We start from the raw sequence: 72,089 nt of genomic DNA on the forward strand, positions 1-72,089 counted from the left end.
CTCCTCTCTCATTTCTGATTTTGTTTGGGACCTTTTGCTTTGTTTTTCTGATGGGTCTGGCTAAAGCTTTATCAATTGTATTTATCTTTTTACAGTATCAGATCTTGGTTTCATTGTTTTTTTATTGATTTTTATGACTAAAAGCCATTTATTTCAGTTCTGATCTCTATTATTTATTTTCTTTTACTCACCTTGGGATTTGTTTGTTCTTTTTGTAATTCCTTTGGGTATAAAGTTAGATTTTTAAAATTTGAGGGTTTTTTTCTTATTTTTATGTGGTGAGTCTGCATCAATCATCATATTTTCTTCTTAGAACTGCTTTTAGTTGTATCCAATTTTTTTTTGAACCAACGTATTTTCTCATTTATTTGTGTCCTTGTACTTTCTGATTTCTACTTTGATTGCTTCATTCAGCATTTGCTGGAAAGATGTTCTTTTTCTCATTGGATTTATTTCCTGCTTCCTTGAAGATTAATTAATCATAGAGTTGTTGATTCATTTCTGGGTTTTCTCCTGTGTTTCAATGATCTATGTGTCTGTTTTTGTGCCAATACCGTACTCTTTTGATCACCACAGCTTTGAAATATAACTTGAAGTTCGGAATTGTGAAGCCTCCAGCTTTGTCTTTCTTTCCCAAGGTTTCTTTGGCTCTTTGGAGTCTTTTGTGGTTCCATACAAATTTTAGGACTTTTTGTTCTATGTGTGAAAAAATGTTGTTAGTATTTTGATAGAGATTGTATTAAATGTATAGATTGTTTTGGGCTGTAGATAGTTTAACAATGTTTGTTCTTCCAATCCATGAGCATGGAATGTATTTCTATTTCTTTGTGTCATCTTCAATTTCTTTCATCAGAATTTTATAGTTTTCAAGTACAGGTTTTTCACCTCTTTGGTTGGATTTATTCCTAGGTATTTTAGTATTTTTGGTGCAAGTAAATAATATTGATTCTTTTATTTCTCCTCCTGCTGTTTCATTATTAGTGCACAGAAATGCAAAAGATAAAAAATTGAAGCAGAAGGAAAACTTCCAGACTCTTTCTATGAAGCCAGCATTACCCTGATCACTAAACCAGGCAAAGACCCTACCAAAAAGGAGAATTTCAGACCAATATCATTGATGAATATGGATGCTAAGATACTCAACAAGATTTTAGCCAACAGGATCCAACAGCACATTAAAAAGATTATCCACCATGACCAGGTGGGATTCATCCCTGAGCTACAAGGATGGTTCAACATTCACAAATCAATGTGAGAGAACAAATTAATAAGAGAAGAGAGAAGAACCACATGGTCCTCTCAATTGATGCAGAAAAAGCATTTGACAAAATCCAGCATCTGTTCCTGATTAAAACACTTCAAAGTATAGGGATGGAGGGAACATTCCTGAACCTCATCAAATATATCTATGGAAGGCCCACAGCAAATATCATCCTCAATGGGAAAAAGCTTGCAGACTTCCCGTTGAGATCAGGAACACAACAAGGATGCCCACTCTCACCACTCTTGTTCAACATAGTATTAGAAGTCCTCATTGTAGTTTTGATTTGCATTTCTCTAATAGTAATTAATGTTGGACTTTTTTCATGTGTCTGTTGGCCTTCTTTATGTCTTCTTTGGAGAAATGTCTGTTTACATTTTCTGCCCATTTTCAATTGGATTATTTATTGTTTGGTAGTTGAGTTTTATAAGTTCCTTATACATTTTAGAAACTAACAGCTTATTGAATATGTCATTTGCCAATAAAATTTCTCATGCTATGAGTTATCTTTTCGTTTTGTTGATTGTTTCCTTCTCTATGCAGAAACTTTTTATTTTGTTATAGTACCAATAGTTTACTTTTGCTTTATTTCCCTTGCTTTAGGAGACATATCTAGAAAGGAGGTGCTACAGCCAATGTCAAAGAGGTTACTGCCTGTATTCTTTTCTATGATTTTTATGGTGTCAGGTCACACTACCAGGTATTTAATAATCTATTTTGATTTTATTTTTGTGTATGGTGTAAGAAAATGGTCTACTTTTTTTTTTTTTTTTTTTTTTTTTTGTATGTAGCTGACCAGTTTTTCCAACACCATTTGTTGAAGAGACTATTTTTCTCCCACTGGATATTCTTTCCTGCTTTATATTACCATCAGTTAGTTCTTTTATGACTGTTATTATTTTATATATTTGGTTGTTCCCATATTGGTTGTATAAATATTTAAAATTGCTGTATCTTCTTGTTGGATTGTTGCCTTTATTATTATAGAAGTCCTCCTTTGTCTCTTGTTACAGTCTTTGTTTTAAGGTTATTTTGTCCAGTGTAAGTATTGCTACTCCAGATTTCTTTCCACAACTTTTGCATGATAGATATTTCTTTATCCCGTCACTTTCAGTCTGCAGGTTTTTAGGTCTGTTATGTGTCTTTTGTAAGCAGCATATAGTTGGGTATTTTTTTTTTATTCATTCTGTCATTCTGTGTCTTTTGATTCAATAATTTAGCCCATTTAAATTTAAAGTAATTATTCATAGATATGTATTTATTACCATTTTATTACCTGTTCTATAGCTGTTTCAGAAGATTTTCGCTGATCTTTTCCTCTTTCTCTCTTTCATAGATTGTTGGTTTTCTTTGGTGATCTATTTAGATTTCTTTCTTTTTAGTCTTTTCATACTTATTTAGCAGTTTTAATTTGTGGTTACCATTAGGTTTATATATAATATTTTCTGCATATAGCAGTCTATATTAAGTTGATGATCATTAAATTTGAACCCATTCTTTATTCCTCTCCTCCATACATTTTAGGTGTGTGGTGTCATATTTTACAACCTTTTATTTTGAGAGTTTTTTTATTTTATAGAAATATTCATTTTTAGTGCTACATTGATACTGTCACTTTTGGTCTTTCCTTCCCACTCAGAGATTCCACTTTAATATTTCTTGCAGGGCTGGTATAGTGGTCTCAAATTCCTTTAGTTTTTGTTTGGTTTGGAAGCTCTATATCCTGAATTATAGCATTACTGATTAGAGTATTCTTCCTCTATTCCCTGCCCCCCCACTTGCCTCTGACTATTTCATGCTTTTTCATGATTCTTTTGGTTTTGAAAATTTCTGCTGAAAAATCTCCTGCTATGGTTATGGGCTTTTCTTGATGTAACTGCCTTCTTTTATATTGTTGATTTTAAAATATTTTGCCACTTTAATTATAATATTTCTTGATGTGGATGTGTTTTTGTTGATTTCATTTGGGTATTCTATGCCTCCTGAATCTCTTTCCCCATATCAGTTAAGTTTTCAGCTATTACTTCTTAAAGTAATTTTTTTTTTTGCCTCCTTTCCTCTCTCTTCTTCTTCTGTGACTCCTATAATGTAAATGTTATTACATTTTAAGGAGTTCCTGAGCTCCCTAGGTCTATTCTTGCTTTGCATAATTATTTTTTTCTATCTTTTGTTCAGCTTGATTAGTTTCCATTACTCTGACTTCTAGGTCATTAATTAGTTCCTCTTCTTCTTCCAGCTTGTTTTTCATTCCATCCAGTTGTTTTTCATTACATTTATTGAATACTTTATGTCTGCTATGTTATTTCTTATCTCTGTGTTAAGTGTCTCACTCATGTCTTCCACTCTTTTCTCAAGTCCACTGAGTATCTTTATGGTCATTATTTTAGATTATCTAGCAGGCATGTTAGTTACATATGCTTCACTTAGATCTCTGGCCATGGTCTTGTCCTGTTCTCTCATTAGGGAAAAATTTCTCTATCTTCTCATTTTGTCTAAGTCTCTGCGCCTTTTACTGTGTGTTAGGGAAGTCAGCTATGTCTCCTGTTCTTGAGGGTAATTACCTTATGAAGCTCCTATAGTGCCCTGCCATGTAGTGTTCCCTGTTCCCCGAGGTCTGTCATTTTGGGGAGTGTCTCCATTAGCTGCTACATGTGCTCTGCTATTGTGTCCTGGCTGCTTCATCCTTCAGGCCAGTTGTCTGCAGAGGTTCTCTTTGCCTATTTTGGACAGTGTTTGGTCCCTGACCTGAATGTTGTGCCTTTTAACTAGTTGTCCTCTGGTCTGTTTGTGAAATGAGACCTGTTGCTACTGCTACTGGAACTGAGGCAATGCAAAATCTCCTGGATTGAGAAACATCCTGTGGGTTAGGGTTTGGACTAGTTTTCCGGGGGAAGGGACCCATGGTGCTGGGACTAAAGCAGGCATGACTGGGAAGGCCAGTTCTATCTGACAGTGGAGATTGGGCTTGGTGTAAACAAGTTAGGCATTGAGCTTGTTCCCAAAGTGGCTCCATATTTATGCTGAAGGGCAAGGGAGGTAAATTTTGCCTACTAGTTCCTTGGTTCCTGGAGGGGTCTCTGGAACACACTCCAAGATGAGCAAATAACCTTTGCAGTGTGTGTTCCAGTTGCTCTTCAGATTGCTATTTCCAGTCTGTATGTCTATAGACTGTTTTCCCTCTCTTTTCTCCAAGTGCAGCCCTAATACCTCTAGGCTGTCCCTGAACTAAGGTCACTGATCTTTAGAACATTAGGCTGTAAGTCCTGCTGTTTGAAATAACTCACAAAATTCAGCTACTCTCACTTTCCAAGCCAACTGCTATGGGAACTCATTTTCCTCCTGTGCTCCTCTCTGTGTTAATCTGTCTTGTGTCCTTCTTTGTGACCATTGCTACCTCCCCACTGGAGCAACTATGATCTGTTTCTCTTCCAAACCACTTTTCTGCACTTCTTAATTTCTTCAATATGGCCTCTTCTCTCCCTTTAGTTGTGGAGTTTGTTCTGCAAGTCTTCAGTTTGATTTATGGGGTATTTAGAATGATTTGATAGTTATCTAGTTGTATTCATGACATGATGCAAGACTAGGGTCTTCCTACTCAGCTTTTATTTTCCTTCCTCTCTCTGACTTTGTGGTTTGATATCAAATGTTAACCTAGTAGGAAAGGCATTTCTCCTGTTCATTTTTAATGCTGGAGCTGTTAGGGTGAAAAAGAAGAGTATGGGGTGTTCACAGAAAACAATATCTTGCCATATTAAGTGACTTTTTTGGTTCTGGAGTTTGTGTCAAGTAGAATAGCAGCATGATATTGGACACCTAAAAGCCTGGAGACTATTTAAGAACCCAAAGAAAGGAAGTGGCTTGTGGGACAATGTAACAGTTGTTTTCACTGAGAGAATTAAAAAAAAACAGACTCAAAGAGGCAAAATGTATTACTTTAAGTTAAAAGGTATTAGGTTTGATTCCAAGGTTGGCTTCATCCAGTCTTAGGTACTTTACTTAAACAAATAAATTATGTTTGATAAATATTCCTTTTTAAAATTCAACATACCCCAAATTCTATTAAACAAGTTTTATCAAAATCTACCATTTTCAAAATCTACCACTCTCATCTTTTCCTCTTCCAGTAAATAGCAGTACCATTGACCCAGTCACTGAAGCTGAAAACTTTGGAGTCTTGTGGAACTCTTCTCTGGCTCTTTTTTCTCCATATGTTCCTTAGTTGTACATTCTCCATATGTTAACACTTTTTTCAATCTGAATTTTCTCATGGTGGCAAAATGATTGTAGCACTTTCAGGAACATATAGAGATGTTCAGAAAAAAGGAAGAGGTAATTGTTGCTGGAAATTTTCTTTCTTTTCTGGATCTTGGACCCTGGGTTGGAAATCTGGAAACTCTACTTATCCCAAGACTATTTATTCTAAGTGACATTGTCACTTTAGAAACTTTTCAGATCTCAAATTTCACAGAATCATTCTAGTATAATTTCATAACTTATTTTTATTTTTTTAAATTAAGTTTTATTTAAATTCCAGTTAGTTATCATACAGTGTGATATTAATTTTAGGTGTACAATATAGTGATTCAGCACTTCCATACAACACCCAGTGCTCATCACAGTCACTGTGCTCCTTAATACACAACAGCTATTTCACCCATTTACCAACCTACCTCCCCTATGGTAACCATAAGCTTGTCCTCAATACTTAAGATTCCCTTTTTTTGGTTTGCCTCCCTCTCTTTTATTTCCCCTTGCTCATTTATTTTTGTTTATTGAATTTCAATATGAGTGAAATCATATGGCATTTTGTCTTTCTTTGTCTGACTTATTTTGCTTAACATTATACTCTCTAGCTCTATCCACGTCCTTGCAAATGGCAAGATTTCATTTTTATGGTTGAGTAATACCCAATTCTATATTTATACCACATCTTCTGTATCCATTCATCAGTCAAAGGATGCTTGGGCAGTTTCCATATTTTGGCTATTGTGGATAATGCTGCTTTAAACATTGAGGTAAATGTATCTCTTTTAATTAGAATTATTGTATTCTTTGGGCAAATAAGAAGTAATGCAATTGCTGGATCATAGGGTACTTCTATTTTTAAGTTTTTGAGGAACCTCCATGTTGTTTTACAGAGAGGCTGTGCCACTTTGCATTCTCAGGAACAGTGCAAGAGTGTTCCACTTTCTCCACATCCTCGCCATGACTCATGTTTCTTTTATTGTTAGTTTTAGTCATCTTGATAGGTGTGGGGGTAATATATAAATGCAGTTTTTATTTATATTTCCCTGATGATCATTGATATTGAATATCTTTTCATATGTCTGATAGTCATCTGTATGTCTTTCTTGGAAAGATGTCTACTCATGTCTTCTACTTATTTTTAATTGGGGTTTTCCATATTTGGGTGTTGAATTTTATAAGTGCATTATATATTTTGGTTACTGATACTTTAACAGCTATGTCATTTGTAAATATCTTTTGAAATTTTGTAGGTTGCCTTTTAGTTTTACAGTTTGTTTCCTTCACTGAGCAGGAGTTTTTTAATTTAATATAGCCCCAGTAGTTTATTTTTGCCTTTGTTCCCTTGCCTCAGGAGACATATCTAGAAAGAAGTTGCTACAGATGATGTCAAAGAAGTTACTGCCTGTGATCTCTTCAATAATTTTTGTGGCTTATGGTCTCATATTTATGTCTTTAATCCATTTTGAATTTATTTTTCTGTGTGGTGTAAGAAAGTGCTCCAGTCTCATTCTTCTGCATGTTGCTGTCCAGTTTTCCCACCATTTGTTGAAGGCTTTTTCTCATTGAATATTATCTCCTACTTTGTTGAAAACTAATTGACCATATAGTTATGGGTACATCTCTGGGTTTTCTATTCTATTCCATTGATCTATATGTCTATTTTTGTGCCAGTACTATACTGCTTTGATCACCACAGCTTTGTAATATAACCTGAGGTCTGGATTTGTGATACCTCCAGCTTTGCTTTTTGTTTTCAAGGTTGCTTTGGCTATTCAGGGTCTTTTGTGGTCCCATACACATTTTAGTATTATTTGTTCCAACTGTATGAAAAATGCTGGTGGTATTTTGGTAGTGATTGGATTAAATACATAGGTTGCTTTGGGTAGTATAGTCCTTTTAACAATATTTGTTCTTCTAATCAATAAGCATGGAATATTTTGCAATTTCATTGTGTCACCTTCAACTTCTTCTTCTTCTTTTTTTTTTTTTTTTACCCTCAACTTCTTTCATCAGTGTTTTTTTTAGTTTTCAGAGTACATATCTTTTTCTTCTGTGGAGAGGTTTGTTCCAAGGTATCTTACTGGTTTTGGTGCAATTGTAAATGGGGTTGGTTCCTTAATTTCTATTTCTGCTGCTTCATTATTTGTGTAGAGAAATGCCAGATTTCTGTACACTGATTTTGTATCCTACAAATTTATTGAATTCATGTATCAGTTCCAGCAGTATTTTGCTGGAGTCATTTAAGTTTTCTATATAGAGTATCATGTCATCTGCATATAGTGGAAGTTATACTTCTTCTTTGCCAATGTGGATGCCTTTATTTCTTTTTGTTGTTTGATTGTTGTGGCTAGGACCCCAGAACCATTTTAAAAAGGCAGTGGTTTGAGTAGACATCCCTATCTTGTTTGTCACCATAGTGGAAAAGCTTTGAGTTTTTTCCACATTGAGGATGATATTAGCGTGGGTTTTTCATAATGGCCTTTATAATGTTGAAGTATGTTCCCTATAAACCTACTTTTCTGAGAGTTTTTATTATGAATAGATGTTGTACCTTGTCATATGTTTTTTCTGCATCTATTGAAAGATCATATGGTTTTTGTCATTTCTCTTATTAATGTGGTATATCATACTGATTGATTTGCAAATATCAAACCACCCTTGCAACCAAGGAATAAATTCCATTTAGTCATGGTGAATGATTGTTTTGATGAATAGTTGGATTTGTTTTGGTACTATTTTATTTATTGGCAATATTTTATTTATCCGTGTTCATCAGGGATCTTGAGATATATAGTTCTCTCTCTCTCTCTCTTTTTGTGGAGTCTTTATCAGGTTTTGGTATCAGGGAAATCATGGCCTCATAGGGTGAATTTGGAAGTCTTCCTTCCTTTTCTATTTTTTGGAGTAGTTTGAGAAGAATAGGTATTAACTCTTCATTAAATGTTTTGTAGAATTTACCTGTGAAGCCATCTGGTCTGTACTTTTGTTTGTTGGGAGTTTTTAAATTGCTTACTCATTTTTTTTGTTGGTTATTGTTCTCTTCATGTTTTCTATTTATTCCCTTTTCAGTTTTGGTAGTTTATATGTTCTTACATATTTATATACTCTTGCAGGTTGTCCTATTTGTTGGCATGTAGTTTTTCATAATATTCTCTTATAATTATTTGTATTTGTGTAGTATTGGTTGTTATTTCTCTTCTCTCATTTGTGATTTTGTTATTTGGTTCCCTTCTCTTTTATTTTTGATAAGTCTTGCTACAGGTTTATCACTTTTATTTAGTTATTTTTTCAAAGAACCAGCTCCTGGTTTCATTGATCAATTCTATTGTTTTTTCTTAATTAATATATAATGTATTATTTGTCTCAGGAGTACAGGTCTGTGATTCATTAGTCTTATACAATACACAGCACTCACCACAACATGTACCCGCCTCATTTTTTTTAAATTATTTTTAGTTTTTATATCCCTTATTTTTATCTAATCTTTATAATTTCCTTCCTTCTGCTAGATTGAGTCTTAGTTTGTTTTTCTTTTGTTTATCTCCCTTAGGTAGTTTATTTGAGATTTTCCTTGGTTCTTGAAGTAAGCCTGAATTTCTGTATACTGCTCTCTTAGAACTACTTTTGTTGATTCCCAAAGGTTTTGCCCTGTTGTGTTTTTCTTTAAATTTGTTTCCATGTATATTTTAAATTTATTCTTTAATTTCCTGGTTAACATATTCATTGTTTAGTAACGCGGTGTTTAACCTCCATGTATTTGTGGTGTTTTCAATTTTTTCTGTGGTTGACTCCTAGCTTCATAGCAAAGAAAAGGTGCATGGTATGTGTTCAGTCTTTCTGTGTTGGTTGAGACCTGTTTCATGACCTAATATGTGATCTATTTTTGAGAATGTTCCCTGTGCACTTGAAATGAATGTGCACTCTGTTGTTTTAGGGTGGAATGTTCTGAATGTATCTGTTAGATCTATCTGGTCTAGTGTGTCATTCAAAACCATTGTTTCATTGTTTATTGTCTGCTTAGATGATCTGTCCATTGAGATAATGAGGTTTTAAAGTCCCCTATTACAATTGTGTTATTATAAGTTAGTTCACTTATGGTGGCTATTGATTGTTTTATATATTTGGATTCTCCCATGTTGGTTACATAAATATTTACAATTGTTTGACCTTCTTGTTGGACTTTCCCCTTTACAGGTATATAATGCCCTTCTTTGTCTCTTTTTACAGTCCTTATTCTAAAGTCTAATTTTTCCAATATAAGTATTGGTATTCTGGCTTTCTTTTGACAACCATTTGCACAATAAATATTTCCCCTCACACTTACTTTTAATTTGCAGGTGTCTTTATATCTAAAAGGAGTCTCCTGTAGGTAGCATATAGATGGGTCTTGTTTATATATCCAGTCTGACATCCTATGTCTTTTGCCTTTAGCTCATTTATATTCAAAGTAATTTTGATACATATGCATTTAGTGCCATTTTACTATTTGTTTTGCATTATTTCTGGAAATTTTCTCTGGTCCTTTCTTGTCTTTTTTACTTTTGGTCTCCCCTTTGCAGTAAAAGGGCCCCCTTTAATATTTTTTGCATGGCTGATATAGTGATCAGAAACTCATTTAGTTTTTGTTTGTCTGGTACACTCTTGATCTATTTTATTATTCTGAATTATAGCCCTGTTGGATAGAGTCACCATAGAGCCTTGCCTGAACATTTTTTTCCCCATTCAGCACTTTTAATATATCATGCCACTCTCTTCTGGCTTGCCAAGTTTCTGTTGAGAAATCTCCAGTTAGATTGTAATTTATGGAATTTTTTTCTTCAAGAGTTTTTCTTATCACTATATTTTGCAAAGTTAATTACTAATATATCTTGGCATTTGCCTGCTTTTGTTGATTTTCATGGAAGTTCTCTGTACTTCCTGGATCTCAATGTCTGTTTCCTTCCCCTAATTAGGGAAAATTTCAGCTATTAGTTTTTCAAATAAATTTTCTGCCCCCTTTCTCTTCTTCTGGGACTCCCTTTATTATTTATTTATTTATTTATTTATTTATTTAGAGAAAGCATGAATGTAAGAGTGGGGGGGGGAGGAGAAAACACAATTTTAAACAGATTCCACACCAAGCATGAAGCCTGTCACAGATCTCATGACCTTGAGATCATGACCTGAGCTGAAACTTGTGCTCCTGGGACTTCTGTAATACAAATGTTATTATGTTTGATGCAGTCACTGTGTTCTCTAAGTCTATTCTTGTGGTCTATAATTCTTTTTGATGTTGTTGTTCAACTTCAGTGGTTTCCATTATTTTGTCTTCTATGTCACTACCTATGTTACCACCTCTTTCAGCCTGCTGTTCATTTCATCAAGCCTGTTTCCAATCTCATTTATTGAATGAGATTTATTGCATTCTCCATTTCTGATTTCTTCTTTTTTAGCTCTTTTATCTCTGTAGTAAGGGTCTTCCTGATTTTCTCTATTATTTTCTCAAGGCCAGTGAGTATCCTTATGATTGTTACTTCAAATTTTTCATCAGGTATGTTACTTATATCTACTTTGCTTGGATCTCTGGCTGTGGCCTTATCTTGTTTTTTCATTTGGGATAAATTTCTCCAAGTAGGCATTTGACCTAAGTCTGTGCCTTCTTCTCTCTGTTGGAGAAGCCAGTTATATCTCCTTCTACTGAATGTAAAGGTCTCATGAAGAAGAGGTCATTTAATGCCCAGGCCTGTCACTTCAGGGAATGTCTTTGATTTGTGCTGTGTGTGCTCTGCTGTCATGTTGTGGCAGATTTATTCTTCATGCCTGTTGTCTGCAGAGGCTCTCCTTGACCACTCTGTGCAGTGTTTTGTTCCTGGCCTGAATATGGTGAGTTTTAATTAGGTGTGCTTGTGAAATGAGACTTGAGACCAATTCTGCCAGAACTGAGGCCCTGCAGAACTCTGTGGTTAGGAGACATGATGTGGGCAGGGGTTTGTGCTGGTCTTCTGGGGGATCAGCCTACCACACTGGGATTGAGGTAAGCTTGACTTAGAATGGCAGTTCCACCATGTCACAGAGGCATGGAGTTTGGTGAGAGCAAGTTAGACAGCCATTGTCAGTGTTGAACTGTTTCCCTCAGGTGGATTTGTGTTAATGCTGAGCATTGGGGGGAAAAAATGGCAGCAGCTAGCTTCTTTGTTCCTAGAGCGGTGTCTCCTGGAATGCTGTCTGTCAGGGACTTGTTCTAAGAAGAGTGAATAATCTCCCCTCCCAGGGTGCCTCAACCAGTTTTCAGGTCACTGTTTCCATGGTGTCTGCCCCAGGTTGTTTGCCTGCTTTCTCCCCAAGAATAAGGCAGTGCCCTCCTGGAATTATCCCATCCAACCCTGCTGACCTTTAAAACTTCATCCTTAATCCCTGTTGGTTGCAAGAAAAATTCAGCCCCAGAAATTTTTTCCTTGTGTGAGCCCCTGCATGTGTGCTCTTCTCTCTCGCCCTTCTCTGAGACAACGGTTTCTTCCCTACTAGAGAAGTCAAAATCTATTTCTCCCCTAAACCGTGTGTCTTCTCTTCCTGACCTTCTTCGATGTGGCATTTTTTCCCCATTTAATTGTGATGTTTGCTCTGTCAGTCTTCAGGTTGATCTCTGGGATATTTAAGATGATTTTATACTTTTCTAGTTGTATTCATAGGACAAGATGAGCCTAGGATCCTCCTACTCTGCTTCCATTTTCTATTTTCATAAATTCCATCTTACATTACAATTAAAATTTGAGGTATGCATCAAAGTGACATTAGCAAGATGGCAGAATAGTTTTCAACCATTATTTTGTGATAGAACATCAATTTTTACAGCACCTTTGTGAAAGTACCTTTGTGGAGGTCCATTATTTCACTGGATAAGTTCCAGCACAATGTTGGAGCAAAAATTCCAAGAATAGATGTATTGAAGAGGGTAAGAAGAACAGTTTTAATTTACTCTCATCCACTCAAGGTGGCATCGCTCAGTGATAAGATAAATTCCTTTGACCTATAATTTTCCCTATGGGAGAAAGTATAGCATGGTTAGGGATTGTCTTCCCCAGCCATATGGAATGTTGCCTAAGGATCCACTTTTTTCTCATCTCACAGAGAATAATGAGGTAATAAGTATGACAAAGAGGTTGAAAGATAATGGGATCATAGTAACCAGGGTTCAGAACTTATCAAAGGGTGGCAGATCACTTCTAACTGCTTCATTGACCCATCATGAAATCCATCCACTAGATGTTTAGGATATCTCACTTGTGAAACCCCCAACTAACCCATGTGTACCCCAATGGTCCATGCATTTTTTTATATAATTTTTTATTTTTTATAAACATATATTTGGTGAATGCTGTGAAGTGTGGTCCATGCATCTTATCCATCCATCTTGGCTTTGTCCCTGTGTGCACCTCCACAGAAATCAAATACTAGTCTCTGCAAAAAGTTTGCCAGCATGTACAGAAACCATCCTGACTCTCTTGGATGGGGAGAACATTTGAACGTTACAGGGAACAACCCTAGGGAAAACAGACACATAACAGGACAGAGCTTACATTTGAGCATTTCAGGAAACAACCCTAGGGAAAACAGAATGTAACAGGGCAGAGCTTGGCTTTCCAGGATCAAGAGAAAGCACATAATGTCAAAAATTACTCCCTAAGAGGAAAAAAATAGGTGTATAGCAGGCACATGCACAGAAAATGGCTGAGAGAGTCTCAGAATCCCTACGCATGATGAATAGTGAAACTATTACTTTCCTAAAGCTAATTTGTAATAACTAGGAAAAAATCCTTCTACAAATGTAAAGACAGTAACACAGGACTTCAAAGAACATAGGGAAAAAATCAAGGAAACATGAATTTGCCAAAGAAACAATAATTTTCCAGTAACTAACCCCCAGAGAAATGGAGATTTACAAATTGCCAAAGAATTCAAAGTAATTGTTTTAAATTGTTTTGAAGAAGCTCAGAGAGTTACAACAGAACATGGTTAGACAACTCAATTAAATCAGGAAAACAAAACATGGACAAATTTTAAGTTCAGCATAAAGACATCATGAGAAACAGACATAAATATGGGAACTGAATGAATAAAATAAAAATATAACAAAGAACATTAACAGTAGACTTGATCAAGCAGAAATAAGAATCTGTGAACACTAGCAGAGTTCATTTTAATTATTTAGTCAAAGAAGAAAAAAAATAAAAAAAAACAATGGGAAGGAATGAAGAAAGTGTGTGGGATTTATTGGACACCATCAAAAAAGCTAATACACACATGGTGGTACTCCAAGAAGGGAGAAGACACAGAGAGAAGAAGCAGAAAGGTTATTTAAAGAAATAATGACTAAAAACTTACCAAATCTTTAGAGAGGTATGGACACATAGTTACATAAACTCAAAGAAAACCAAACAGAATAATCTAAAGAACTTCACTGAGGCATATTATAATCAAATTGCCAAAAATCAAAGGAAAGGAAAATTTTGAAATCACCAAGAGAAAAGAGATATCATATATAAGGAAACCCCCATAAGGGATTTCTCAGTAGAAACTCTGAAGGTCAGGAGAGAGTGGGTGATATATTCAAATGCTGAAAGAAAAAAAAGCAAAACAATTTTAGTTAAACTGTAAATTATTTTCTTCAGACAAGAAAAAAAAAAAAAAAGAAAAACCTCCCAGGAATATAAAAACTGAAAGAGTTCAACACAACTAGACCTGTTTTACTTGAAATTAATTCTAACGGGTATTCTTCAAGTTGAATTGAGAGGATGCTAATTAGTAAAATGAAAATATGTCGAAGTATTAAACTCATTCACAAAGATAAGTATATAGTCATATTCAGAATACTCTATTATGGAAATGGTGGCATATAAGTCATTTTTAATTATAGTGTAAAGGTGAAAATGCAAAAGTATTAAAATAACTAAGCAATAGTAATCTGTTAATGAATATACAATAGAAAAAGATATAAATTGTGACACCAAAAATGTGTCTGGGACACATGCAGAAAAATGAAACTGGACCATTTCCTTACACCACACACGAAAATAGACTCCAAATGGATGAAGGACCTCAATGTGAGAAAGGAATCCATCAGAATCCTTGAGAACACAGGCAGCAACCTCTTTGACCTCAGCCACAGCAACTTCTTCCTAGGAACATTGCCAAAGACAAGAGAAGCAAGGGCAAAAATGAACTATTGGGACTTCATCAAGATCAAAAGCTTTTGCACAGCAAAGGAAACAGTTAACAAAACCAAAAGATAACTGACAGAATGGAAGAAGATATTTGCAAACAACATATCAGATAAAGGGCTAGTATCCAAAAATGTATCAAGAGCTTATCAAACTCAACAAATAATCCAATCAGGAAATGGGCAGAGGACATGAACAGACATTTCTGCAAAGAAGACATCCAGATGGCCAACAGACACATGAAAAATTGCTCCACATCACTTAGCATCAGGGAAATACAAATCAAAACCACAATGAGATACCACCTCACACCAGTCAGAATGACTAAAACTAACAAGTCAGGAAGAGACAGATCTGGCGAGGATATGGATAAAGGGGAACCCTCCTACAGTTTTGGTAGGAATGAGAGCTGGTGCAACCACTCTGGAAAACAGCATGGAGATTCCTCAAAAAGTGGAAAATGGAGCTACCCTATGACCCAGCAATTGCACTACTGTGTATTTACCCTGAAGATACAAATGTAGTGATCCGAAGGGACACATGCACCTGAATGTTTATAGCAGCAATGTCCACAATAGCCAAACTATGGAAAGAACCTAGATGTTCATAAACAGATGAATGGATAAAGAAGAAGTGGTATATATACACAAAGGAATACTATGCAGCCATCAAAAGAAATGAAATCTTGCCATTTGCAACAATGTGGATGGAACTAGAGGGTATTATGCTTAGCGAAATAAGTCAATCAGAGAAAGACAATTATCATATGATCTCCCTGATATGAGGAAGTTGAGAGGCAACGTGGGGATTTTGGGGGTAGGAAAGGAATAAATAAAACAAGATGGGATCAGGAGGGAGACAAATCATAAGAGATTCTTAATCTTAATCTCACAAAGCAAACTGACAGTTGCCAGGGGGAGGGGGTTAAGGAGAGGGTGGTTGGGTTATGGACATTGGGGAAGGTATGTGCTATGGTGAGTGCTGTGAAGTGTGTAAACCTGACAATTCACAGACCTGTATCCCTGGGACTAATAATACATTATATGTTAATGAAAAATTTAAAAAATTAAAAATAAAATAAAATAATATGCTGGCAATTAATGGGAAAAATGTGGCTGGGAGGAAGTAAAATGGTAGTTTCTGTGTGCAATAAGTTAATTTGTTATCAGCTTAATATAGACTTTTATAAGATATATTTTTTAAATATTTTATTTATTCATTTGAGAGAGAGAGAACATGAGCTGGGGTGTGGCAGAAGAAGAAGGAGAAGTAGGTTCCCCACTGAATAGGGACCACAACACATGGGGCTGGATCCCAGGACCTTGAGATCATGACCTGGGCCAAAAGCAAATGCTTAACCAACAGAGCCACCTAGGCACCCCAAGTATAAGATATTTTACATAAGCCTCATGATAACCACAAAGCAAAAACTTATGGTAAGTACACAAGTGATAAAGAGATCTGAATCTGTGCATACTATTACAGAAAAAAAAAATCAAGCCACAAAAGAAGATAAAAGGAAGATGACAGAAGAGAAAGGAATAAAAGAAATACAAAATAAACCCCCAATTTTAAACAAAATAGCAATTGTGAGCCTTTATTTATCAATGATTACTTTAAATATAAATGTATTATATTCCCCAATCAAAATATATAAAGTGGCTGAATGAATTTAAAAACCAATAAAATCCAGCTATATGCTACTTATAGGAGACTCACTTCATAGTTCAGGACACATATAGGTTGAAAGTGAAAAGAAGGAAAAACAAATAAGGAAAGAAGAGAGGAAAAAAAGATACTATATGGAAATAGTTAACCAAAAAGAGTAGAAGTAGCTATTATATTAGAGAAAAAAAAGACTAAAACAGAAATTTTCACAAGAGACAAAAATGGTCATTACAGAATGATAATTATTCATCAATAAGATATAACCATTATAAATGTGTACCTAATATTAGAGCACCTACGTATATAAAATAAATATTAACAGAATGAAGAATAAATAGACAGCAATAAAATAATGGTATTGTTACAAAAGAATGTACTGTAGCACAGTAAAAGCTATATATGACAAGCCCTCAGTTTAACATTATACTCAATGCTGAAAAGTTGAAAGCTTTTCCTCTAAGAGCAGAAACAAGACAAGGATGCTTACTTTTTTTTTAGTTCTTCTTTTTCGTGATCAAGTGGGATTTACTCAGATATGCAAGGATTGTTCAACCTTTGTAAATAAATGAATGTGATAAACAGTTTTTTAAAAATTTTTCTTCCATGTTCTCCCATTTTATTTTATTTCTTTTCAGTGTTCCAGCATTCATTGTTTATGCTCCACCACCCAGTGCTCCATACAATATGTGCCCTCCTTAATACTCACCACCAGGATCACCCAACCCCCCCCTTCCCCTTTGAAATCCTCAGTTTGTTTTTCAGAGTCCACAGTCTCTCATGGTTTGTCTCTCCCTCCAATTTTCCCCAACTCACTTCTCCTCTCCATCTCCCAACGTCCTCCATGTTATTCCTTATGCTCCACAAGTAAGTGAAACCATATGATAATTGACTTTCTCTGCTTGACTTATTTCACTCAGCATAATTTCCTCCAGTCCCATCCATGCTGATATAAAAGTGGACTATCATCCTTTCTGATGGAGGCATGACACTCCATTGTATATATGGACCATATCTTCTTTATCCATTGATCCATTGAAAGGCATGTTTGTTCTTTCTAGAATTTGGCATCTGTGGCCATTGCTGTTATGAACATTGGGGTACAGATGGCCCTTCTTTTCACTACATTAGAATCTTCAGGGTAAATACCCTGTAGTGCAATTGCAGGGTCATAGGGAAGCTCTATTTTTAATATCTTAAGGAATCTCCACACTGTTTTCCAAAGTAGCTACACCAACTTGCATTCCCACCAATGGTGTAAGAGGCTTCCCCTTTCTCCACATCCCCTCCAGCACATGTTGTTCACTGTCTTGTTAATTTTGGCCATTATAACTGGTTTAAGTTGGTATCTCAATGTGGTTTTGGTTTGAATCTCCCTGATGGATAATGAGGATGAATATTTTTTCATGTCTTTTTTTTTTAACTTCTATTCACTATCAGACTGGAAGTTCTAGCCAGAGCAATTAAAAAAAAAGTATGAAAGGCATCCAAATCAGAAATGAGGAAGTAAACTTCTCTTTCTGAAGATAATATTTCTTTATGATTTTATTTTGAGAGAGAGAGAGAGAAGGAGGGAGGAGCAGAGGAAGAGAGACAAGATGACTCTATGCTGAGATCAGAGCCATTGAGGGGCTTGATCTCAGGCCCCTGAAGTCATGATATGAGCTGAAATCAAGAGTCAAACACTTAACCAACTCAACCACACAGGCAACCCCCAGATGATGTGTTTTTTGACATGGAATATCCTAAAGATTTCACCAAAAAAATTGTTAAGACTCACAAAGAAATTCAGTAGTTTTAGGATGCAAAATCAACATAGAAAAATCTTTTTTTTAATGGCAAACTATCTGAAAAAATAAATTAAGAAAGAAATCCCTTTTAAAATAGAATAAAAATAAAATACAAGTAAATTTAATCATAAAGTGAACACATTGAAGACAGAAAAAATTGAAAAGATAGCCTGTGGTCACAGATTGGAAGAATACATAATGTTAGAATGTCTGTATTGCTTAAAGCAATCTACAGATTTAATGCAATCTTTATCAAAAGGCCAAAGGCATTTTTCACAGTAGAAAAAATAAACCCGAAATTCTCTTTCTGATTGTTTTTGGTACATAAGAACATGAATGATTTCCCTATGTTAAATTTTTATCCTACAACTTTACTGAATTCATTTATAAGTTCTCAAAGTTTTTTGGTGGAGTCTTAATGTTTTTTATATGAAGTATCATGTCATCTGGAAATAGAGTTTTATTTCTTCCCTTCTAATATGCATGACTTCTATTTCTTTTCATGCTTAATTGCTGTGGCTGGAACTTCCAATATCATGTTTCGTAAAAGTAGCAAGAGTGGGCTTCGGAACTAGAGCATATCATGCTTAGCGAAATAAGTCAAGCAGAGAAAGACAACTATCATATGATCTCCCTGATATGAAGAAGTGGTGATGCAACATGGGGGCTTAAGTGGGTAGGAGAAGAATCAATGAAACAAAATGGGATTGGGAGGGAGACAAACCATAAGTTACTCTTAATCTCACAAAACAAACTGAGGGTTGCTGGGGGGAGGGGGTTTGGGAGAAGGGGGGTGGGGTTATGGACACTAGGGAGGGTATGTGCTTTGGTGGGTGCTGTGAAGTGTGTAAACCTGGCGATTCACAGACCTGTACCCCTGGGGATAAAAATATATGCTTATAAAAAATAAAAAAAATTAAAAAAAAAGAGTGGGTTTCCTTGTCTTGTTCTTTATCTTAAAAGAAAAAGTTTCAGGTTTTCACCATTGAGTATGATGTTATCTGTAGAGTTGTCATATATGGCGTTTATCATGCTGAGGTTAAGTTCTATACACACTTTGTGACATTTTTTAATCATAAATGGATGTTGAGTTTATTTTCAAGTGAACCTGGAACATTTTCCAAGATAGATCATATGTTAGATCATAAGACAAATTTCAATAAATATGATAGGATTAAAATCACATGAAACATGTTTTTTCAACTACAAGTGTATGAAACTAAAAATAATTCCAAGAAGAAAACTGGAAAAAACACTAACATGTGGAGACTAAATAACATGTTACTAAACAATCTGTGAGTCAATGAAATAATCAAAGAGAAAATCAAAACATACCTTAAGACAGATAAAAATTTAAACACAGCTTTCCAAACTCTGTGGACTCAGCAAAAACAGTACTAAGAAGGAAGTTCATAGAAATACAAGATTACCTCAAGGAACTAGAAAAATCCCAAATAAAGAATACAACTTTACAGCTGAAGGAATTAGAAAAAGAAGAGGAAATTAGAAAAGCCAAAATTAGAAAAAGGGAGGAAATAAAGATCAGAATAGAAATAGAGACTGAAATAATAGAAAAGATCAATAAATCTGAAAGCTGGGTCTTTGAAAATAATAAATAAAATTGATAAACCTCTAGGCAGACTCATCAAGAAAAATAGAGAGAGGGCCCAAATAAATAAAATCAGAAATGAAACACAAGTTAAAACTGGTATTACAGAAACACAAAGGATCATAAGGGTACTAGAAAAATTATACACCAAAAAATTGGAAAACATAGAAGAAATGGATACATTTCTAGAAACAAACAACCTACCAAGACTGAATCATGGAGAAGTAGATAATATAGATAGACCAGCTACAAGTAATAAAATTGAATCAGTAGTTTAAAAACTTTCTGCCAAAATTTCAGGACCAGATGGCTTCACAGGTTAATTGTATCAAATATTTAAAGAAGAAGAGTTAGTACCTGTCTTTCTCAATTTATTCATAAAAATTCATTTTATAAGGACAGCATTTCCCTGATACCAAAAACCAGACAGAACACCACGAAAAAAAAAAATGACAGGCCAATATCCCTGATGAACATAAATACAGAAATCCTCAAAAAAATGAGAAAATCAAATTTAAGAATACATTAAAAGGAGGGTACCTGAGTGTTTCTGGGGTTAAAGCCTCATGCCTTTGGCTCAGGTCATGATCTCAGGTCCTGGGATCAAGCCCCACATCAGGCTCTCTGCTTGGCAGGGAGCTTGCTTCTGCCTCTCCGCCTGTTTGTGATCTCTCTCTCTCTCTCTGTCAAATAAAAAAAAAATCTTAAAAAAAGAGAATATATTAAAAGGTCTATAGACCATGATCAAGTGGGATTTATTCTAGGGATGCAAATGGCTTAATATTCACATTCAATTAACATGATATGCCACATTAACAAAACAGAGAATAAAAATCATATGATTATCTCAGTAGATGCAGAGAATGCAGTTTCTTCTTTGTTTACTTGTTTGTTTGCACAAGACCGCCCAAACACCATGTACAATCAGAAAATGAATGTCATTTGATGATATTCTTACAAACTGGAAGCATCGATATACCCATCTTTCCAAGCATTTATTGAAACCCTACTACATGTTACACATTGGGACCTGGCATAATTATCATATACCTTATACTTCCTTTCTCTGCTGAAACAAGTATCTTCTCTTACAGTGATGGATTATTCAAGTGTACCTCCCACTTTCATATCCTCAGTGTAATATTCTAGGACAGTATGATGAGTTTTACTAAACTTGCCTTTAAATTTTCACTTGACCATTCCTAAAGGGATTAAAAAAGGATTCAAACTCAATACGGTAAAGTCTAGTTAATGTTTGCTCCACTAATTTTAACTGTGTCTTTTTTTTTCTGCGACTAAATAAAACACAATATTGATAATTGGTAAAATGTAACATTGGGCAGTAAATTAGGTAAATACCACATATCTGGGAGGGTCCAGCAGTCATGTTGAGTAATAAAACCAGGATGTACCACAAAGTTCTCAGGGGTTTGAAGCAATGGCTAACTCTAACAAAATAAAATTTATTGAAGGCCCATGTAAGATGGACCCCAGATCTTTCTTTTTAAAAAAACTCAACACCCCCCAAAACAAATAATCCAATTAAAAGTGGGTGGAAGATATGAACAAACATTTTTCCATAGAAGACATATATACAGATGGCCAACAGACACATGAAAATATGCTCACCATAACTTATCATCAAGGAAATGCAAATCAGAACTACAATGAGATATCACCTCACACCTGGCAGGATCGCTAAAATAAAAAAAAATTACAAGAAACTCCAGTTGGTTCTCTAATATCTCTTAAAATGTCGATGAGTGAATCTTTCTCCTCTCCAAGTTTGTCTTCCCTCCAGTTTCACATATGCTGCTTTTAACTAATATCTTCTTATATTTTAAAGGGTTTATTTATTTATTTATTTGAAAGAAAGAGAGAGAGCTTATGAGCTGGAGGAGGGGCAGAGAGAAAAGCAAACTCCCTGCTGAGCAAGGAGCCCGATGCAGGGCTCCTTCCCAGGAATATGGGATTATTACCTGAGACAAAGGCAGACTCTTAGCTGACTGAGCCACCCAGGTGCCCTGGGTGTTGAGTTTTTAAGTATATATTTTAGATACTAACTGTTTATTAGATATGCCTTTTGCAAGTATCTCCCCCCCATTCAGTAATTTGTCTTTTAGCCTACTGATTATTTCCCTCACTTCCTTTTATTTTAATGCAGTCCCAGTAGTTTTGTTTTGTTTTGAAAATTGCAACTGGGTTTCTTTCTTTTTTAAATTAACATATAATTTATTATTTGTCTCAGGAGTACAAGTCTGTGATTCATCAGTCTTAAACAATTCACAGCACTCACCATAGCACATACTCTCCTCAATGTCCATCACGCAGCCACTCCATCCCTTCTTCCTCCCTCATATCCAGCAACCTTCAGTTTGTTTCCTGAGATTAAGAGTCTCTTATGGTTTATCTCCCTCTCTGGTTTCATCTTTTTTTCATTTTTACCTTCCTTCCCCTATGGTCCTCTGCCTTGTTTCTCAAACTCTTCATATCAGTGAGATCATATGATAATTGTCTTTCTCTGATTGACTTATTTTGCTTAGCATAATACACTCTAGTTCCATCCATGTCATTGCAAATGGCAAGATTTCATGTTTTTTGATGGCTGCATAGTATTCCATTGTATATATACATAACATCTTCTTTATCCATTCATCTGTTGATGGACATCTAGCCTTTTCCCTAGCTTGGCTATTGTGGTCATCGCTTATATAAACTTTGGGGTGCACATGCCACTTCACATCACTACATTTGTATCTTTGGGGTAAATACATAGTAGTGTAATTGATGAGTCATAGGGTAACTTTATTTTTAATTTTTTGAGGAACCTCCACACTGTTTCCCAAAGTTACTGTAGCAACTTGCATTCCCACCAACAGCATAAGAGGATTCCCTTTTCTCCACAACCTTTCCAAAATTTGCTGTTTCTTGCCTTGTCAATTTTTTGCCATTCTAATTGGTGTAAGGTTTCAATGTGGTTTTGATTTGAATTTTTCTAATGGCTCATAATGATGAACCATTTTTTATGTGTCTATTAACCATTCATATGTCTTCTTTTGAGAAGTGTCTGTTCATGTCTTCTGCCCATTTTTTGATTTGACTACTTATTTTTTTGGGTATTGAGTTTGAGAAGTTCTTTATAGATTTTGGCTATCAGCAAAGGAAACAATCAACAAACAAAGAGGCAACCCATGGAATGGGAGAAGATATTTGCAAATGACACTACAGACAAATGGCTGATATCCAGCTTTACCACTCTTAATGTAGAGTCCTGTGCCACAGAAAATCTAGCCAGATAGAATGAAGCTTCCAAACCAGCCCCAAGTACCTTGAAGACACTCTAGGCACAAACCTTGCTCCAAATGCAGACGTAATTGCTTTTTCTGGCAGAAGGGAAACAAATTTATGTAATGAGCTTGATTGCTTGAGTCTAGGCCATGCAAATATTCTAAGTAGGGGAAGTCATAAGATATCTGTTTTTCCACCTCAGAAGGCCATATAAAACAAGAATGGATTCTTGAGGAGCTCATTAATTGGAGGGCAGGGGATATGCTGCCTGCCTGAAACCCCATCAGGCCATGATGTGGGGGCCAGATAATGTTAAGAAGGCTCTTATGAAGTTACTTTTATTTATTTGTTATTTTCAAATTTAAATTCAATTAGCCAACATATAATACATCATTAGTTTCAGATGTAAAGTTCAGTAATTCACCAGTTGATGTAACATCCAGCGCTCATTACATCATGTGTCCTCTTTAATGCCTATCACCTAGTTACCAAGTCCCCTCACCTACCTTCCCTCCAGCAACCCTCAATTTCTTTACCAGAGTTTAGAGTCTCTCCTATGAGGTTCTTTTTAATAAATCCTCACTGAATAACCTGGTCATCTGCCAAGAATTGTGATAGTCACTGATGGGAAAGTAGGGATAAAAAAATTTACTAAAAGAACACAGAAACATATTTATAAAACAGAACAAACTGGTAGTTGTTAAAGGGGAGAGGAGTGAATATATGCACAAAATAAATGAAGATTAAGAAATACCAATTTCCAGTTATAAAATAAATAAGTCAGGGGTATGAAAAATACAGCATAGGGAATACAGTCAGTAATATTGTGGCCACATTGTGTGGTTACAAATGGTAAATACACTTATGGTGGTGAGCATTGTGTAATGTATAGAATTGCCAATTCACTGTGTTGTACACCTGAAACTGATATAACATGTATGCCAAATATACCTCAATAAAAAATGTGGAATTTAAGAAACAAAGCAAATGAGCAAAGGGGGGAAAAAGAGAGAGAGAGAAACCAAGAAGTGACCCTTAATTATAGAGAACAAACTGATGGTTACCAGAGGGGAGGTGGGGGGGAGGATGGGTTAAGCGGGTGATGGGGATTAAGGAATACACTCACTGTGATGTGCACCAGGTGTTATGTGGAAGTGCTGAATCACTATATTATACATCGAAACTAATATCACACTGTATGTTAGATAACTGAAATTTAAATAAAACTAAAGAAAAAGAGATATACCTTAGAGAATTCACATCAGGGAAGACATGACTGAGAGTCAAATTCTGACAAGTCTGGGATGATGGTTTCCTGTAGTAAGTGGTTTTTGATCTCGGTCTTGAAGAATGAGATGTTTAAGGATTTAGGAAAATAACTGCATGGAATGGTGGGAGCAGAGTTTCTTAGGTGAGAGTGGACATAATTCACTCCAGATGGAAGTGACTGCACAAGTGGCCTGATGAGTAGGGAAAATGGTTGTTTACAGAAGGCTGCCTAAGTTGTAATTGCCCCCTTAAATCAAGGAGCACCCTCTGCCAAAAGGTAAGATTCTAAGAGAGGCCATGAGGGCTCTCTTATATATATAAAGATATATGTATATCATTATATATATAAAGAACTCCAGAGTCCTCTCTCTCTCTCATATATACATATATATATGTGTATATATATATATATATATATACACACATATATCTTATACATATATAAAGATATATGCATATCTTTATATATATAAAGAACTCCAGAGTTCTTTATATGTACATATATAAAGAACTTTATATATACTTGACCAGGTGGTCTCTGCCTTTCCAGGCTTCTTAGCATGATTGTAGAGCATATATATGCTCTACAATATATACATATATAGTGGAGTGCATATATATATACATATATATGTACAGCATATATATATATAGTGGAGTATATATACTATACTATATATAGTAGAGTGCATATATATGCTCTACAATCATGCTAAGAAGCCTGGAAAGGCAGAGACCACCTGGTCAAGTATCTCCATTTAGCAGGTGAGAAAGCAGGGTCAGAGAAGGAAAAGGAATTGCTGAAGGTAACAGCAACTCTGAAGCAGAGCCAACACTGGAACCTAATCTTTCTGAATTCACTTTCAGGTTTGGAGGTTCTATGAATAAAAATTTGCAAAAGCATAATATGGTTAAAGACTACTTATGGAAATCATCTAGCTGAGTACTTGGCATATGATTGCTACTAAGCAGACTGACAGTGTATCATAGTGGTTAAGAACACATATCCTAAAGCTAAACTGTTTGTATTTGAATCCTGGCTCTGCCACTTTCTATTTGTGTAATTATGGGTTCTTGTACCTCAGTTTTGATGATTACTATGAGAATTAAATTATTAAATTATTTGCTATCTGTAAGGTGCTTAGCAAAGTGCCTGACATAATTATTACTATGTAAGTATCTGATAATAAATACATTTTTAAAGTTGCTTTTCCTTATCTACTATTGCTGCCACTCAAGGGACGATTTTGTAGGGAAACCACAGAGAAGTTCTACCTCATTTCTTTCCTATAACTGTGTTTAGTTCTCGCTCTTTTAAATACAGAAGCATAGAACATCAAAATGTTGAAGCTGGAGGAGCCCTTAAGAACCCTTCCAGGCCCTTTTTGGTTCAAAGAGCAGATAGGTGATATTACATAGGCTTAAGACAATGTGCTTTTTGTTAAAATGTCCAAGGTTCATGTTCCAGCTATTCTATATTCTATTACCTCTGTGTCTGGATTACCTTATTTATAAGAGAGGGATAAAAATAGTCTCTCTCATAAGGTGTGTGAGGATTAAATAATTGAATGCATATAATATAACACTTAGCTCATGACATCCCTATCAAAAGTGCTTGGTAAATGGTAGCTACTATTATTTTTTTTTTAATTTTTAATTTTTTATTTTTTTATTATTTTATTTTTTTTTGCAAAGATTAATAAGAGTTTATTTAAATACTAAGGTTGGTGACAGAATAGGTTTCACTTCTGATGTGTGGATCAGAATCTTTGTAAACATATATTTTTATCCCCAGGGGTACAGGTCTGTGAATCACCAGGTTTACACACTTCACAGCACTCACCAAAGCACATACCCTCCCCAATGTCCATTTAATTTTTTATTTTTTATAAACATATATTTTTATCCCCAGGGGTACAGGTCTGTGAATCACCAGGTTTACACACTTCACAGCACTCACCAAAGCACATACCCTCCCCAATGTCCATAATCCCACCCCCTTCTCCCAAACCCCCTCCCCCCAGCAACCCTCAGTTTGTTTTGTGAGATTAAGAGTCACTTATGGAGGAAGTGGTGATGCAACATGGAGGCTTAAGTGGGTAGGAGAAGAATAGCTACTATTATTTTTAACTGATATTATTCTCTTGGCTGTAGTAGTGAGTTGGGTAGAAAGCTGATGCTGAAGTGCATGCCTTTTAAATTCTGGCACTAAGATATTTATCCAAAGAAATACCCCAGGACACATATCCACATTTCCTTCCTGGCAACTCATTCTCCAGCTAACTGAAGGTGGAGACAGCTCCTCTTAGCATTCAGTTAGGTAATTACTGTGATGATCCAGCTCTTAGAGGATCCAGGAAATGAGGTTCCCAATCTACCTTTTAGGCCTTATCCTACAATAATTCATTTCCAAAGTGTTATACCATTTACAAAGTCTGTTCATCTCCATTATCTCATCCAGGTTAAAAAAAAAAAAACAGGCTGTGGGGGAGACCTGGGTGGCTCAGTTGGTTAAGCCACTGCCTTTGGCTCAGGTCATGATCCCAGGGTCCTGGGATCAAGTCCCGCATTGGGCTTCATGCTTGGTGAGGAACCTGCTTCTCTCCTTGCCTCTGCCTGCCACTCTGCCTGCTTGTGTGTACTCTCTCTCTCACAGACAAAGAAATGAATAAATAAAATCTAAACAAAACAAAACAGGCTGTGAGATGGTCAAAGATAAGTGTCTTTAGTTTACAAGTCAGAAATTGAAGCTCAGAGAAGTAAAGTGATTTGTCAAAATTGCAGCATATTATTAACAGGCAACTCCTAAACTCAGATCTTAGTCCAGTTCAGTGCTCTTTCTCAATGGGATCCTGATAAAATCCCCCAGTTTTAGACTATTTTTTTAATGCTAGAAAAATCCTGATTGTTTCATTTTATTTTTATTTATTTTTTTATTTCTTTTCAGCATAACAGAATCCATTGTTTTTGCACCACACCCAGTGCTCCATGCAATATGTGCCCTCCTTAATACCCTCCACCTGACTCCCCCAACCTCCCACCCCCCACCCTTTCAGAAACGTCAGTTTGTTTTTCAGAGTCCATAGTCTCTCATGGTTCACCTCCCCTTCCAATTTCCCTCAACTTCCATCTCCAAGATTTTATTTATCTATTGGACAAAGAGAGATCACAAGTATGCAGAGAGGCAGGCAGAGAAAGAGGGGGAAGCAGGCTCCCTGCTGAACAGAGAGCCCGGTGTGGGGCTCAATCCCAGGACCCTGGGATCATAACCTGAGCTGAAGGTAGAGATTTAACCCACTGAGCCACCCAGGCGCCCCCAAATCCCCAATTTTTAAATGAATGCTTAATTTTGGCCCTTAGCATGTCAAGTGGACCAGATAATATGTGAGTGTATAGGGAAGTGGGGTTTGGTAGAAAGAGAAATAGGAAACCTGGTCTAGACTTGGGAGTAAGGAAGGTTTGAACTTTGCTATCTAGACCAGAATCAAAGTAGGGGTAAAAATTACCTCCTTTTATTTCTAAAAAGGAGAGGAGTTTGGGTGAAAAGAACTGTGTGGCATGTGGAACGTGGCTCTGTAGACCAGAAGATACAGTCTATGACATAACGCTTAAAATAAGCCAAATCTTAAAGCAGCAACAACAGATCCCCTACCTTTGGAGAAGTCTAAGTATAGGTATTGGGAATCTTTGGTGAGTCAGTGAAAACCTCAGCCCTCTTTTACCCTCTGCTTTGTCAGCTGTATATCCAGCAACCTCATATTTTATCCAGCTCTCTGTCATTTTCCTGAGGTTGAATTGGTTGGTACTGAAGGATCAAGTGTTCTGGACTGAAAGATTAAAGGGGCTAGACTGGTGTTTCCACACAACCATAATACCTTGGCAAATTAAAGATTAAGAGAAATCCTCCACACATCTTTTAGATCAACCCCAAAGCAGGAAGAAGTTACATTTTCCTCCTACCCTTTGCTTGATGTCCTCTGTCAATCATGTCCTGTCTTTAACAGGTTAGTTTTAAAAAATGGCACATTGGGGAATGTTTACTCTGGTGCAATCTGAGTCAAGCAAACCAGATTCTGCTTCCTAGGAGGAGGCTTCTGAGTGGGCCGGGTAATCCTCACTTGGCAATCTACTTTGCCTTTGGACATGCCTCTATAGCTCCAGGAGCGGGAAGGAATGAGCTGTGTGCTGAATTTTGCCTGAAGCTAGGCACAGAATTCAGAAAATTCTCAGTGTCATGGAATGGTTGTGCAGAGCAAAGTTAACCTCACAGAGGTTGGATCCATAAGAATTACTGTTGTATAATACAAAAGAATAGACCCAAGCTAGTCTTTTAACTATAGCATTCAAGTTTTCCTTATATTTTGGACATCCTTCTACTCAGTCTAGACTTTCATTTATAAGCCTACTAAAAGTTTAGTCAATCAAGAAAAGCCAATCATTCTGATATCCTCTTTGTAATGGTACATCAATGCAGTGAGGGATCATCCCACTGAGGCCAATTAGGAAGGCTTCACTTATTTAAAAGCCCCCAAGTTCCCTGTTGTTTTGGAAGATGGGAATGACATTTGTGGATAAATTAGCTTGGCCAAAATTCCTTAGAAAGATATCTGCATTATTGACTTCCATTGAATAATGTGAGATGAGTTCTCATCCATCATGATTCTGACCTTAAGCCCGAGTATCATCCAGGCTTAAAGTGATGGCACATGGAGAAGTGTTGAACCCCTGATCCCAGATCAGAAAACACATGGTTCACCTTAGGCAAAGTAAGTACAAAAAGGCTTAAATGTCCACATTCCTCCAATGCCTTCAGTCCCAAGCCTCATTAAATAAAAACACCATGACTTGCTCCCAGTAGTGACCAGAAAATAATTTTGCAGAGGGAGGATTATTAGGTGGGAAGGGACAGTGGTTCAAGCATCTCCAACACGTCTTCTGGAAAGTTGTCTCTCACTTTAGTTATTTATCCCGAGTATTCCTCAGCTTAAGCCTTGGAAGTGTCCAGGTTTTTATCCTTTAGAAAAAGTTTTATTTTATCAAGGAAAAGGAGTAGTGGTAGGTAGTAGGTAAACCCATCAAGAGAGAAGAATGGACACATCAAGAGCTATTGATACACTCTCTGGATTTTTTAGACCATGTCACTTAAGATACAGGAGATGGTAGAATTACTTTATATGGAATTTGTGTATTACATGTATTGCTGATGTACAGCTGATGTGTTCTGCTAGTCTTTTTGGGGTCTAGGCTTTGTCAGCCAATTGGTGGCATACAAGGGGTAACATTTTTATTTTCACTACTTCTCTCTGCCCCTCTTGAAGGTCAGAATCTTGGCCTGTAGCAGACATGAGTTGTGCAATTCAGGAAAGGAAAATAGAAAGCTCATATGATTGCTCTGAATTATTGTGTGCCTCATCCATTTCTACATTCCAAGTGCCTAGAACAGTCTTTGGCATATAGTAGATGCTCAGAAAATGTTTATTGTTTAAATAGATGTTTAAATAAATATTTCTCAGAGCTGACCCTGCCAAGGACAAAAGATTTATCTTTTCTTAGAGTAACTTCCTACTTCTACCTCAATCTTTCATATGCCAGTCTTTCCATTTGTCACAAAGAAGAGAGGACTCATGGATAAGGATAGAGAAAGACATGGATGGGCCGTAATGGAGTCCAACTCAGAATAATTCAGATAGTTAATTAGATCATTTGAAGAGTCCAAATTTACTGCTAGTAGAAAGCAAAACAAAACTATAATTTGTAATTCAGTTTATACTTTTCTCTTCCCTAAAACCTTAAATAGGAGGAAAATACCAATCTTGAAATTTTGCATATAGAGCCCGCATTCCCCAGGTTTTTTTGCCCAAAGTTTAACAACACAAACTTGGAGTCTGATTGACTCTTCAGCCAAGTCTTGCAGGCATCTAAAGGATTTTGTAAAGGGTTGATTGCATAGAATGATAAAATGTCGAAGCTGAAGAGGAACTTGGAAACAGAGCCTAACCTCTTCCTTTTATAGATACAGACACTGAGACCTAAAAAGTGGTGACATTGGAAACTTGATGTGCTGACCTCCAGGCTAGGGTTCTTCACATGATATTACATGATTTTCTTATTTTTTCAGTGTTGGTAAATTCTAAGACTCCTATTGCCACCACTACAAATTTATATAATGCAGTTCCCTGGATTGGAAACACCATGTGTATGGTAGAGAAAAAAACAAACAATGAAAAAACAAACCTCTGTCACTTTTGAGAACTGTGTTGACTGCAAATTTTAGGTTCATTCTGGCCCAGCATGTGCTAATGGTGTGCTCCTATGGAAGGGCCAGAACCCTCAGGTTCTGTCACTTCCCCTACTCAGCTGAGCCAGGTGTGCTAGGGCATGTTTGCACAGCATCCTTTCCCACATATTTTGTTGGAACAGGGGCCACAGGCCAACTACATGTTGATGATGTTATACAGAATAAATAGGGCTCCCAGGTCCTGGACTGGGAAGAAGTAAAGCCAGATTGAAAGGAAACCAGGCTGTGGGGAAATAAATAGTGTAATTACAGATGAGAAAAGAGCCTTAGAGCAAATAAGAGTACTGGGCTTATAAGACCTTTATTTCTGATCTTGACTTTGTCTCTGTTGGCCATCCTTTGTCAAGTCATTTAACCTCTCTGACCTCAGTTTTCTCATCTGTAAAACAGGGATAATTAGATCAGGTTCAACTATTTTAATGAAACCATCAAAGTTGTTTGAAATTGACAGTATTATGAAAAATCTTTTTGTGACCAGACTTGTATTTTTTAATTCCTTGTATCAAGTAGCTCTAGTAGAAGATATCACTAATTTTATTCAGATAAATGTAAGAAAGGAAGCATGGGGTGGTTAAAGAATGGTTGTATGCTTCCTTTAAATCTAACTATAGTTTCCTGAAACAGTGGTTTTCAAACAAACTGGTCTTCATATTGTCTGATCAGAATCATCAGGGAAGTGTTGTAAAAAATCCATATGCTTGGGCTCCATCTTGAACTTGAGGTTAAGAATTGAAGGGAAAAGAAAGTATGAGTTAGGCAGGGCATCTGTAATTTTAAGAAAGAATCCCCAGAACATTCTCATAATCAACCAAATTTGAAAACTACTGATGTGGTATAACAAAGTAGTGAGGTAGAGTAGAAAAAGTCCAAACTCTAAATCCAGAGAGACTGATTTCAGATATTGACCTGGAGCAAATCACTTCCCTTCTCAGAGCCTTCATTTTCTCATCTGTAAAATAGAGATATCTACCTCTTCAGGTTACTGTGGGAATTAAAGGAAATGATGCAGGTAATGTAGTATGCACACTTAGTTACTTTTAGTAGGCACTCAAGGGTGTTCTTTTTTCCTCTTTGGCCTGTTTTGTTGTAAACTCCTATCTGTTTGGTTTATTCTGCATGCCTCCCAGGACTGCAGGTTGAGAGGATGGAGAACTGTGAGAAAAAGGAGCTACTTAATAACTGCTTTGTGATTGTTTTAGAGATCTTTAAAGGGAAGTTTATTGAGAGGGTATAAAAGTCCTAACACAGAAGGGATGAACCTAAAAGACATAAATAAACATAAATGAATCCATAAATGAGACTTCATTAGTGTAATTCGGCTACTCTACTTTGTTTTAGTTCCCTTATCAATTGGCTCTCTCATAACTTCAACTTTAACACAATGCTGTGTAACTTTCCTACTCCAACTTAACCTGGTGACTTTTGGTCCTATCTCCTGCTACTAGTTATTTCTTTCTTATATCTTTTAGTTCAAATAAGAGAGCAACAAAATGAATCTGATTGGCTCAGCTAATTTTTTGTGACAAGCCTAACAGGTCATGAATTCCAGGCGTAAGATTGATTGGTCTCAAGTCAGAATCAATCAGGGTGGGGTCTTCTAGAATATAGCATGGTGACCTAGGCTTTAGGAACAGTTTATTTTAGAAGGAGATATGGTTTAGACAGGCAACATAACACAGGATTGGCATAACATTTTGCTCTGGGGTTGAAGAACTGAACAAATATGAGCAGGAATTTTTGCAGTGGATGATGTGTACTGATTGTGTAGGTAATGCCATGTTATCTCTGCTTTGGACAGTTGTGTAGGTAACCGATAGTAGGTTTAATTATTTGCTGGACAACCTTTAGCCATACATTCTCTGAACTTTGGATCTCAACCAGTGGCAATGATGATAAGGAGAATGTCTACATAATGGAAACTTATTTCCTGCCTGTACTACATAATTACCCACAATGTTTAAGACAATATATTAATTTCATTGTCTTCTTTGAGTTTCAAAACAGCACTATGTGAAAGATGACTAGTTCTCTTTACAGGTGAAGAAACTAAGATAAGAAAACAAGCATCTGACAGTTAAGAGGTGGGAGTCACACCTGATCTGTTTGCTTCTTTATTCTATACTGTCACCATTGTACATAAGCTTTGATCTTCTTCACTATAAATTCAAGAAGATATAATAAAGTATGCCACTTAATTTTACAGGTGGAGACACTGGGATGTAATAAGTCACCTGGACTAGGTCTATACTGACAAACTGAGGCAGACAATTGGGTAATTTTTCAGGATAATTCAGGTGAAATTCCTGCTTTCACTAAGGTGCATACCAAAAGGGAGAGGTGATCCAGAAGAACTTTGCTACTCTTTGAAAATATTTTTTTACTTATGCAAACCTAGTTTTCAAAAAGCTCTTACCTGGGTTGGCTCACATGTGCTTTATAACAGCCCTGCAAAGCTGCTTTATAACTTCTATTTTTGAAATGAAGAAAATAGAGTCCATATGTCTTTCTTGTTAAACACGGATTGCTGGGTCATACTCCCAAAGATTTTGATCAGTAGGTTTGGGTGGGGGTAGAAAATTTGTATTTTAAACAAGTTCTTAGGTAATGCAGCTGGTTCATGAAGCCACAATTTAAGAACCCCTGTTATAGGCAAATAATTTGTTTAATGATTGGTTTATGGTATCAAACTTTCAGGCCACTAAGATGAAACAGTTAATGAAACTTGGATATTTGAGGCCTTTTAAGTCTCTGTTAGCTGATGTCACACATTACCTTTACTGCCTCCATTGGCCATAGAAGAGAGTGATGAGGGCATAGAACTCAGAGTCAGACTGATTTGGTATATCCTCATAGCTATGTAATTTCAAGGAAGTCATGTGTCCTCTATATACCTCAGTTTCTTCATTTCTAAAATGGTGGTAATGAAGCAACTTCATAGAACTGTTTGTTGGGGAACTCACATAAACCAAAGCATACAACAGCTTTTTGAAGCCTGGAAGGTTGTACAAGTTGAAAAACATTAAAATTCTTCTGGATCAATTCCCCTTGGTATTTCAAGATCCTTGGATGCCTGGACGTTTGTTGCAAAATGTGGTAGTCAGGCAGGTCTGCAAGTGGCTATGCAGAAGCCAATCTGGACTCTGTAGGTGTTTATTTACCCTTATTGACACTACCTAAAAATCCTTTAAATCAATGTTTCTAATAATCAAACTGCTTTTGTTCTTAGATCCAAAGAAATGCAGATGGACCTCACAGTTCTTACCACCCAATCTTCATCCTTAGAAGACTGGGTATTTGAAGAAAATTAGCAGTTTCTTAAGAGACAGGCAGTGGATAAAACTTTATGCAATGTGCCAAGATGTTCTCTACTAGAGATTCTTTTTTTTTTTTTGGGAGAAGTTACCAAACTGGGAGTCAGGGAAGCTAGATTACATATCATGTTCTGCATCTGACTCACTGTGTAAATGTGTATAAATCACTCCTGCCCTCTAGGCTTCAATATTTTGTCTCTAACAATGAATAGGTACTCAGATTCATTCGTCTTTAAGGGCCCTTCAAGACCTGAATTCTAGGATCATTAAGACAACAGACCTTGCTCCTAGTCTTGGCTGTATGTGGTGTTGGGACAACACTACTCATCTCTGAACTTAGTTTTGTCACCTATAACCTTGAGAACAATTATAAATCATGCCCTAACTTCCTCCTAATGTTTACATTAAAGAATCAAATGTAAAGTATTCCAAAGTAATTTGGATATTTTACGTGAAAAATATCCAGAATATATGAAAAACTTGTATAAATCAGCAACTAATGAACTGATTAAAAATGAGCAAAGGATTTGAATAAATATTTCTGCAAAGATATACAAATGGCTAATAATAATAAGCACATCAAAAGATGCACATTATTAATAATTAAGAAAATGAAATCAAAACCACAGTGAAATACCATCTCACACCCATTAGAATAGGTACTCTAAAAATCAGAAAATAAAAAGTGTTGGCAAGGATGTGGAAAAATTGGAATCCTTTTGCAACTGTTGGTGATATTGTAGAATGTTGCAGTTACTACCAAAAACAGTTCTCAAAAAAATAAATAAATTACAATATAATTCACAAATTCCAATTCTGGACATATATCCCAAAGAATCAAAAACAGGGTCTTAAGGAGATATTTGCACACACTTTTCAATAACAGCATTATTCACAATAGCCAAGAGGTGGAAACAACACAAGTGTCCATTGATGGATGAATGAATAAATGGATAAAACAACTTTTGTATATACATACAATGGAACATTATTTAATCTTTAAAAAGGAAGAAAAAATTGACACATGCTACAGCATGGATAAACATTCATGACATTATGCTAAATAAATAAGTCAGTTACCAAAAAAGACAAATACCATATGATTCTACTTATATAAAGTCCCTAGATTAGTCATATTCATAGGAGCAACAAACAGAGTAGAGGTTACCAGAGACAGGGGGAGGAGGGAATAAGTAGTAACTATTAATAAGTAGAAACTACTGCAGAGTTTCAGTTCTTCAAGATGAAAAAAATTCTACAACTGAATGTTGGTGATTGTTGTGTTGTGCAATGTAAATGTACTTAATAACATTGAAACATACACTTAAAATGGTTAAGATGGTAAATTCTGTGTTATGTGTATTTTACCATAGGAAAAATGAAAATTTCTTTCAAAACTGAAGAATTTTAAAAACTTTAGGAATCTAGTGGGAAGTGGTTCAAGATGGCAGCACAGAAAGATATAAGAGAAGTAAAGGAAGTGAATTAGGGGAAACTGGAGGGGGTGATAAACCATGAGAGACTGTGGACTTTGAGAAACAAACTGAGGGTTTTAGAGGGGAGGTGGTGGGGAGATGGGTGAACCTGGTGGTGGGTATTAAGGAGGGCATGCATTGCATGTAGTACATAAGGAAGGCATGTAGTACATTAACAATGAATCTTGGAACACTGAAAAAATAAAATAAAATAAAGGAAGACACAGAACTCACCTCCTCCCATGAACACAAATATACAAATACATAGAAATAATTTCTTCTGGAAAAGACCTGAAAAGATGGATGCACATGCCCTCAACAACAAAGGATAAAAGGACAGCATCAAAATGGGTAGGAGAGGTAGAGATATACTCTCACCAAAAACAAAGAAACCAACAAACAAAAAAATCACCACAGGTATAGCAATCCATGATAGGGAGGAATCTTATAAATATGGAACTTTTCCCTAAGAAACAAGAAGTCTGTGCTTCACATCAGGCACCAAATCAATAAATCCTACACAAACCATCTGTTCCAAATTATCTGCCTTTGAAAACTAATGGAGATTATAACCCGGAACTCCATTGAACTGTAGGGAATAGAGAATCTTTTTTTAAAGGGTTCACTCACAGACTTGCCCACCCTGAAACCCTGAGACCAAATCTCCACTTTGAAAACAGCCTGAATCATATGTGAAGGAGACCAGTTTATTAATATTAAAATTACATGTTGGAGAGGCAGAAATATTTTGGGACTCACTCTGGAGAGAGAGACATTAGTGAGTGTCATTCTTGTGATCTCATTCTTACTTTCTAATACTGGCAATAGTGGGTGCTATTTTGTAACCCTCCCTCTAACCTGTTAGCAATGGAGGGTGTGCCCCACTGAAGAACCCACTCATGCCCAAACTGCGAACATTTCCCACAGCTGGGCAAGGTGAGAGCCCCACCCACACCATGCCAATGTCACATACCACAGTTGTGGTGGGCAAGAGCCTTACCCAACCTTCTACCACAACCATGGTTCCACCAAAGGAGATGGGCACATGTAGCTCACATTGATGATGACTTTTGAGCACCTGACTCTAATGACTGGAGGAGATAAGTCTTTCTGAGCCCCATGGGTCATATATATAAGGCCCTTTCAAGACTGGGAGAGATAGTTGAATTTTTTAATGCACACAAACACCAAGAGCCAAGCAAAATGAGGAGACAGAGGAATAGGTTTCAGATGAAAGAATGAGATAAAAATCTCAAAAAAGTCCTTAGTGAAACATAGATAAGCAATCTACCTGATAAAGAGTTCAAGGTAATGGTCCTAAAGATGCTTACTAAACTTGGGGTAAGAATGGACAAACACAGTAAGAACTTCAAAAAAAGATATAAAATAGAAGAAAAGAAAATACTAAAAAGAAGTCATACAGCTGAAGAATATAATAACTAAAGAGAAAAAAAAACACTCCAGAGGCCTTAACAGCATATTGGATGAAGCAGAAGAATAGATCAATGAGCTGGGCAACAAAATAATGAAACTCCCCAAGGCAGAACTGCAGCAAGAAAAACAAAACAAAACAAAACAAAACAAAACATAATAAGTTGACGATACCTTAAAGGACCTTTGGGATAACATCAACTGAAATTACATTCATGTTACAAGGGTCCCAGAAGGAGAAGAGAAAATGAGCCAGAAAACTTTTTAAAAGAAATAGTGGCTGTAAAGTTACTTCCTCTGGGGGAAGAAATAGGCATCCAGGTCCAGGAAGCCCACAGATTTACAAATATGATAAATCTTAAGAGATCCACACCTACACACATTATAATTGGAATGGTAAAAGTCAAAGATTAAGAGACCATCTTAAAAGCAACAAAACAAAACAAAACAAAACAAAACACCACTACTTCCACCACCATCACCAACAACTTGTTAATACAAGGGAAAACCATAGGGCTCTCAGCAGATTTTTCACCACAAACTTTGCAGTCCAGAAGAGAGTGCATGACCTATTATTCAAAATGCTGAAAAGAAAAAAAAAAAATCCAACCAAGTATTCCCTGCCTGGCAAAGTTGAAGAAGAGATTGAGTTTTTCAGATAAGAAAACACTAAAGGAGTTCATCAGCACTAAAACAGCATTACAAGAAATGTGAAAGGAACTTTGTGAAGCTGAAAATAATGGCATCAATTAATAACAAAAAACTACAAGAGTAAAAATCTCACTGGAAGAGATAAATATATAGTTAAGATAGTGGATGAATCACTTAAATAAAACAAGTATAGGGTGCCTGGGTGACTCATTTGGTTAAACAGCTGCCTTCAGCTCAGGTCATGATCCTGGGGTCCCAGGATCAAGCCCAGCATCAGGCTCCCTATTTCGAGGGGAGTCTGCTTCTCCCTCTGACCCTTCCCTCTCTTTCTGCTCTCTCTCTCAAATAAATAAATAAATAAATAAAATCTTTAAAAAAGAGAACTATTAAAAATAGTAAACTAAACCAAGTATAAATGTTAAAAGGCAAAAGTAGTGAAATTAACTAAATTATTATTAATTAAGAGATGCACAAATTAAAAACATCAAAAACTAATGATGTACTGTATGGCGACTAACATAATATAATAATAAAAAAGAAAATTCAAAAATACATAAAATTAGGACAGATGCCATTAAATACTACATCTATAAGTCAAAAAACATGTAAAATATGACAATAATATAAACTGTGAAAGAGGTAGTAAAAATGTACTATTTTGGAATGTGTTCAAATTTAAGTTCCTATGAACTTAAAACTGACCATTACATAATAGAGTGTATGTAAACCTCATGGTAACTACAGAGGAAAAACTTACAGTAAATACACAATAGAAAATGAGAAAGGAATGTAAACATAATACTAAAGGAGACTATCAAACTACAAGGGAATAGGGAAAACAAACAAACAAAAAAACCAAGCAGACTGGAACTACAGAAAAAACAAACAAACAAAAAAAACAATAAACAAAAGTCAGTAAGTACATAGCTATGAATAATTACTTTAAGTGAAAATGGATTAAGTTCTCCAATTAAAAGACATCAAGTAGCTAAATGTATTAAAAAATAAGACCTATCTATATGCTTCCCACCAGAGGAAGGACACACACAGCCTGAAAGTAAAGAAATGGAGAAAATATTCCATAGAAATAGAAATAAAAAGGAATTTGGTGAGGCCATCTTCATACCAGAAAAAAGTAGACCTTTTTTTTTCTTTTTTTAAAAATTTAAATTCAATTAGCCACAATATAGTGGTACATCATGTGTCAGATATAGAGTTCAATAATTCATCAGCTGCATATAATACCCAGTCCTCATCATCGCATGTGTCCTCCTTAATACCTATCACCCAGTTACCCCATCCCGTGCCCTCCCCTTTAGTAACAGTCAGCTTCTCTCCCATAGTTAAGCATTTCTCATGGTTTTTCTCTCTCCATGACTTCTTCCCATTCCATTATCCCTCCCTTCCCCTATGATCCTCTGTGCTGTTTCTTATATTTCTCATATAAGTGAAACCATATGATATTTGTCTTTCTCTGATTGACTTCTCTGTTCAGAATAGATTTTAAAACGTAGACTATAATAAAAGACAAAGAATAGTATTACATAATGATAATAGGGTCAATCCAGCAAGAAAATAAAACAATAATATATATGTGCACTCAATATAGGAACACCAATATGTATAAAGCAAATATTAATAAACCTAATGGGAAAAATTGACAGTGATACAATAATAGTAGGGAACTTTAGAACCTTATTAAATCAATGGGTAGAGCATCCAGATAGAAAATCGATAAGGAAGCATCAGCCTTAAACAACACATTAGACCAAATAGTCTTAAAAACTTATACAAAACATTACATTCAAAATAGCAGAGTATACATTCTTTTCAAGTGCACATGGAACAATAGGATAGATCATGGGTTAGCCATAAAATAAATATCAACACATTTAAGAGACTGAAATCATATCACCTATCTTTTCTGACCATAGTAGTATGAAATTAGAAAATCATTACAAGTAGAAAAAAACACAAAAATCTTGAGATTAAACAACATGCAACTGAACAAGTTGCAAGTTTCTTCATTGAAAAAAATAAAAGAACACTTTTTAAAAACACCTATAAATGAGAACAGAAGTATGACATCAAAACCTATGGGTTGTAGCAAAATCATCCTTTGTTAGAAGTTTATAGCAATAATGTCTGGCCTCAAAAACAAAAACAAAAACAAAAAACTCAAATGAAGAACATAACTTCACACCTAAGGTAACTAGAAAAAGAATGATTTTGATGAAGTCCCAAAAGTTCATTTTCACTTTCATTTCCTTTGCCTTTGGAGACATATCTTGAAAGAAGGTGCTGTGGTTAATATTGAGTCAAAAGCTTCTGCACAGCAAAGGAAACAGTCAAGAAAACAAAGAGGCAACCACGGAATGGGAGAAGATATTTGCAAATGACAGTACAGACAAAAGGTTGATATCCAGGATCTATAAAGAACTCCTCAAATTCAACACACACAAAACAGACAATCATATTAAAAAATGGGGCAGAAGATATGAACAGACACTTCTCCAATGAAGACATACAAATGGCTATCAGACACATGAAAAAAAAATGTTCATCATCACTAGCCATCAGGGAGATTCAAATTAAAACCACATTGAGATATCACCTTACACCAGTTAGAATGGCCAAAATTAACAAGACAGGAAACAACATGTGTTGGAGGGGATGGGGAGAAAGGGGAACCCTCTTCCACTGTTGGTGGGAATGCAGGTTGGTGCAGCCTCTTTGGAGAACAGTGTGGAGATTCCTCAAGAAATTAAAAATAGAACTTCTCTATGACCCTGCCACTGTGCTACTGGGTATTTACCCCAAAGATACAGATGTAGTGAAAAGAAGGGCCATCTGTACCCCAATGTTTTTAGCAGCAATGGCCATGGTCGCCAAACTGTGGAAAGAACCAAGATTCCCTTCAATGGACGAATGGATAAGGAAGATGTGGTCCATATACACGATGGAGTATTATGCCTCCATCAGAAAGGACAAATACCCAACTTTTGTAGCAACATGGACGGGACTGGAAGAGATTATGCTGAGTGAAATCAGTCAAGCAGAGAGAGTCAATTATCATAAGGTTTCACTTATTTGTGGAGCATAACAAATAGCATGGAGGACATGGGGAGATAGAGAGGAGAAGAGAGTTGGGGGAAATTGGAAGGGGAGGTGAACCATGAGAGACTCTGGACTCTGAAAAACAATCTGAGGTTTTGAAGGGGCAGGGGGTGGGAGGTTGGGGTACCAGGTGGTGGATATTATAGAGGGCACAGATTGCATGGAGCACTGGGTGTGGTGCAAAAATAATGAATACTGTTGTGCTGAAAATAAAAAATAAATTAAAAAAAGAAAAAAAAAGGAAAAAAAATGAACAAAACACAAAGTTAGTAGAAGGGAAAAAAAAATGATCCAGATCAGAGAAGATGTAATGAAATAAAGACCAAAAAGACAATGGAAAAGATAAAAAAAAACAAGAGCTGGTTTTTAGAAAATATTAGCAAAATTGACCACCCTTTAGTTAAATTCACCAAGAATAGAGAGAAGGCTCAAATAAGTAAAATTTGATGAAAGAGATGTTACAGATGTAGAAAGGATAATAAGAAACTCTTATGAACAATTATACACTAACAAATTGGACAATTTAGAAGTAGATAAGTTTCTAGAAACATATCTTGTAATACTGAATCAAGAAGAAGGAGAATATCTGAATAGATCAGTTTCTAGTAAGGAGATTAAATCTGTAATCAAAAACTCTTAACAAATGGAATCCCAAACCAGGTGGTTTTATTGGTGAATTCTACCAAGCATTCAAAAACAGATTTAATAGCTATCTTTCTCAAATTCTTAAAAAAAATAAAGTGGAGGGATGGCTTCCAAAATAATTTTACAAGGCTATTACCAAAACCGGACAAGCACAACACACACAAAAAGGAAAATTATAGGGCAATATCTCTGATGAATATAAATTTAAAAACCTCAATCAAATATTAATAAACTGAATTCAACAATGCATTAAACAAAACACATACCATAATCAATTGGAATGTATTCAGTGAGGCTAAGATGGCTCAACATCTGCAAATTAATTAACTTGATGCACCAAATTAACAAAATGTAACATAAAAACCATATAATCATGATAGTAGATGTATAGACAGCATTTGACAAAATTTGACCTTAATTTATGATAAAAAAATCTCTACAACCTGGGTATAGAAGGAATATACATTAACATAATAAAGTCCAAACATTACAAATCCACAGCTAACATCATATTCAATGGTAAAAACTGAAGGCTTTTCCTGTAAGGTCAAAAACAAGACAAGAAAGCCCAATATTACCACTTTTCCCCAATACGTTATTGGAAATCCTAGCAACAGCAATAAGGCAAGAGAAATAAATAAATGACAACCAAATTAGAAAGGAAAAGTAAAATTGGCACTATTTGCAAATGACATGATACTATGTAAAGAAAATCCTAGTCTCCACCAAAAGATGTTTGAACTAATGCACAAACTCAATAAAGTTGCAGGTGACAAAACCAATATGCAGAAATCTGCAGTATCTCTATAAACTAATAAACTATCAGAAAGAGAAATTAATAAATAAATTCATTTATCATTATATCACAAGGAATTAAATAACTAGAAATAAATTTAACCAAAGAGGTGAAAGACCTGTACACTAAAAACTGTAAGACATTATTAAGTGAAATTGAAGAAGGCACAAGCAAATGGAAATATATTTCATATCAATGAATTGGAAGAATTAACACTGTTAAAATGTCTATGCTATCTAAAGCAATCTATAGATTCAATGCAATTCCTGTCAAAATTCCAAAGGCATTTTTCAGAAAACCAGAACAAATAATACTAAAATTTGCATAGAATCCCAGAAGATCCCAAATAGCCAAAACAATCTCTTTTTTTTTAAATATTTTATTTATTTGACAGAGAGAGAGATCACAAGTAGGCAGAGAGGCAGGCAATGAGAGAGGGGAAAGCAGGCTCCCTGCTGAGCAGAGAGCCCGATATGGGGCTCGATCCCAGGACCCTGAGATCATGACCTGAGCTGAAGGCAGAGGTTTTTCCCACTGAGCCACCCAGGTGCCCCTAGCCAAAACAATCTTAAGGAAGAACAAAGCTGAAAGTACTAGTCTATCTGACTTTGAACTATACTACAAACTTATAGTAATCAAAACAGCATAATATTGTCATGAATGCAGACACATGGATCAATGGAACAGAACTAAAAGCCCCTAAATAAACCCACACATATATGGACAATTAATTTATGGCAAAAGAGCCAAGAATATACAATGGAAAGAGCCCAGTCTCTCATATAAATGGTGCTGGGAAATTTTGGACTTGGAAAATAATTTAACCAGACCACTACTAAAAGAATGTGATATCTCTTTGTAGTCTTGATTTGCACTTTCTTAATGGTAAGTGATGTCTTTCAAGTCATTTCACATCTGTTGTACATCTGTATATCTCCTTTAGAGAACTATATTTTTATATATTCTGCCCATTTTTAATTGGATTATTCATTTCATGGGTGTTGAGTCATATAAGTTCTTTATGTTTTTCAGAAAATAACCCTTTATCAGATACATATTTTGAAATATCTTCTTCCATTCCATAGGTTGTTGTCTAGTCTTGTTGATTGTTTCCTTCATTGTGCCAAAGCCTTTTATTTTGATGAAGTCCAAATAGTCTATTTTTGCTTTTGTTTCCCTTGTCTCAGGAGAAATAGCCAGTGAGAAGTTGTTATGGCTGATGTCAAAAGATTACTGCTTGGGCTCCTGGGTGGCTCAGTGGAGTAAAGCCTCTGCCTTATGCTCACGTCATGATCCTGATGTGGGATCAAGCCCTGCATCAGGCTCTCTGCTCAGCAGGGAGCCTGCTTCCTCCTCCCTCTCTCTCTGCCTGCGTCTCTGCCTACTTGTGATCTCTGTCTGTCAAATAAATAAGTAAAAATCTTAAAAAAAGATTATTGTCTGTGTTCTCTAGGATTTTGATGTTTATCTGTCTCACATTTAGGTCGGTCATCTATTTTGAATTTATTTTTGCATATGGTGTAAAAAAGTGGTCCAGGTTTATTCTTTTGCATATTGCTGTTCACTTTTCATGAAGACACTGTCTTTTTATTGGATATTCTTTCCTACAATGTTGAAAATTAATTGGTCATATAATTGTGGGTTTATTTCTAGGTTTTATATACTGCTTTATTGTTCTATGTGTCTATTTTTATGCCAGCACCATATGGTTTTGATCTTCAATGTCTTTCATCAGTGTTTTATATTTTTCAGAGTAAAGGTCTTTCATCTCTTTGGTTAAGTTTATTCCTAGGCATCTTATTGTTTTTGGTGCAATTGTATGTGGGACTGATTCCTTTATTTCTATTTCTGCTGTTTCATTACTGGTATATGGAAATGCAAAATATTTCTGTACATTGATTTTGTATCCTGGGACTCTACTGAATTTATCAGTTATAGCATTATTTCATGGAGCAACCTAAGTTATTTATTTAAACTATCTCCTGCCATAAGCAAAGAGATGAAATATCAGTATACTGGTCATCACTTGATCCAAGAAGGAAGGTGAGTTTAAATTCCCATATATTTTTTCTGGTCCCTGTTCAGAGTTATGGGCCAATCCAGTGCTGTAGTCCCCCTTGGATAGTGGTCCAGGTTCTTTTTATTCATCTGCATAGCCAGTCAGAAGTGGATTCTTATGAGAGTTATGGAATAAGGTATGATTACCCTCTCCCCAGGGAAAAGATTTGTATCTGATGCAGGGGTACTGGTAGCAATAAACGTGGCCTCAAAGATCCAGCAGTTTTTGGTGGAGACTTTTGAGTTTTCTATGCAGACTATCATGTCTTCTGCAAATAGTGGAAGTTGTACTTATTCCTTGCTTTTTTGGAAGAATAGATATTAACTCTTCTTTAAATATGTGGTAGGGCTCCTGGGTGACTCAGTGGGTTAAGCTTCTGCTTTCAGCTTGGGTCATGATCCCAGGGTCCTAGCATCAAACCTCACATCATGCTCTCTCCTCAGTGGGGACCCTGTTTCTCCCTCTCCTTCTGCTGCTCATCCAGCTTATGCTCTCTTACTCTTGCTCTCTCTTAAGTAAATAAATAAAATATTTATTATTACTTCCATGAGCAGGAGACTTAACTGGATTATGTTGAGTGAAATACCTCAAACAGAGAAAGTCAATTATCCTATGGTTTCACTTACTTGTGTAGCATAAGGAATGACATGGAGGACATTAGCAGAAGGAAAGGAAAAGTGAATTGGAGGAAATAGGAGAAGGAGACAAACCATGGGAGACTGTGGACTCTGAGAAACAAACTGAGGGTTTTGGAAGGGAGTGGGTCAGGGGATGGGTGAGCCTGGTGTTGGGTATTAAGAAGGGCATGTATTACATGGAGCACTGCATATGGTGCATAAACAATGTATCTTGGAACACTGAAAAAATAAAATAAATTTAAAAAGAATACTTCAAAAATCAATGATAAATAGTCCTTAAAGAAGAGAGAGGGAAAAATATGTTATCTACAAGCAAGAATAGAAACTCCATCAGACTTCTCAGAAACCATACAAGAAAGAAGAGTGGAGTGAAATATCTGAAATATTGAAATATTTGAAGTATTGAAAGACAAAACCCACCAAACTCTAGAATTTTGTACCCAATAGAATTATCCCTCAAAAGTAAGGAAAAATAAAGACTTTCTTTTTTTTTTTTAAAGATTTTATTTATTTATTTGACAGAGAGAAATCACAAGTAGATGGAGAGGCAGGCAGAGAGAGAGAGAGAGAGAGAGAGAGGGAAGCAGGCTCCCTGCTGAGCAGAGAGCCCGATGCGGGACTCGATCCCAGGACCCTGAGATCATGACCCGAGCCGAAGGCAGCGGCTTAACCCACTGAACCACCCAGGCGCCCAAAATAAAGACTTTCTAAGATAAAAACAACCCAAGAGAATTTTCTGCCAATACATCTGCCATGTAAGCTATGTTAGAAAAAGTTTTTAAGGGAGAAGTAAAGTGGTGTATCAGAAACTTGAATCTACACAGAGGAATAACATTTGAAAAGGAATAAATGAAGATAGAATCAAATATTTTACTTTTCTATTCATTTTTTAGGTAATGAATACCCACCATTTGCATCAATATGGATGGAACTGGGGGAGATCATGCTAAGTGAAGTAAGTCAAGCAGAGAAAGAAAATTATCATGTGGTTTCATTCATATGTGGAATGTAAGCAATAGCATTGGAGGACCATAGGGAAAGGGAGGGAAATCCAAAAGGGGAGAAATCAGAAAGGGAGATGAACGATGAGAGACTGTGGATGCTGGGAAACAAACTGAGGGTTTCAGAAGAGAGGAGGTGGGAAAGGGGGTAACAGGATGATGGGTATTAAGGAGGGCATGTGTTGTGATGAGCACTGGGTATTATATTTAACTAATGAGTCATTGAACACTACATCAAAAACTAATGATGTACTGTTTTTCTATTCTTAACTTATCCAGTAGATATAATTTTGTTTAAAATAATAATAGTGGGGGGGACAAGATGGCAAGGAAGTAGGAGGAGGCACCTTTTCAACCTATACCCTAAAGTAAGCTGATTACCTACCAAAGAACTCTGATCACCCATGAAATCAGCCTGAGATCAGAATTATACACGTCTGGATCTCTACAGGGACAGAAGACGCCAGTGGACAGGTAAAGCAGAGTGGGAACGGCGGACTAATATTGGAAGATAAACAAAAGGGGGAGGGGGCCACCAGAGGCGACCGGTTGGAAAGTAATACCCCAATCCGAGAGTGCCCTGCGTCTGGGGACCAGCATTAACTTGGAGACTGGTTGAATGCACTAAAAAAGAGCAAAGGATTGCGGTGGGGAAACTGTAGGAATCGGGGTGGCTAGGGACAGGGGCTTAAGTCCCTGGTCCCAGGATAGCCTCCCCTGGCGATGAGCCAGAGAGAGTGCAGCAGAAAACCAGGTCTTGGTCCCTAAGCCACCAGCGTGCCCGAGAATGCGTGGGTTCTGGCTCCTGTGAGGGGACGGCAGAATGCACAAGCCCTGCTACAAAGCCTGAGATACGCGCGCGACCCTCATACTCCCCTGAGAGATTTACAAAGGTCCAGCCAGCGCTCTTTGACCCGCGCCATTGTTCAGACCCTAATATGCACGTCCCAATCTCTCCCCTGACAGAGGTGTGCAAAAGCCCAGCCTGGTGCTTTCGGACCTGCGCCCTGTTCTTGGTGCCTGAGATGCGCTCATGAACCATAGCCGCCCCTGAAAGAGGTGCCTGCAAGCCAGGCACTCTTAGACCCAGAAAGATGGGCACTCACAGCCCAGGCCAGCGGAAAAATTTCAGTGTGCGATCGCTGCTTGGAATCTCTATGGTAGTCTGGAGCTCCCAGACTGCTGCCGCTGCTGTGGTTTTGGGTACAAGCAAAAGATCCTGCGTCCCCAGGGACCACGACTCTGAACCTGCTCTGCCAGCAGCAAAGGGTGGAACTCAGCTGGGCTCTGCAGCCAGACTGAGGCTTCTCTCTGAGAGGAAGGTCAGGGTGAAGTCTGTTTTCCTCTAAAACTACAAAAACCATCAAAAGCGGTCAAGGTGAGAGGAAAAAAAAGTGAACAAACATAAAAACCGACAGAGAACAAAGCAAAAAAAAAAAAAAAAAACAGTTTCCTCAGAGCCCACCCCCTTGAGGGGTCAGGAGGACTTAATTCAGGAACATCATTGACTGAAAACTCACGTGGCAGACCCCTCCCCCAGAAAACAAACCAAGAAAGGAAAAAAAAAAAAATAAGACTGCAAGAGAACAACCACCACTACTTCATAGGACAACTTTTATTTTCAACTTGTTCCCACTATTCTGGTTCATTTTTTTTTACATAGATAATTTTTAACCTATTTACTATCACAGTGAGCTGTCCAGTACATCAAATTCCATAATACCCTTCTAACCTGAACTTTTTGATACATACACCTGTTTTTCTTTTACATTTCTATTTTTTGAATTTCTTTTTTTAAATTTTAGTTTAGTTTAGTCTAGTTTATTCCTTTTTATTTTTATCTTCTAATATTCATATAGAGTTAAACTTCAAAGTAATCCCCTTTCCCCAATCAATACTACCCCTATAGGTAAACCAATTTTTAATCCCCCTTTATCTTAGGAGAGTTGAGTCCTTTAACAAAGATATCAAGATACATCCAGGAAGAATCAAAACAAACTTCCTCACCCACACTGAGAATTTATAACCACTATCCCATCTTTTTCTTCAACCACTGTTTCTCTGTTTTTGTGTTTGTCCTGATAGTATATAAATCTTATACTTGGGATACTTTTTGATGAGGTTCTTCCTTCATTTGCATATTTGTATATTTTTTCTCATGTCATATACTTTTATCAGTCTTTGTGTTTGTCTGTTTTTGTTTATATATTTCATAAATCTTACATTGGGGCCCATTTGGGCTGAACCTTCTCTTTCATCTTCCCTTTCTTTCCTCTCTCTGTCTCTCTCTCTCTCCCTTTTTCTTTTTCTTTTCTTTTGTCTCTCATTTGGGTGGGGAATCCTGATTGCTCAGAAGTGTTCCAGGGTGAACCTTGACTGCACCACGGTCGATACATCCAGCTACATCCATTCAGTCATCTCTCAGCCAAAATGACTAGGAGGAGGAATGCACAAGAGAAGAAAAACACAGAGGATGGACCTTCTGGAACAGAGCTAACAGCTATCAATGTAGACAATATGTCGGAAAGAGAATTCAGGCTAACAATTATCCAGGCAATAGCTAGGTTGGAGAAAGCCAAGGATGACCAAACGGAATTGATTAGGGCCGAACTGAAAGCGACCAGACAGGATGTTTACAATGTTAGGGCAGACCTGAAAGCTACCAGGGATGAACTTCACAATGCTCTCAATGAGTTTCAATGTAATCTAAATTCTCTCAAAGCTAGGGTAACTGAGACAGAAGATAGAATTAGTGATCTGGAGGACAAACAGATAGAGAGAAAGGATCAGGAGGAAGCCTGGAACAAACAGGTTAGAAACCACGAAAACAGAATCAGGGAAATAAATGTTGCCATGAAACGTTCCAACGTCATAATTATTGGAATCCCTGAAGAGGAGGAGAAAGAAAGAAGTCTAGAAGATATAGTGGAATAAGTTCTTCATGAAAATTTTCCCAATCTTGTGAATGGAACCAGCATTCATGTACTAGAGGCTGAACAGTCTCCACCCAAGATTATATATTCCAAAAAACACCAAGGCACCTGATAGTCAAATTGAGGAATCATAACTGTAGGTATAATCTCTTGAAAGCTGCTAGGAAAAAGAGGCTCCTTATTTACAGAGGAAAGCCCATCAGAATAACGTCAGACCTGTCAACAGAGACCTGGAAAGCCAAAAAGGGCTGGCAAGACATATTCAGGGCACTAAATGAGAAGAACATGCAGCCAAAGAATACTTTATCCAGCAAGACTGACATTCAAAATGAATGGAGAGATAAAGAGTTTCCAAGACCGGCAAGGCTTAAAAGACTATGCAACTGCCAAGCCGACACTGCAGGAAATATTAAGGGGAGTTCTATAAAAGAGAAAAAATCCTAAGAATAGCATTGAACAGAAATATAGAGACGATCTACAGAAAGAAAGACTCCAAAGGTAACATGATGTCAATAAAAATGTATCTATCAATAATCACTCTCAATGTGAAAGGCCTAAATGCACCCATAAAATGGCAGACTGGATAAAATGACAGGACCCATTCATATGTTGTCTACAAGAGACCCATTTTGAACCTAAAGATACACCCAGACTGAAAGTGAAGGGATGGAGAAGCATCTTTCATGCCAAAGGGCCTCAACAGAAGGCTGGGGTAGCAATTCTCATATCAGATAAATTAGACTTTAAACTAAGGACTGTAGTCAGAGATACAGAAGGACACTACATCATTCTTTTTTTTTAAATTTTTTATTTTTATAAACATATATTTTTATCCCGAGGGGTACAGGTCTGTGAATCGCCAGGTTTACACACTTTACAGCACTCACCAAAGCACATACCCTCCCCAATGTCCATAACCCCACCCCCATTCTCACAACCCCCCTCCCCCAAGCAACCATCAGTTTATTTTATGAGATTAAGAGTCACTTATGGTTTGTCTCCCTCCCAATCCCATCTTGTTTCATTGATTTTTCTCCTCCCCACTTAAGCCCCATGTTGCATCACCACTTCCTCATATCAGGGAGATCATATACTAGTTGTCTTTTTCTGCTTCACTTATTTCTCTAAGAATGATATGCTCTAGTTCCATCCATGTTGTCGCAAATGGCAAGATTTCATTTCTTTTGATGGCTTCATAGTATTCCATTGTGTTTATATACCACCTCTTCTTTATCCATTCATCTGTTGATGGACATCTAGGTTCTTTCCATAGTTTGGCTATTGTGGACATTGCTGCTATAAACATTCGGGTGCATGTGCACCTTTGGATCACTACGTTTGTATCTTTAGGGTAAATACCCAGTAGTGCAATTGCTGGGTCATAGGGCAGTTCTATTTTCAACATTTTGAGGAACCTCCAGGCTGTTTTCCAGAGTGGTGGCACCAGCTTGCATTCCCACCAACAGTGTAGGAGGGTTCCCCTTTCTCCGCATCCTCGCCAGCATCTGTCATTTCCTGACTTGTTGATTTTAGCCATTCTGACTGGTGTGTGGTGATATCTCATTGTGGTTTTGATTTGTATTTCCCTGATGCCGAGTGATATGGAGCACTTTTTCATGTGTCTGTTGGCCATCTGGATGTCTTCTTTGCAGAAATGTCTGTTCATGTCCTCTGCCCATTTCTTGATTGGATTATTTGTTCTTTGGGTGTTGAGTTTGCTAAGTTCTTTACAGATTTTGGACACTAGTTCTTTATCTGATATGTAGTTTGCAAATATCTTCTCCCATTCTGTCAGTTGTTTTTTGATTTTGTTAACCGTTTCCTTTGCTGTTCAAAAGCTTTTGATCTTGATGAAATCCCAATAGTTCATTTTTGCCCTTGCTTCCCTTGCCTTTGGCGATGTTCCTAGGAAGATGGCGCTGTGGCTGAGGTAGAAGAGGTTGCTGCCTGTGTTCTCCTCAAGGATTTTGATGGATTCATTTTGCACATTGAGGTCCTTCATCCACTTTGAGTCTTTTTTTCATGTGTGGTGTAAGGAAATGGCTCAATTTCATTTTTCTGCATGTGGCTGTCCAATTTTCCCATCACCACTTATTGAAGAGGCTGTCTTTTTCCATTGGACATTCTTTCCTGCTTTGTCGAAGATTAGTTGGCCATAGAGTTGAGGGTCTATTTCTGGGCTCTCTATTCTGTTCCATTGATCTATGTGTCTGTTTTTGTGCCAGTACCATGCTGTCTTGATGATGACAGCTTTGTAATAGAGCTTGAAGTCTGGAATTGTGATTCCACCAACTTTGGCTTTCTTTTTCAATATCCCTTTGGCTATTCGAGGTCTTTTCTGCTTCCATATAAATTTTAGAATTATTTGTTCCATTTCTTTGAAAAAGATGGATGGTACTTTGATAAGAATTGCATTAGATGTATAGATTGCTTTAGGTGGCATAGACATTTTCACAATATTTATTCTTCCAGTCCAGGAGCATGGAACATTTTCCATTTCTTTGTGTCTTCCTCAATTTCTTTCATGAGTACTTTATAGTTTTCTGAGTATAGATTCTGTGCCTCTTTGGTTAGGTTTATTCCTAGGTATTTATGTTTGGGGTGCAATTGTAAATGGGATTGACTCCTTAATTTCTTCTGTCTTGTTGTTGGTGTAGAGAAATGCAACTGATTTCTGTGCATTGATTTTATATCCTGACACTACATCATTCTTAAAGGGACTATCCACCAAGATGATCTAACAATTTTAAATATCTATGCCCCCAATATGGGAGCAGCCATCTACATAAGAAAATTGTTAATCAAGATAAAAAATCATATTGATATGAATACATTAATAATAGGAGTTATTAACACACCTCTCTCAGAAATAGACAGATCATCGAAGCAGAAAATCAATAAAGAAACAAGAGCATTGAATGACACACTGGACCAGATGGACCTCATAGAAATATACAGAACATTCCACCATAAATAACAGCATACTCATTCTTCTCAAGTGCACATGGAACATTCTCCAGAATAGACCACATACTGGGTCACAAATCAGGACTCAGCTGATACCAAAAGACTGAGATTAACCCCTGCGTATTCTCAGATCACAATGCTTTGAAACTGGAGCTCAATCACAAGGAAAAGTTTGGAAGGAACTCAAACACCTGGAAGCTAAAGACCACCTTGCTTAAGAATGCTTGGATCAACCAGGAGATCAAAGAAGAACTGAAACAATTCATGGAAACCAATGAGAATGAAGACACTTCGGTCTAAAACCTATGGGATACAGCAGAGGCGGTCCTAAGGGGGAAATAAATAGCCATCGAAGCCTTCCTCAAAGAAATGGAAAAATCCAGAACACAGCATCTGTCTCTACACCTTAAGGAACTGGAGATTCAAGAAGAAATCAAACCAAGTACACACATATGAAGGGAAATCATCAAGATTAGAGCTGAGATCAATGAGGTACAAGCCTCAATGTAGAATGTATCAATGAAACTAGAAGCTGTTTTTTTGAAAGAATCGATAAGATCGATAAACCATTGGCCATACTAATCCAAAAGAAAAGAGAGAAAGACCAAATGCATAAAATTATGAATGAAAAGGGAGAGATCACAACTAACACCAAGGAAGTAGAAACAATCATCAGAAGTTATTATCAACAGTTATATGCCAATAAGTTAAACAACCTAGATGGAATGGATGCATTCCTGGAAAACTATAAACTCCTAAAATGACCCAGGAAGAAATTGAAAACTTGAATAGACCGATATCTAGTAATGAGATTGATTCAGTGAGCAAAAACATCCCAAGAAACAAGAGCCCAGGGCCTGACGGATTCCCTGGGGAATTCTACCAAACTTTCAAAGAAGAAATAACACCTATTCTCCTGAAGCTGTTTCAAAAAATTGAAGCAGAAGGAAAAGTTCCTGACTCTTTCCATGAAGCCAGCATTACCCTGATCCCCATACCAGGCAAAGACCCTACAAAAAAGGAGAATTTCAGACGAATATCACTGATAAATATGGATGCTAAGAGTCTCAACAAGATCCTAGCCACAGGATCCAACAGCACATTAAAAAGATTATCCACCATGACCAGGTGGGATTCATCCCTGGGCTAAAAGGGTGGTTCAAAATTCACAAATCAATCAATGTGATACAACAAATTAATATGAGAAGAGAGAAGAACCACATGGTCCTCTCAATTGATGCAGAAAAAGCATTTGACAAAATCCAGCATCCATTCCTAACTAAAATGCTTCAAAGTATAGGGATAGAGGGAACATTAATGAACTTCATCAAATCTACTATGAAAGACCCACAGCAAATGTCATCCTCAATAGGAAAAAGCTTGCAGCCTTCCCATTGAGATCACGAACAAGACAAAGATGCCCACTCTCACCACTCTTGTTCAACATAGTATTAGAAGTCCTAGCCACAACAATCAGACAACAAAGAGAAATAAAAGGTATCCAAATTGCCAGTGAAGAAGTCAAACTCTTGCTCTTCCCAGATGACATGATGCTTTATATGGAAAACCCAAAAGACTCCACCCCCAAACTACTAGAACTCATACAGCAATTCAGCAATGTGGCAGGATACAAAGTCAATGTACAGAAATCAGTGGCCTTCTTATACACTAACAATGAAAATACAGAAAGGGAAATTAGAGAATTGATTCCATTTACTATATAGCACCAAGAACCATAAGATACCTGGGAATAAACCTAACCAAAGAGGTAAAGGATCTGTACTCGAGGAACTACAGAACACTCATGAAAGAAATTGAAGATGACATAAAAAGTTGGAAGTCCATTCCATGTTCTTGGATCGGAAGAATAAACATTATTAAAATGTCGATTCTGCCTAGAGAAATCTACTTTTAATGCCATTCTGATCAAAATTCCACTGGTATTCGTCAAAGAGCTGGAGCAAATAATCCAAAAATTTGTATGGAACCAGAAGAGACCCCGAATCGCTAAGGAAATATTGAAAAACAAAAATAAAACGGGGGGCATCATGCTACCTGATTTCAAGCTTTACTACAAAGATGTGATCACGAAGACAGCATGGTACTGGCATAAAAACAGACACATAGACCAGTGGAATAGAGTAGAGAGCCCAGATATGGACCCTCAACTCTATGGCCAAATAATCTTCGACAAAACAGGAAAAAATATACAGTGGAAAAAAGACAGTCTCTTCAATAAATGGTGCTGGGAAAACTGGGCAGCTATATGTAGAAGAATGAAACTCAACCATTCTCTTACACCGTTATAAACTCCAAATGGATAAAAGACCTCAACGTGAAACAGGAATCCATCAGAATCCTAGAGGAGAGCATAGGCAGTAATCTCTTTGATATCAGCCACAGCAACTTCTTTCAAGATATGTCTCCAAAGGCAAAGGAAACAAAAGCGAAGATGAACTTTTGGGACTTCATCAAAATCAAAAGCTTCTGCACAGCAAAGGAAACAGTCAAAAAAATAGGTAACCCACGGAATGGGAGAAGATATTTGCAAATGACACTAAAGACAAAATGTTGATATCCAGGATCTATAAAGAACTCCTCAAACTCAACACACACAAAACAGACAATCAAATAAAAAAATGGTCAGATGAAATGGAAAGACACTTATCCAATCAAGACATACAAATGGTTATCAGACACTTGAAAAAATGCTCATCATCATTAGCCCTCAGGGAGATTCAAATTAAAACTACATTGAGATATCACCTTACACCAGTTAGAATGGCCAAAATTAGCAAGACAGGAAACAACATGTGTTGGAGAGGATGTGGAGAAAGGGGAACCCTCTTCCACTGTTGGTGGGAATGCAGGTTGGTGCAGCCTCTTTGGAGAACAGTGTGGAGATTCCTCAAGAAATTAAAAATAGAACTTCCCTGTGACCCTGCATTAGCACTCCTGTGTGTTTACCACAAAGATACAGATGTCATGAAAAGAAGGGCCATCTGTACCCCAATGTTTATAGCAGCAATGGCCACCGTCTCCAAACTGTGAAAAGAGCCAAGATGCCCTTCAACGGACGAATGCATAAGGAAGATGTGGTCCATATATACTATGAAGTATTGTGCCTCCATCAGAAAGGATGAATATCCAACTTTTGTAGCAACTTGGACGGGACTGGAAGAGATTATGCTAAGTGAAATAAGTTAAGCAGAGAGAATCAATTATCATATGGTTTCACTTATTTGTGGAGTATAACAAATAGCATGGAGAACATGGGGAGATAGAGAGGAGAAGGGAGTTGGTGGAATTTGGAAGGGGAGGTGAACCATGAGAGACTATGGACTCTGAAAAACAATCTGAGGGGTTTGAGGTGGCGGGGGGGTGGGAGGTTGGGGTACCAGGTAGTGGGTATTATAGAGGGCACGGGTTGAATGGAGCTCTGGGTGTGGTGAAAAAATAATGAATACTGTTTTTCTGAAAAAAAAAAAAAAAAAAAAAAAGAAATGGGCAGAAGACATGAACAGACATTTCTCCAAAGAAGACATACAGATGGCTAACACACAAATGAAAAAAAAAATGCTCAACATCATTCACCATCAGGGAAATACAAATAAAAATTATAGTGAGATACCACCTCTAACCAGTCAGAATGGCTAAAATTAACAAGTCAGGAAATGACAGATGTTGGTGAGGATGCAGAGAGAGGGGAACCCTTCTACATTGTTGCTGGGAATGCAAGCTGGTGCCACCACTCTGGAAAACAGTAGGGAGGTTCCTCAAAAATTTAAAAATAGAACTACCCTATGACTAAGAAATTGTATTACTAGATAGTTATGCAAAGAATACAAAAATAGTAATTTGAAGGAGCACATGCACTTCAATGTTTATAGCACTATCCACAATTGCTAAAACACAGGAAGAGCCAAATTTTCATCAGCTAATGAATAGGTAAAGAACAGGTGGTATATATGTACAATGGAATATTTCTTAGTCATCAAAAATAATGAAATCTTGCCATTTGCAATTACATGGATAGAACTAGAGTGTATAATGCTAAGTGAAGTAATTCAATCAGAGAAAGACAAATACCATATGATTTCACTCACATGTGGAATTTAAGAAACAAAACAGATGAACATAAGTAAGGAAACATAGGGAAGGAAAATAGGGAAGGAAATGTAAAGTAAGGCAAAGACAGAGATAGAGGCAAACCATAAGATACTTTTAAGTATATGGAACAAACTGAGGGCTGCTGGAGGGGATGTGGGTGGGGGATGGTGTAATTGGGTGATGGGCATTAAGGAAGACACTTTATGTGGTGAGCAGTGTGTGTAATATGCAACTTATTTATCACTAAATTCTATCCCTAAAACTAATACTACCCTAAATGAAAACTAACTTGAATTTAAACAATATTTAAACAAAGTCTTGAAAGAGAAAAAGAAAATATCATGAATATATAAATTGGTACCAAAAAAGTGTTAGACAAAACTCAACATCCAGTCATGTAAAAACTCTTAGGAACTAGAAATTGAGGGAAACTTTGACAATGAACATGAAGAAGCAAATGCACAGGTAGCATATTTAATAATAAAAGACTACATGCTTTGTTCCTAAGATTGAGAACAAGGCAAGAATTCTGCTTTGAGTACTTCAATTGAACATATTATTGGAAGTTCTAGCGAGTGCACTAAGACAAGATTTTTTTTTTAAAGACATATAGACTGAAAGAAAAAAAGAAAGAAATCTCTGCTTAGTTACAGATTATATGGTTGCCTGCATAGAAAATAACATGAAATCTATTTAAAAATTCCCAAAACTAATAGAGTTCAACAAGTTTGTAGGATACAAGATTGACATATAAAAAGCAATTATATTTTATATATTAAAAATGAACATGTGAGGGTGCCTGGGTGGCTCAGTGGGTTGAGCCTCTGCCTTCGGCTAGGGTTATGACCTCAGGGTCCTGGGATCGAGTCCCATGTCATGCTCCCTGCTTCCCCCTCTCTCTCTGCCTACCTCTCTGCCTACTTGTGATCTCTCTGTCAAATAAATAATTAAAATCTTAAAAAAAAGGATGAACATGTGAAAAACAAAGCTAAAATAAGGACACTTACAGTCACTCAAAAATGAATTACTTATGTACAAATCTAATAAAATATGTACAGACATTATATGTCAAAAAATACAAAATGCTTATGAAAGAAATCAATAAACATCTAAATAAATGAACTAGCATACCATGTTCATGGATTGGATTCAATATTGTAAGGATGTCAATTCTTTCAAATTCAAATGTATATTTAACACAAGAGTTATAATTTATATTTCTGTATATATGTACAAAACTATCTATTTTTATTTTTTATGAACAATTTGCCTGAAATAAATCTTTAGTACTAAATTATTTAGGGTACTATATAAAAATATTAAGAGTTCCCTGTTTCATTGAGGGTTTTAATCAAGAATGGATGCTGTACTTTGTCAAATGTTTTGTCTGCATCTATTGAGAGGATCATATTTTTCCTTTTTTTTTATTAATGTGGTGTATCATGTTGATTGATTTGCAAATACTGAAACACCTTTGAAGTTCCAAAATAAATTCCACTTGATTGTGGTGAATAATCCTTTTACTGTATTGTATTCAATTTGCTGGTCTTGTTGAGAATTTTTGAATGCATGTTCATCAGGGATATTGACCTGTATTTCTCCTTTTTAGTGGGGTCTTTGGGTTTGGAATCAAATTAAGGCTGACCTCATGAAATGAGTTTGGAAGTTTTCCTTGCATTTATATTTTTGAAAGAGTTTGAGAAGAATAGGTATTAAGTTTTCTTTAAATGCTTTGAGAATTCCCCTGGGAAGTCATTTGACTCTGGACTTTGTAGATTTTTGATTACTGATTCAATTTTGGGGGGTTTTTGGCCTCTTCAAATTTTCCATTTATTACTGTTTCAGTTTTGGTAGTTTATGTTTGTCAGAATTTATCCATTATTTCCAGATTGTCCAATTGTGGCATATAATTTTTCATATATTCTCTTATAATTGTTTGTCTTTCTGTTTAGCTGCAGTACCAACAATAGCCAAAGTATGGAAAGAGCTCATATGTCCATCAACTGATGAATGGATAAACAAGATGTGGTATATAGGATATATGTGAAATGGAATATTACTTAGCCATAAAAGAATGGAATTTTGCCATTTGCAGTGAGATGGATGGAGCTAGTATATTATGCTAAGGCAAATAAGTCAGTTAGAAAAAGAAAAATACTATATGATTTCACTCATATGTGAAATTTAGGAAACAAAACAGATGAGCAAAGTGGAAAGAAAAAAGGAAGGGGAGGCAAAACATAAAAGAAACTCTTAACTATGGAGAACAAACTGAGTGTTACTGGAGGGGAGGGGAGCAGAGGGGTGGGCTAAATATGTGATGGGTATTAAGGAAGGCACTTGCAATGAGCACTGAGTGTAAATGATCAATCACTAAATTCGATTCCTGAAACTAATATTACACAATATATTAACTACCTAGAATTTAAATAAAAACTTGAAACATTAAAAAACCCTGAAATATAATACATGGATTGGTAATCAAATTCTAATATATCCTTAAGATGAACTATTCAGTAATAAGATAAACTATTGATACATGTAACATCTTGGATGAATCTTATGCATTGTTTTCTTGAAATTACAAAATTACAGAGATGAAAACATTAGTAGTGACAAACAGAGATGTATAGGCAGAAGGTTTTTGTAAAAGGGAAGGTTTTTGTGGTAAAGGGAACATTATGAATCTTGTATTCAGAAGTGTTCATAGAAATCCACACATGTGAAAACTAGATATAGAACTATACACATACATTGTGCTGAGGTTGATTTCCTGATTTTAACCTTGTAGCATTGTTTTGTAAACTAAAATTGTTAGGGAGGGTAAGTTGGAGAATAGTGTGCAGGGCTTCTCTGTATGTCATTGTTGCTTCTTACAAATTTATAATTCTTTCTTTAAAAAAAAAGATTTATTTATTTTCTTTAGGGAGAAAGAGACCACAAAGAAGAGGAGCAGAGCGAGAAAGTTTTAAGCAGACTTCACACTGAAAATGGAGACCAACATGGGCTGAATCCCATGACTTAAGATCACAGCCTGAGCTGAAACCAAGAGTCAGACACTTAATTGACTGTGCTACCCAGATGTCCCTATAGTTACTTCAAAATGAAGAGTTTTATCTTATAAAAGGTTGGCAAGCCCGGCTCTAATGAAAGGGAAATTGTGTGTGACTTTAAGGGATAGAGAAATTGTAAGTGAAAGAGGGAGAGGAGTCTCCAAACTGGGAACGGAAAGGTGGTTGGTATTTTTCTGAATAATAAACAATTTTGAGTGGTTTAAGAGGGAGGCTCTGGAATTCTCAACCTCATAAAGTTTTCTTTACCCAAGCATGGTGCCGGTGTTGAAGCTGCAGAAGAACTGATCTGTAAAGGAACAAGTGAGCCAAAATGATAGAAACTTCAACCATAACTAAGGTATACCAAGGACATGAGGGGATTTTCCCTTATATTTTGCCATGGCATAAAAATCCTCGGAACATTTGCAATATCTAGAACCCCAGTCATAACTCGGCCTCCACAAATTGGTGCACAAAATTAGCTGTCTTTAACTTCAAGGAAACAAAATAATTCCATTCATTCACTCAATTGACAACTGTTTATTTTACATCTAATAGGTTCCTGGCACTGGAACAGATATAGTTCCTACCTTCATGTAGGCCAGTGTGGCTGACAGACATGATTTCAGAGGCTGGATGCCCACATTGCTGAATGCATATCTACAAGTTTTCAATGATGGAGGACTTCTGGAATATTCTTCCCTTTTAATTTTCTATAGTAAACATTCAACTTCAACTTCCCGAAGAACATATCAGTGCAGGTAACCAGGACAACCTGACAAGTGGGTCTGGCAGTGACCTTGGCCTTCCCAATCCCATTATGGGCTAGGGAAAGGGAAGGAAAAGCATAGACACTACTCCTAGATTCCAGGCAGCTAGCTTTTCATATTCTTTCACAGCCAATCCATCTGCCCACACTTGTCCAATTGTTCAACATGAGGCATAAGGTAAATTTATTCTTTAAGATTCTTACACTTTGATTTTTGTGACACATACAGATTTCCTGAAGACAGTATTTCATTGCTTTCTTTACATCCAAAGCTCACTTCTTTCCTGGTACTCAGTCTACCAAGCCATTGAGAAAGGTGTGATTCAAATAGAGGCACACAGCAGTAGTTGTTCTGAAAAGTTGGTAGATGGAACATAGTTATGGAGCAACCAACATTAAAAGATAATTGAAAATTTGGGCTGACAATTGGCATTAAGAGGCAGAATTCCAGCCTTGGTCCAGTGATCTGGGAGGGTAACACTCAAAAGAAAGTGGTAAGGTTGATATCCAGGATCTATAATGAACTCTTCAAACTCAACACACACAAAACAGGAAAACATATCAAAAAATGGGAAGAAGATATGAACAGATACTTCTCCAATCAAGACATACAAATGGCTATCAGACACATGAAAAAATGTTCATCATCACTAGCCCTCAGGGAGATTCAAATTAAAACCACATTGAGATATCACCTTACACCAGTTAGAATGGCCAAAATTAACAAGACAGGAAAAAACATGTGTTGGAGGGGATGTGGAGAAAGGGGAACCCTCTTCCACTGTTGGTGGGAATGCAAGTTGGTGCAGCCTCTTTGGAGAACAGTGTGGAGATTCCTCAAGAAATTAAAAATAGAACTTCCCTATGACCCTGCAATTGCACTCCTGGGTATTTACCCCAAAGATACAGATGTCATGAAAAGAAGGGCCATCTGTACCCCAATGTTTATAGCAGCAATGTCCACGGTCGCCAAACTATGGAAAGAAGCAAGATGTCCTTCAACGGACGAATGGGTAAGGAAGATGTGGTCCATATACACTATGGAGTATTATGCCTCCATCAGAAAGGATGAATACCTAACTTTTGTAGCAACATGGACGGGACTGGAAGAGATTATGCTGAGTGAAATAAGTCAAGCAGAGAGAGTCAATTGTCATATGGTTTCACTTATTTGTGGAGCATAACAAATATTATGGAGGACAAGGTGTGTTAGAGAGGAGAAGGGAGTTGGGGTAAATTGGAAGGGGGGGTTGAATTATGAGAGACTATGGACTCTGAAAAACAATCTGAGAGGTTTGAAGTGGCGGGGGAATGGGAGGTTGGGGTACCAGGTGGTGGGTACTATAGAGGGCATGGGTTGCATGGAGCACTGGGTGTGGTGAAAAAATAATGAATACTGTTTTTCTGAAAATAAATAAATCAGTTTAATTTAAAAAAAAGAAATGTGGTATTTAATGTGTACATATTTTTACAAATTTTCTTTGAGGCTAAAAATGCATTGAGAAAGCTTCAAATTATATAAATTAAATGTTATTCAAAAAAAAAAAAGAAACTGGTAAGAGATGTTAGGATCCTAGAACATTTACAATGGGGATTCACACACAGGGAACCTGACAGAGCTAGTAAACAGGACAGTATAAGAGGACAAGGTCAGTCTAAAATAAATGGGTTGGTGGTGGCTAATGGCTTGTCCTTGTGGGTAGAACAGGGGCTATGTTCCTTATGTTCTAAGTCAGAATTGGTGCTAAATGTCCAGATAAGGCTGAAATTAGAATGGGAAAAGGGTCAGAGATACCAACTGTGTGGGGAAAGTGGAGTCAGAGACCTATTCTCAGTCAGGGCCTGACTCTTGTCTCAATCAAATGTTCTGGCTTTATTCTAGGACTAAGACATGGAATTGTGTTAACCTTTTCCTGCCACCTTCCCTAGCCAAGTGCTCAATCTAAACCCTACTGTCAGATGTCTTTTCCTATCTAGCATGAAGTTCATTTGGTAAAATTCACAGAAGCATTAAAACGCACACAGACACACAGACACACACACACACAGACACACACACACACACACACACACACTTGAGACAGGGGGATGGTCAGAGACAGCCTTCCATTATCCCAATCACAGAATCTTAACCATTCACGTTTATTACTCAATTTGATGACCTCTTGTAATGGTTAGCATTTCTTAGTTGGAGGATGGAAAGGATATTAACAAGAAGGAATGCATGTCAGAACCCTGCCACTTTTAAGGTAGCCTTGCTTTTTTTTTTTTTTTTTTGGAGTGGGCATATTACTATCTTAACAACTGAGAGTTTATATTAAACCTCACCCCCAAATAAAATTCTCTTAGAAAGCTAGCAAAGGAGGTAAATCCACATAGTGTTCTATTCACCAAAGGAGTTAATGCTCACTTGGAGTTAAGAGGACAATTGATATCAGTGGAAACAAGAAGCACTAGAGGAAAGGGGTTTCTGTTGTCAAAAGGAAATGGCTGTAGGCATGAAAAAATGAGGCTGAGAAAGAGGCTGGAACTTGGATTTGAACTTGAAAAGCTCATTCCATAATTTGTTTACCCACCAAACATCTCCTGAGAAAATCCTGGGTTAGGGGTGTGGAGACAAGTGAATTGACATAGTCCCTGCCCTCAAGTAGCTCTTAAACTTGTAGGAGTCATGGAAACAACTGTAATAGACTGTGAATTATGCCATCACACACTGACTAAAGGCAGTTAAATTAAGTGGTTCACTTCACCTTGGGCAATTAACTTAATCTCTCAGTATGCCAATTTCCTTCTGTAATCTGAAAGTATAGGGGTCATCATCTGTCTGGCTAGTCTTGAGTAAAGTGGAAAACTAGGTAATTCCTCAGATATCACCTCTCTCCCCAGGGACTGTTAGATGTCTGCTTTTACATACTAAGGACGATACAGACCAATCACTTGTAGGGCGGCTAAGAAGTTAGAAACCATGTCCCACAGAGCTGGGACCATGGGTGGTACTTCCAAGAGAATAATACTATTAAAACCCACTTCTGCTCCTGCCTACAAAATATGCTCAAAACTGCTTACTTCAACAGATAAGTTTGGTAGAATTTGACCCTGGGCTAATTTTCCAGGACCACCCTGACATTTCCTCTTCAGTACTCAGTGCTCCATTCTCCTCATCCCCATGTTCTAGGCTTTCAGTAATATTTGCTTTTCCCTAAGCATGCCTCTGCAGTTGCTATCCCCTTCATCTGGAATGTTGTCTCCCCATTCTAATTCTACCTGGTGAGCTTCTATTCATTCTTCAAGATCCTCTTCAAGTACATCTCTTTCTTTATGACTTTTGCTGATATTTCTGTCCTCCTTTCAGTTTCATAAAGTATTTGTTGCTTCTTCTTCTGTACTGTTAATAGAAATAATCACATCGCAATATAATGAATTACTTTTTTGTGTCTTCCTCTACTCTATATTGACTATGTCTCTAGTGTCTCCAAAATAACAGGTATTCATGTGAAACTGAAACTGTGAAACTGAAGAAATAACTTGTTCAGTCCAAAACTGTTGCAAAACAACCATAATAAAACTCCCTTACAATAATAAGGGCAAGATGATGATGATGATGATGATGATGATGATGATGATGATTTTTTGCCAGGGAACTTGCAAAGGGGTTTCTGTGCAGACAGGACTATTAAAGGCTAAATGAGGTACAAGGAGCTCATTCACCCTACAATTCTATGAAGGAGTTGTGATGTTGTAGCTTGTACTAATAAGGATATAAATGTTATGCTTGCAAATTATAGCATTGGGATGAATCTGTGCTTTGCCACTCATTTACTATGTAATGTTGGGGAAAGTGTCTTCCTTCTCTGGGATTTGATTCCTTGATCTCCCTAAGAATAGGATTGGTCTAATCAAAATAGTGATTTCTAAACTATTCTCTGGAGTGTCTTGCAGCAGAGACTGCAAGAGAAAGACTGCTACAGGAAAGGTATAAAGGAAAGGTAAGGCAAGTAGCTGTGTCCCTACCCTTCTCTCAAATATGGCTTCAACCACAATAGAGCCCTTTTGGTCTTTCCCCCTATTAATTTGTGTTTTGATTTTTGTTTTCTATTATTAAGTGGTATATAGTTACTATAAAAAATGTCAACCCATATAGAATAACAACAAAAGTAATCATAGCATACATGAATATGGTGCTCATTTGAATGTTACACATTGTTTTAGGTATTTTATAAATATTACATTTAAAACATACACATATTACATAGAAAGTGCAAAAAGCTGTTAAACTCCTCCACTGACCTTTCTCTGCAGCAATTTCATTCCTTTTCCCTGAGATAACCATTAATTTCCATTAGGTCTGTATCCTTTCAGGCTTTTTTCTATTCATTAAAAAATCATGTGTTTCTCATTTGTAGGCCTGTGTATATAATATACATACATATGTGTGTAGATATATGTATGTATATAATTTTTTTAATTTTTAAGACTTTAATTTTTTTATTATGTTGAATTAGCCAACATATACTGTATTAGTTTTTGATGTAGTGTTCAATGATTCAGTAGTTGTGTATAACACCCAGTGCTCATCATAACATGTGTCCTCCTTAATACCCAGCACCCAGTTACCCCACCCCCAACCCCTTCCTTCTGTAACTCTCAGTTTGGTTCCTGGGGTCCAGAGTCACTCATGGTTTGTCCCTATCTCTGATTTTTTCCCATTCAGTTTTCCCTCCTTTCTCTTGTGGTCCTCCATGCCATTCCTTTTGTTCCACATGAGTGAAACTATATGATAATTGCCTTTTTCTCATTGATATATTTCACTTAGCATAATCCTCTCCAGTTCTATGCAAATTGTGAATATTCATCCTTTCTGATGGCTGAGTAATATTCCATTGTATATATGAACCGCATCTTCTTTACCCATTCATCTGTTGAAAGACATCTTGGTTCCTTCCACAGTTTGACTATTGTGGACATTGCTGCTATGGACTTCGGGGTGCATTTTCCCCTTCTTTTCACTACATTTGAATCTTTGGGGTAAATACCCAGCAGTGCAATTTCTGGATCATAAGGTAGGTATATTTTTAATGTCTTATGGAACATACATACTATTTTCCAGAATGGCTGTACCAGCTTGCATTCCTACCAACACTGTGAAAGGGTTCCCCTTTCTCCATGTCTTATCAGCACTTGTTTCTTGCCTTGTAAATTTTAGCCATTCTAACTGGTGTAAGGTGGTATCTAATTGTGGTTTTGATTTGTATTTCCCTGATGACTAGTGATGTTGCACATTTTTTTTAATGTGTCTATTAGCTACTTGTATGTCGTATCTGGAGAAGTATCTGGCATGTCTTCCAACAATTTCTTGACTGGATTATTTGGTTTTTGGTGTTGAGTTTGAGAAGATATTGGATACCAGTCATTTATCTGTAATGTCATTTGCAAATAACCTCTCCCATTCCATGGGTTTCCTCTTAGTTTTGTTGACTGTTTCCTTTGCTGTGAAAAAGCTTTTTATCTTGATGAAGTCACAAAAGTTCATTTTTGCTTTTGTTTCCCATGCCCTTAGAGTTGTGTGCCTTGAAAGAAGTCACTGTGGCCAATGTCAAAGAGGTTCTTGCCTATGTTTTCCTCTGGGATTTTGATGCATTGACCATAGAGCTGAGGGTCCATTTCTGGGGTCTCTATTCTGTTCCACTGATCTATGTGTCTGTTTTTATGCCAGTACCATGCTGTCTTGATGATCACAGAGCTTTGTAGTCTAGCTTGAAGTCAGGCATTGTGATGCCCTCAGCTTCTGTTTTATTTTTCAAGATTCCTTTGGTGATTTAGGTCTTTTCCAGTTCCATGCAAATTTTATGATTGTTTGTTCCAGCTCTGTGAAAAATGTTGATGGTTTTTTGATAGGAATTGCATTTAAAGTGTAGACTGATCTGGGAAACATGAACATTTTCACAATGTTTATTCTTCCAATCCATGAGCTTGGACTGTTTTTCCATCTCTTTGTGTCTTCATTTTTTTTTTCATAAATGTTCTGTAGTTACTAGGGTATCGATCACTTACATCTTTGGTTAGGTTTATTCTTAAATATCTTATGGTTTGGGGTGCTATTGTAAATGGAATTGATTCCCTAATTTTTCTTTCTTCAGTTCATTGTTAGTGTATGAAATGCAACTGATTTCTGTGCATTGATCTTGTACCCTGCCATGTTGCTGAACTGCTGTATGAGTTCTAGAAATTTGGGGGTGGAATCTTTTGGGTTTTCCATAAAGGAGTATCATGTCATCTGGGAAGAGAGAGTTTGACTTCTTCTTTGCCAATTTAAATGCCTTTTATTTTATTTTATTTTTATTTGTTGTTGTTGTCTGATTGCTAAGGCTTGGATTCCAGTACCATGTTGAATATAATGGTGAGAGTGGTCATCCCAGTCATCTTCCTGACCTTAAGGGAAAAGCTCTCAGTTTTTACCCATTGAGAATTATATTTACTGTGGGCTTTTCATAGATGGCTTTTATGATATTGAGGTATGTTCCCTCTATCTGTATATTTTGAAGAGTTTTAATCAGGAATGGATATTGTATTTTGTCAAATGCTTTTTCTGCATCAATTGAAAGGATCACATGGTTCTTGCCTATTCTTTTATTGATGTGATCTACCACATTGATTGATTTGTGAATGTTGAACCACCATTGCATTTTGGGAATAAAACCCACCTGGTCATGGTGAATATTACTTTGATCATACTGTTGGATCCTAGAAGCGTCCAAGATGATGGAAGAGTAGGAGACTTAATTTTGTCTGAACCTAGGAATTCAGCTAGATAGCTATGAAATCATTCTGAACATCTTTGATCTCAATCTGAGATTGAAGAAAAGAATAGCTGCAACTCTACAAATAGAGAAGTGGCTATTTTCTGCAAGGTAGGAGGTGAGAATAAGTGAATCCAAGGTGATATATGGAAAGATAGACTGTGGGGAGAGGGAGCCTTTGCCAACTGGCTACTGGCAAATGATAGAGCAGAGGAGCACAAAATTGGAATTTTGGAAGTCTGTTCCAGTGAGAGACATTGCTTAGGTGGCTATTCAGGGGGTTGGGGAGTGGAACCCTCCCAACATGGTCTCAGATTCTGGGCATCACAGGAAGACTGGAGGTGACTGAGTGGGGGAGAGCTCCCAGGTATGGGAGTGGGTAAACTGGCTTTATGTATTTTTATATCAGTAGACTTATAGTCTTTCTATTGTTGTTCACTTTTCTTCTTTACTCATCAGAGAAATTGTTGCCTTTGTGCATATTGAGCAGCTTCACTCTAATGTAAAGCTACATCATATTCGTTATTTAATAGTACCATAATGTACCCAATAAGTTCTCAGTGTATTGATTTTTAAGTGGCTTGAAAGATTTTGCAATTACAATATTACAAGGAAAATCCTAGGACATATCTTTGTGCACATGTGCAAATACTTCCATGAAACAGATTTCAAGAGGAAAAATAACAAGACATCGTCATTTGCATTTTGTCTTTCTTCCAAACAGTCACTCCAGAATAACTGCATCAATTTATACTTTCATCCTTTCATCAGTGGGTTTTCTTATATCTTCACCAATGCTGGATAATATAATTCTTTAAAATCTTTCCCAGTAAGGTGCATTAAAAATGATATCTCATAATTCATTTTATTTGCATTTTCTTGATTACTAGTGCATTTGGGCTTCTTCTCATATATTTATTGGTCATTTGTTTTTTTTAATTAAATTAATTTATTTATTTTCATAAAAACAGTATTCATTATTTTTTCACCACACCCAGTGCTCCATGAAATCTGTGCCCTCTATAATACCCACCACCTGTTACCCCAACCTCCCACCCCCCGCCACTTCAAACCCTTCAGTTGTTTTTCAGAGTCCATAGTCTCTCATGATTCACCACTCCTTCCAATTTACCCCAACTCCCTTCTCCTCTCTAAGACCCCTTGTCCTCCATGATATTTGTTATGCTCCACAAATAAGTGAAACCAAATGATAGTTTACTCTCTCTGCTTGACTTATTTCACTCAGCATAATCTCTTCCAGTCCCATACATGTTGCTACAAAAGTTGGATATTCGTCCTTTCTGGTGGAGGCATAATACTCCAAAGTGTATATTGGCCATTTGTATTTGTTCTTCTGTGAATTGCTTTTTTCCACTATTTGTACTTTTTCTTTTGTAATTCCTAGACTTTCTAGGCTTGTTATTGATGTTAATCTTTTCTCTGTTAATAACATTGCTTTCATATCTTGGCTTTTATGAATAATGTTAAAACAAACATGAAAAGGTGATATCTCCTTAAAAACTGATTTCATTTCCTTTGGATACATATCCAAAAATGGTATTTCTGGATCAGATGGCATTTCTGTTTTTAATTTTTTAGAAACCTTCACACTGTTTTCCATAGTGGCTATACCAAATTACATTCTCTGTGCCTAAAGTTTCCATTTTCTTCACATCCTTGCCAAAATTTGTTATCTCTTGTTGTTTTTAAAGAATTATTTAAAATTTAATTTAATTAACACGTAGTGTATAATTAGTTTCAGAAGTAGAATTTAGAGATTTATCAGTTGCATGTAACACCCAGTGTTCATTACATCGAGTGCCCTTCTTAATGCCCATTCCCCAGTTACCCCATCCCCCCATCCACTTCCACTCCAGGAACCTTCAGATTGTTTCTCGTTGCTTTTTAAAACTTTATTTTATAATAGCCATCCCAGCAGATAGCAGTTAACATTTAATTGTGATTTGGGTTTACATTTCTCTGATGATTACTGAGTGAGGTTGAGCACCTTTCATATACCTGTTGGCCATCTGTATGACCTCTTTTGGGAAATTTGTATTCATGCACTCATTTCACTTTCATTAGGTTATTGACTGGTTGATTGATTTGCTATTGGGTTGTCATTTGAGACAATAAGGTTGAACCTGGGGGGTACTATGTCTAAGCCAGACACGGAAAGAAATACTGCATGATCTCACTTATATATGGAACCTAAAAAAAGTCAAACTCATAAAAACAGAAAGTAGAATGGTGTAGTTGACAGGGACTGGGGAATGGAAGAAATGGGAAGAAGTTGATATCAAAAGGTACAAAAAGTTATCTAATTCTAAAGATCTAATGTACTTTGTGGTGATTATAGTTAACACTGTAATGCATATTTGATACTTGCTTAGGGAGTTGATCTCAAGTCTTTTCACCATGCATACACACAAAAAATCATAACTATGTGAGGTGATGGATATTTTAATTACCTTGATTGTTTTAATCATTTCACTTTGTATATGCATATCAAAACTGTATATACACCTTAAATATATACAACTTTTATTTGTCAAATATACCTCAGTGAAACTGGGGAAAAATAGAAGATACCAAGGAATAACCTTCACAAGGTTGGTGTTAAATCCAAGTGAAGAGGGGCACCTGGGTGGCTCAGTTGTCAAGTGTCTGCCTTTGGCTTGGGTCATGATCCCAGGGTCCTGGGATTGAGCCTCACATCAGGCTCTCTGCTTGGCGGGAAGCCTTCTTCTCCCTCTCCCACTCCCCCTGCTTGTGTTTCTTCTCTTGCTGTGTCTCTCTCTGTCAAATAAATAAATAAAATAAAATCTTTAAAAAAATCCAAGTGGAGAAAACCACAAATTTTACTGAGAGATAGAGAAAAATAATTGAATGCATGTAGAAACATCAGGAAAAATTCATTTTATGAGGTTACTAAAAGGAAAGTTCATTAGAAGAAAGTGTTTTATCTCTAATTTTGGGGGGTGCTAGTGAAAGCTTCAGTATTACCTAAATGGCTCCCAAACCTGACTGATTATCCAAATCAATGGCTTTGCTTTCAGGAAACTCCAATTCCCATGTCTGTGGTCTTGAGTGGACCCCCTTATTCTTGTGCAGTCAGGTTTAGGGGACCTCGACCTAAGTGATTTTTTAAAATATATATATTTTTTTGTTTGAGAAAGAGAAAAAAAATAGTGAAAGTGAGCATGAATGAGCATGAGCAAGAACAAACTGGGAAGAGAGGGAGAAGCAGACTCCTGCTCAGCAGGGACCCCAAGGCGGTGCTAGTTCCCAGGACCCTGGGATCATGACCTGAGCCAAAAACAGACACTTAACTGACAGAGTTACCCAGGTGCCCCAGCCTAGGTGATTTTGAATATCCCTTTTAGAGTCCCCCTGTTCTCTGTTTTCCTTCTCTTCAGTTATCACTTGCTTCTCACATTATTTCTTTAGTAGTGTAGTAAAGTAGGATCAGAGCAAACCACAGTTTCTTCCAAATAGTAGGCCTGTTAATCCCAGAGGAAGGTCATGTAGTCTAGGTTGTTTATGCATTGGCTGATAATAGGGAAACACTAAATGGATCCTCACCCTCTGCCTCTCACTTGTCCTTCCAGAAATCCTTTGATGAATTTGGGAGAAAGCTCATTTTTCTTTCTGTTAACTGTATGCTGCCAGGAAGCTTGCATCATAAGGGTAATCGTCATGTGACAAGGCAGTCAGCAGCCAGGTTGCAGGCCACACCCAGGCCTATCCTTCTCAGCCTCGTGACCTACTTTGCTAGGTGGGGTACTGGCTTTTTCTCTGTTACAACTCTGGATTTTCCAGGAATTGCTGCTGCGTGATCCAGCAGATTCTGAGATAACCTAGAAATTTCTTATCCAGAAAGGAAGTGTGGGGATTAGAAGATTCTGGTAGGTCTCCTATCTGGCGTAGTAAGTGGAGAACTGAAACTATGACCATGGCTGTTCAAACCATATCATTAAAATTTGGCAATAAGCTAATGATATTAGGTAAAATTTTTCTAAGTATTTACTGTACTGAAACACTTCATGCATATTCTTGCCAGTCTTCATAATACTGTGAGCTATAAATTACTATGCCTAGTTTTGAGGTTAGGGAATCGATATTTAGAGAAGTAGAGTTACTTGTCTAAGGCCATACACTTAGAAGCCCAAAGAGAGGAAAGATTGCAGTATGGCCAAAATAAAAACAAAAATATGGGTTTTGGAACTACACAGCGTTCAAATTCTTTTTTTTAAAATATTTTATTTATTTTCAGTGTAACTATCACTATCCTAGTGCATCAGCTATCATAGGAAGATTAATGTTGAAAAATCTTGTCCCATGGCTTACAAGCGAGAGGCTTGACCTGATTGGCCCTGAGAATGAAAGCACACTCACTGGTCTATTGCTTCTCTTTTAATCACCTGTTTTTCTTCTTTCTGTAACATTTCAATCTAATAAAAGTAATACCACTACATAACTATTGTGTGCAAAATTCTGACTGAGATTATTTATAAAATATTTTCTTATCTCCCTCAGAACACTTTGACATAGAGATAGGCATTATTATTTCCATTTAACTGCTGATAAAACTGAGTTGAAGTTCAGAGAGGGCAAGGGACCTGCTCAAGGTCATATAGTTAATGATTGATAGAGCTGGAATTTGAAGCCTGATTATGCCCTCTCAGACTGGCCTTTATGTCCATCTTAGTTTTTTAAACTTTTTGAAAGTTAATAATCTCTTTACATTCATCCCCCACCCCCTTGATACACAAACACATACATGCACAGTCCAAGAAGTCTTCCACGTCTAGGTGGCTGAAGAGTCTGTTTGTTCCTCCAATCTTTTGTCTACAAATTATTCTGCATGAGGCCCTCCAGTGGGGGCATGGTTTGGGTTGTGCAATAGCTTTGTGAGATAGGGCCTGGGAATGTTTAAAAACAGACAGATAAAAGTTTGAACTCTAGGCTCTTCTACTTACTTTCTGTGTGAATCTCATAAGTAGAATTCAGAACCTAACACTTCTGTGTTTAAAAGCATCTTTCCCCCATTGTTTTCATAATAAAATCTATGGTCTTTATACTAGCCCACAAAGTCTTATGTGGACTAGGCCTCTCTGACTTCATTTTGTAACACCCTCTGCTTTGTGATAACTCTAGACACTGTTGCTCTTTCTGTTCTTTAAATATGAATTCTTTCTAATATTAGGGTCTTTGCATTTAAAATTCCCCTTTTCTGGAATTCTTTAATGTGACTGGTTTTGTCTTCTATTTTCAGGTCTCAGCTTCAACATCCTCTCCATAGAGAAGCCTTTCCTAAAAAACTATCCAACCTACCTGTGGCCTCTATCCAATTACTTTTTAGTCATTAATCCATTGTTTTTTCCATAGCATTTATTGCTATTTGACATTTTGCCACTTGCTTATGTTTAGTTATTTATTTTCTGTTTCTGCTATATGTTTGTGATTACAGGGACTTTTCTGAGTTATTCCTTGTTTTTTAAAATTATTATTTATTATTTATTTTGCATTAAGTTTTTATATTTTAATTCCAGTATAGTTTACATAGAGTGTTACATTACTTTCAGGTTCACTGTGATATTTTAGTATTCAAAACATGCCTGGATCATAGCAGATGTTGCATAAATATCTGTTGAATAAGCAAACAAATTCATCTCTCCTAAGTCTGATCTATGAGTCAGGGTAATAAT

This window comes from Mustela nivalis (assembly GCF_964662115.1).
Source record: "Mustela nivalis genome assembly, chromosome: X".
NCBI lineage: Eukaryota > Metazoa > Chordata > Mammalia > Carnivora > Mustelidae > Mustela > Mustela nivalis.